Genomic DNA, 71,854 nt, shown 5'->3' with positions numbered 1-71,854 from the left:
GGCACTTTGTGATTCTTTGGGAGTGAAGGATTTTGTGCAAATTTAATTACTGTTGTGACACTGCACAGAGTCTGTACAACATAAAATCCTGCATGGGTGAGCCTGGGCTTAAACATGACAACAGCCCTGCTGTGCTCAGCTTTGGATATTTTTATTGATAAGACTATTTTTTAAATGCTTATAGCAAGCACAGAAAATTAAAAATTTCAGTCCTATGAGACTTACTGTGTAAATGGAGAGAGAAAACACATAAAAACCATCCTGGATGATCATCAAAGCTTGATAATTATTTTTATTAGTTGTGTAGCACCATTTCTGATTGCATTGGCAAGCTCAGTAAAAGGTAGTGCGCATTTTAGAAGGGATTAGGATGAAAGGAGGGTGTCTGCCTTTCCCTGTCCATGAGCTGGAAGGAGTTTCGTGTACAAGGAGCAGGCGGGAAGTGGAGGCAGAGGGAGTTACCGAGGAAGCAGCGGTGCCAGAGGCACTGGCATAATAATGGAAATGAAGAATAGGTGGAATTAAGAGCGGGGGTGTAGGCAGGGATGGACTTGTGCAGGGTCTGGAAGATTCCCTCTTGCCTCTGGTGTTTTCCAGGCAAATGCATACTCATCTAATCTTTGCTATGGAGTGTGAATATCACTCTTAAAATTTCTGACTGTATCTAAAAGTACCGCCTTCATTCTCCTTCCTCATGACTGAAAATTCAGACTGGGCTGTCCAGACTAGATACTAACTTCCTTTTAAATCTGCTGCTGAGCACTCACATCATTTTTACACACTACTTACGCATATGCACACCTTATACACGAAAGGGGAACCCATGATATGCATGGTACCCTTGGCTCTAATGTTACGCTCACAGCACCCTTTGTGCAATGTTGTGTTCATGGGGTTAATCCAGACATTAGCAGTCTAGTTATTACAAGGATATATATTTAAAGGAGTGTATGGAGTTATAGTGATGATGAACTTAACCCTGATCTCTCCCAGATACTGATATGGCAACCAGTTTTGAAGGGTAGTATGAGATTGGTACTAAGATATCCTTTGGGGACGTTTCACTTTTGACACTTCAGTCGAAAGAAAGGATTAAAAATGGGACCTCCTGAGAGTCCAGATACCATTTAGAAAACTCCTAGGAGTAACCAAAGAGTTTGCCTCTCAAGGTAATGCTGTCTCAGCTGTACTTTAATGCCTCTGAATACTTGCTGTCCAGGCTTCTGCCACAGGGCAAATCTGGAGAAGCAGGATATCTTGTAGCACTGCTAGACTTGTAGCTCCAGGCTGTCTGCATGTTTTTGGGTCAGGTTTATGGTAGTTGTAAATGACAACCTTGGTAAAGATACTTTAGGGATCAAGGTGCCGGTTATCTGATCATGATAGGATGGATTTCTGCCCTGTTACAGACCGGGTGCTTTTAACAGAGAACTGGTCTGGAATTTTTCAGTGATGTTATGTTGTTGCTGTTATTGTTTGAATATACTTCAAAGAGTAAATACCAATTTCTTCATCCAAGATGGAGTATCTGGTCTGAAATTTTCTATACCTGAGTAGCCAGCCAGCTAATACCAACCAAGCTCCACCAAGAGCCCTTCCTAGGAACAGAGGGAGAGAGATGTAACTTGCTAAATGACTTTCCAAGACCTCCTGGTAGCAGCAACTCTACACCTGTTTGTTCATGGTCATTTGTTTCAAACCCAGGCTGTACCAGCACCTGTTACGCTCAAGTATTGTTTACTACACATTTTCTCTCTTTCATCTGCTGTCAAAATGAAAGGTTTATATGGAAGTGGCACTTAGCAAATAGTTATCTCCATTCACCTTCTAAGAAGAGACAGGGAACACAAGACAGAGTTTTGAGACACTGGCAGGAGGTGTTTATTTATAAATGTGATCAAAACATTGGAGGGGAAAAATAAATATAAATTTTGAAGATGTTTCTCTTTTAAAATGGTAGATAATGGACAGTTGTAAATTTGTTTCACAAAATATTTTTCCAAATATTTTGAGTTTTCTGCATTTTGATATCGTTTCCTTCATCTTTTCCTTTTTGTTACTTAGTGTAATAAGGCAAGTATTGTCAAAAGTGTGCGAGCATATTTTCCATCCTTTCCCTTCTTCCCGTCTTCTTTTTTTCCTTTGTGCCTCCTTGTGAACTTTCTAGAATGTTTAAGAATTCTTTAAAAGCTTTTCTGATTTAAGAAAGGCTACAGGATAGTAAGAGGGAGTAGTCATTTTATAACACTCATTCTGCAACTTTTTGCGGTTCTTATACCTTTTAAAACTAGTTTCTGTTTTCCCTAAGGGTGTTTTGGGTTTTCTAATGCTTCCAAACTGAGAAAGTATTCAAAATCGATTGGCCTAAAAAGAGAACAAGGAAGGATGAGTCCCCAAAACTCATTTGTTGAATTCAGTCAGCAAAAAGAAAAAAAGGGGGATAGAGGAAAAATTGCAAAGTCAACAGCCTTTCTGAAAGAAATCTAAAGCCTTTTGTGAAAGTGAATTAGTTTCACGGAGGCAGTATTTTCTTGACATTTTTGTTTTAAACATTTAGTTTATTTGTTTGTATAATCTCTACCACTCTAAGGTTTATTCTATATAAAATATTTTTAGGGCTATGGTATTTATAGGTATAATTTAAAATAAATAATTAATGGTAAAATTTGTAATGGTAGATTCCAAGTCAGAAGTTGCTGACAGCAGCACAAAAATATACTTCACGTGTACAGCCTCTTATACAATTGTGCCCAAGCTAGGTGCTTTGAAAGGCCCTACTGGTATGTTTAAAACTACACAAGTTTATGTTGTGAAACAAATCTTGTGTTAGACATGCTCTGAATGTTCCCATGGTATGAGCACACAAAATGCTTCTGCACAGCTCAGCTGTCAGGTACACACCTGGTCTGTTATTGATGTCTAATCTCCATAAACAATTTTGCCTAATTATGATCTAAACTTAAGCTATCTAATTTTAAATTGTATTTGATTTTTTTTTTAATTCTATTATTATTTTAAAACTCTGTTTTTTATATCATAGTCTTTCTTTGGAAGACCTGTGGATTAATTAGGGTAGAAAACTACCATGCATATTGTAGTGACTGTGGTTTTAAATGGTCTGGGTTTATGCTTAAATGTCACTATATTTAACCAACTGAGATTAATAATATAATTATTTCAATGTGCAATACTTTTTAATTAATACAGGTACTTTACACTTTAATACAGGTGTTTCACACATGACAAAAGTAGTATATGATGCTTTTTAAGATAGTCTGCTAGTCCAAAAATATGTGCTAAGACTAAGCAATTGATATACTCTGCCTGCTACTAACAGCAGCACTGCTGACTTGTTGTCTTACTGCTTATTTATGTGTCCTCTCCACCTGTCATCTCCCATAGTCTTGTTTCTAAGCTTTTTGGTAGGGGCAACTGTTTTTTCATTGCCTGTATTTGGCATAAGGACCATGTGCTATTGCAGTGGTAGTACAGTAATAACTAGAGTGTACAATTATTTGGAAATAATACGTATATTACCACCCAACATTCATTAGAAATCAGTCAAATGCTTCTAATTCTAGTTATCATTTGTGGAAGTGGGCATCTGTAATGCATAACTCAATGTTCTGGAGAGGACATTGGTAAAGACATAACTGTTCTCATTCTGGACTCTATCTGTCTGTATCTTTGAGAAAAAATTCAGTTGTGTTTGTTAAAGTGGTTAGATTGCATCATCATTGTTACTTATTTGCTGGCTTGGTAAAGCCAATGAAGAAGAACTTCAAACATAGGAAAAGGGGAAGAAGTTGTTCCTGTGAAAAAGTCTGTTGGGAGTATGATTTTGTTCCTGTTTTTTTTACTAATGGTTGTGATGGTGGGTCGTAGTAACACTGTGTTAACTTTTTATTGCCTAGCATCAAGAAAAATTGGTTACTTGAAATCGGATCACTTGTTGCATATGAAATTCTTGTATCTGATGGGTGACATGTTTTGTGAAGAATTTACTGTCCTTCAAAAAGCATGGAGGTTGTTTGACAGCATACTAGTTCTACAATTGTCTTTAAGAAGGATTTAAATAGACACAAGGATAATGGGAGAAAGATGGATCATATAGGAGGGAGTGCATGGAACAGGGAAGGAGAGAGGGAGAAAGAGCTGGTCAATGAAGGTGATCTTTCCCCTCTACTCAGCACTGCTGAGGCCACACCTGGAGAAAGGTGTCCAGTTCTGGGCTCCCTACTACAAGAGAGACGTGGAGCTACTGAACAGTGTCCAGCAAAGGGCCACAAAGATGATTAAGGGACTAGAGCATCTCTCATATGAGGAAAAGCTGAGAGAGCTGGGACTGTTTAGCCTGGAGAAGAGACAGCTGAGGGACGATCTCATCAATGTATATAAATACCTGAAGGATAGCTGTAAAGAAGATATTGGAGATAATTTGGAGATATTCAAAAGCCATCTGGACGTAGTCCTAGGCAACCTGCTGTAGGTGACCCTGCTTGAGCAGGGGGTTGGACATGATGACCTCCTGAGATCCCTTCTAACCTCAAACATTCTGTGATTCAGAGTAGAGGAAAAGTGCATGAGGTTGGAAGGAGGGCTTGTTGAGGAAGCCTGAGATATGGAGAACATTAGGCAGGCAGTAAGCTAACAGGCAGTCCTGGAGAGAAAGAACACGCAAAGTCAGAACTGTAGAAAGCACTCTCAGGATTTTCTGTTCACCTCAGCCCCTCAGTACCAGCAACAAGCATGCCTGTGATTGTGCCTATCAGATGGACAGTTTCTGTATCTCAGGAGCTGGCCTCTCCCCAGCGTTGTCCTTCCCCCAACGTGTATGTCCAGGGAGCAAGGGAGCAATAGGTTGGTTCCTGGTGCCCCTAAAGTGGTGAAGTAAGGTCAAACAGTGCTTGACTTTCTGGTTAGAAGGGTTGTGCAGCAGGACACCGAGGAGCCAGCAGTGGCATGTGTGTAAGTCATCTGCAGATGAGCAATGCCAGAGTTTAGGAATAGCAGTGATAAAGCCTTGTAGATAATCAGAGATGGGACTACGCCTAAAGGAGGAGAGAAAACAGGAGGTACTGCTGCCAACAGTGTTGCTCCACCCAAAGGTTCCAGTTGAACAGGATATCCACAAGTCCCTTCTGTGCTGTATGCAACAAAAGAGTTTGCAGAAGGGAGTAAGAAGGGGAATGTCACAAAAATACTCAGCAGAACTCATAGGAAGTGCTGTAGGAAGTATGTGTGTGTGTATATATATATATATGTATAAAGGTACGCATGCATACCTACATACCGTATGGCAGACGCCAAGAGATCTTAAGCAAAACTGAGCAACAGTGGGCAATATTGGTGTGCCTGTGTACCAGCATTTGTTGCAAGATGCAGGAGGGTAGAGCATCCAGAACATAATTTTCACTGTGGGCACCCTAAGGCAAGATATTGCAGTGGTAAAAGGTCCATAGATGTTCTACAGTGCCATCTGTATCCCTTCTCTCCTGGACTTCAAAAACAGTAGATGTGCAGCTATCTGACAATGGTACCACATGTTACTCCTTCCCAGTAGGCTGTTAGGAACAAACTGAGACCTGTTGGTGACAAGCAAGATTCCTCATGTACAGCCCAGCTCTGATTAGTTCATTCATACTGTGATGGTGTGGTTATCCAAATGGCAATCAAACTACACGTGTGTGATCAGCATCTTCATTATTGTCTCTGCATTTGTGTTGTGGTTTAAACTCTCATGCCAGATCAGATACAGGTTTTGCAAAAAACTGTGTATCACACATGGAATGAGTGGCGAGAGAGGAGTGTACTTCTTGTCCTTCACCATTGTGGTGGGTTGATGCTGGCTGGATGCCAGGTGCCCACCAGAGCTGTTCTATCACTCCCCCTCCTCAGCTGGACAGGGGAGAGAAAATATAGCAAAGAGCTTGTGGGTCAAGATAAGGACAGGAGAGATCACTCACCAATTACCGTCACAGGCAAAACCAGACTCAGCTTGGGGAAAATTAACTCAATTTATTACAAATCAACCAGAGTAGGGTAATGAGAAATAAAACCAAATCTCAGAACACCTTCCCTCCACCCCTCCCTTCTTCCTGGGCACAACTTCACTCCTGGATTCTCTACCAACCCCCCCAGCAGCACAGGGGGACGGGGATGGGGTTTATGGTCAGTTAATCACACGTTATTTTCTGCCGCTTCATCTTCCTCAGGGGGAGGACTCATCACACTCTCCCCCTGCTCCAGCATGGGGTCCCTCCCACGGGAGACAGTCCTCCACGAACTTCTCCAACGTGGGTCCTTCCCACGGGCTGCAGTTCTTCACAAACTGCTCCAGCATGGGTCCCTTCCACGGCGTGCAGTCCTTCAGGCACAGACTTCTCCAGTGTGGGTCCCCCACGGGGTCACAAGTCCTGCCAGCAAACCTGCTCCGTGGGCTCCTCTCTCCACAGATCTGCAGGTCCTGCCAGGAGCCTGCTCCAGCGTGGGGTTCCCACGGGGTCACAGCCTCCTTCAGGAACCCACCTGCTCCGGCGTGGGGGTCCTCCCCGGGCTGCAGGTGGATATCTGCTCCACCGTGGACCTCCATGGACCACAGGGGGACAGCCTGCCTCACCACGGTCTTCACCACGGGCTGCAGGGGAATCTCTGCTCCGGCGCCTGGAGCATCTCCTCCCCCTCCTTCTTCACTGACCTTGGTGTCCGCAGGGTTGTTTCTCTTACATGTTCTCACTCCTCTCTCCAGCTGCCGTTTCCCGTCCGTCCCAACTTTTTTTCCCTTCTTAAAAATGTTATCACAGAGGCGTTACCACTATTGCTGACTGGCTTGGCCTTGGCCGGCGGCGGGTCCGTCTTAGAGCTGGCTGGTATGGGCGCTCTCGAACACAGGGGAAGCTTCCAGCAGCTTCTCACAGAAGCTACACCTGTAACCCCCCCACACTACCAAAACCTTGCCACACAAAGCCAATACAACCATCTCTTTAAAAGTCTACTTTTTGGTGGGTTTGCTTGCTGATCTTCTGTTTGTTAAGGCCAGCTTATTCACTAGGCCACTGCTGTACTTCTTTATCACCCATAGTTTGATGTTCATGCATCAGATGATTGTAGGAAACCTTTTTCATGAATGAAGACTGATGTAGCTCTGTTCTTATCACAGCAGTCTCTAGCTGCCAATGCTGGAGCCAAGTATCATCCTTTCACCTGAGAGTTGCATCTCCTTTCCTCCTCTGGGAAGCAAAAGGGACCTTAGAACATGGTAAGATGTTGGGAAAGTGGCCAGATACCTTCTACTATTGAAGGAAAGAACTGAGAGCAAGGAAAAAGGCAAATGTTTCTATTGAAACTGCCTTACAGATCATCTTAATTTTGTGCATGCTCAGAAGGTCTGGTTACTTAAGTAGTTTTGGTGTGCCCAGGATAAACATCAGTTGGTGATGGCAGTGATTTGGTGTTTTGACAACTGTATGATGCTTCACTAGTGACGGGCATAGCTCTTATCACCAGACTTGACTTGTTTCATGGCTTTTGATGATAGTATCAGCAATGGGGGTGCTGAGAATTGCAAGCTTTTCCAAGTGGTATTGCCTGATGCATTTGATGCAAGATTTCAACCTACATGAAAATAGACTCATTTTCTCTAACAGTGTTTATTGGCTTTTTTTCCCATATCATGACATATTCTGCAGCCAATTGATAAAGCACTGAACAGAATAGGTTAAATTTTTGGAAGCCAGTGACAGCAAGGCTTTGAATGTTTTTGCTATTTGAAAGAGCAGAAAGAAAGATCAAATTACAGACATACAGGTCTAAGGATCCTGAAAAATTGCACCCCTGGGGATATTTCTTAATATTAAGAGCAGTATGGAGAAAGCACACATTGCTTGCTTGCAGCGTCCAGCTCGCCATTCTCTGGGAGAAAAGCAAACATCAGAAAAAAAGCAAAGGCAGATTTTCTGAGGCTGTGGTAAATGAGAAAAGTCTCAGGACTCCTAATCATCCTAGAGGATCACTCTAGCTGCAAGAGATGATCAGAAGCTGTTATAATGGCTTTAGGTAATTTTTTCTTTAAACTCCAACAGTCTAAGTCATAGCACAGAATTTAGTCCTCTGCTCATAGCTGTAATGGTGTCTCCTGGGATTCAACAGGTTTGCATGTGTATGCCTGTGATGGATGAGTTAGGAAATAGGGCATGTCAGCCACTTGTGCACACAAGTACCTTCACCGGGCAGACATACATCTCCTGTGCCTGCCACATCAAGGTTTTTGAGCAAAGTTGGTGTAACTGGGAGGTTTGCACATAGCTGACAGTGCATGAGCAGTCCTGAGTTAGTTTGTCTGTGCCATTGAAAAAAAAAAACAACTCTGGAGAGGAAGCCTTTTTTTGCAGTAGCATAGTAGCATGACCTTTGGCACGTGTGTAATCATGCATATACGGAATATAAGGGTAGTGTATAAAGTGATGACAGCACAACCGACAGTGTTATTCCCTGATTCAGACTGTATCATTTGTATTGGTGAGAAATCAGGAACTGAATCACTCCTGTTCTCTCTGAACTTTTGCAGTATTCCTTATTTGTAGTTGTTATGTCCCACATACGGTTGGCATAGACTGACTTTAGGAGGTAGCATAGTGGCAGTAGACAATACACATTCTTGCCATGGAGTATATTGCTTCTAGAGACTGCGGTGCCCTAAGTAGATGATTCATTTAATCTCTATTTGATATAGCCCAATCAGCTATATATAGCTGATTTGACGCAATCAGCTTTGTAACTCAAGAGCCTGGTTTCTTAAAAGTGATTAGACTTATCAGCTTGTTGATTGTTTAGCCTCTAAGTGCCTAAGAGAAAAGGTACATGAAAAAGAAAGGACTTCCCTGGCATAGATGGTAAACAGTAGTCTATGGTTAACACAATGGGAACGATTTCTCTGTTTTCTGTAAGTTTCCAAGCACATGGTAGGGTTAGTGTATATCCTGAATGATGTATGGTTCCTTAATGACTGTAACACTGTATCCATACGATATGTACTGCATGCAATAGTTGGTCTGTAGATCCCTGTGTGTTGTCCCTACATTTATGAAAGGCTAAAACAACAGAACTTTCCAGTGTGTTGTTCAGACGCTGTTTCTATAGAACCCATGTAGTGGTTGCTAGCTGCTTAGTGAAGATGCAAGCTCTTTCTGTTCATTTCCCATGTTCCTTACAATTCTGTATGGGCTTGGAGCTGACATAAGACCAATCATTCTGTGCATAAACAATATTTTAATTCCATCCAATGAAATGGCAATGGGTACTTGCTTGGAATCATGAATGCCTTCATTATGTTGGTAGCCCCATCACTGTTAAGAGCAGCCTGGGCTTGGCTAATTATGGCATTGTCATTCAGCCTCAATTAATTAACTAATGTTTGTAGTCTGGGGGGTGGGGGGGGAAGTCCTACATAAATGCTGACTGTTACTATTCTGAGGGAATAGCTCCTGGAGCAGCATTTAATTTGCATTTATTAGTATTATGGTGATGATTGATGTTTACAATTTGCATAGAATTTGCACAAAGCACTTGGCAAAAGAGGTGCAAAATACCTGACCCAGTGAATTTGTAATCTAATTTTAGGCGGGTGCCACAAGAACTGAAAGGAATACAAAGATCAAGCTCAATGTAATAAGACCGCGTATTAAACAAGCTTTGTCATGTGTACTTCTTGTTCCTTCTCTCAGTTTACTTTCTTTAATAGCATGGAAAGTGTGGGGCCATAGGAAAGATCTAACTAAGCAAATATTACGGTGTTGAACAAGGATATGACGACATCCCATCTACATGCACAATGTGGAAAACAATAAAAATGCAATATAGGAAACAACAAAGTATTTAGCAAACCACAGAGGAGGAGAAAGTACACAGTATTCAGGGACCTTTTGGTGGTCCATTGCAGAAGTGCAAGAACGTGTCATGTTCATGTTCCCTTTGACTCTCCTTCACTCACTGTCAAGCCTCAGTAAGGACGGAATTCTTACTGACGTTTGGCTGTGAAGGTGATAATCACAATAGCTGCCTGTAATATTCTTTATCAACAGGCAGGTAGGAATGAATCACAAAGATGCTTGCTCATCTGCATGTTGTTACTGCTTTCGAGTGTTTAAGGATGCCATCTTGCAATATTGGTAACAGTAATTTCCCTTTCTATCTTCAGTGAAATCAGACATGGTTCTTGTGCCATATGTATTTAGCATACTTGCTCAAATTAGTTGCTCCTCGGGCCTTGCGTCTTGTACTGTGTAGTGGTATCTCATCACTGTTGTGGTTTTGACTTTGCTAATCACAAATACACACACACAAAAGACTGTGCCTAATAACTTTCTGTTTAATTAGACAAGAGAAAAAAGATGAATGTAGGCAGGCTGATGAGCAGCAGTGGCAGCAATGAGACCCTACTGACTAGTGTGATTTGCAGTGTTCTCACTGAATGAATGTCACAACCGTATGAACAGTGTAATAGCTCTTCTCTACCATAGAAGCACTGTGACAAAGGAAAGTATAAGGAAGGTTTAAAAAAGAACAACTAAATCATAGAATCATTTAGGTTGGAAAAGACCTTTAAGATCATCTAGTCCAACCATTAACCTCACACTGCCAAGTCCACCACTAAACCATGTCCCCAAGCACCACATCTACACGTCTTTTAAATACCTCCAGGGATGGTGACTCAGCCACTTCCCTAGACAGCCTGTTCCAATGCTTGACAACACTTTCGGTGAAGAAATGTTTCCTAATATTCAATCTAAACCTCCCCTGGTGCAACTTGAGGCCATTTCCTCTTGTCCTATCACTTGTTACTCGGGAGAAAAGACTGACACCCACCTCGCTACAGCCTGCTTTCAAGTAGTTGTAGAGAGCGATAAGGTCTCCCCTCAGCCTCCTTTTCTCCAGGCTAAACAACCCCAGTTCCCCCACCTGCTCCTCATAAGACCTGTGCTCTAGACCCTTCACCAGCTTCATTGCTCTTCTCTGGACATGCTCCAGCACCTCAATGTCTTTCCTGTAGTGAGGGGCCCAAAACTGAACACAGTACTCCAGGTGCGGCCTCACCAGTGCCGAGTACAGGGGGACGATGACTTCCCTGCTCCTGCTGGCCACACTATTTCTGATACAAGCCAGGATGCTGTTGACCTTCTTGGCCACCTGGGCACACTGCTGGCTCATATTCAGCTGGCTGTTGACCAACACCCCCAGGTCCTTTTCTGCTGGGCAGCTTTCCAGCCACTCTTCCCCACACCTCTAGGGTTGCATGGGGTGGTTGTGACCCAAGTGCAAGACCTGGCACTTGGCCTTGTTGAACCTCATACAATTGGCCTCGGCCCATCGATCCAGGCTGTCCAGATCCCTCTGTCGAGCCTTCCTTCGTCAAGCAGATCAGCACTCCTGCCCAACTTGGTGTCCTCTGCAAACTTACTGAGGGTGCACTCGATCCCCTCGCCCAGATCATTGATAAAGATATTAAACAGAACTGGCCCCAATACTGAGCCTTGGGGAACACCACCTGTGACTGTCTGTCAACTGGATTTAACTCCATTCACCACCACTCTTTGGGCCCAGCCATCCAGCCAGAGTTTTACCCAGCAAAGAGTACGCCCGTCCAAGCCATGAGCAACCAGTTTCTCCAGGAGAGTGCTGTGGGAAACGGTGTCAAAGGCTTTATTGATGTCTAGGTAGACAACATCCAAAGCCTTTCGCTCATCCACTAAGCGGGTCACCTTGTCATAGAAGGAGATCAGGTTAGTCAAGCAGGACCTGCCTTTCATAAACCCATGCAGACTGGGCCTGATCACCTGGTTGTCCTGTACATGCCACGTGATGGCACTCAAGATGATCTGCTCCATAGCCTTCCCTGGCACCGAGGTCAGACTGACAGACCTGTAGTTCCCCAGATCCTCCTTCCAGCCCTTCTTGTAGATGGGCGTCACGTTTGCTAACCTCCAGTCAACCGGGACCCCCCCGGTTAGCTGGTAAATGATGGAAAGTGGCTTGGTGAGCACTTTGGCCCGCTGCCTCAGTGCGCTTGGGTGGATCCCATCCAGCCCCATAGACCTGTGTGTGTCTAAGTGGTGTAGCAGGTCGCTAACCATTTCCCCTTGGATTATGGGGGCTTCATTCTGCTCCCCGTCCCTGCCTTCCAGCTCAGGGGGCTGGGTACCCAGAGAACAACTGGTCTTACTATTAAAGACTGAGGCAAAGAAGGCATTAAGTACCTCAGCCTTCTGCTCTTCCTTTGTCACTATGTTTCCCCCCACATCCAATACAGGGTGGAGATTCTCCTTTGCCCTCCTTTTCTTGCTCATGTATTTATAGAAAGATTTTTTTATTGTTCTGATGGCTAAATGGCTGTGTCAGTAATTATAGGGAACTCCCTCAAAATGTTAGTGTCAAGGTGGGAGAATACATGAAAGTGCTTGTTTGAAAATGTAATATGGGAATGATGGGGATATCCATAAGGGGTAAGAATTGTCCTTTGACACTGAATGAGATATTTAGCGAGTAGAAAGACTAGAAAAGGCTCTGAAAAGAAGATAAAGAGTTCATATTTGATATAATTAAAAGGAAGAGAGAGTGAAGAGATGCACGGGGAAGGACAGTGTGACATTTTTGAAAAATCCTTGCAGGAGTACATTTGTCAGGAACAGGAAAGGACTTGGTGGTATACTTGGGTAAAATTTTTGCTGTGCACATGGACAACAATGGCAAAATATAGACATGTTACATAAAAAAACCATCTGCAGGACTTAAACTAGACTGCTTGTGAAAACTTTAAGGAGATCTGAGGAATAGAAACAGGTTATGAGTCCTTCAAGCAAACATATTGTAATGGTGTCCAGGCACACATTTCCTGGGAGGAAAGACTAGGGCAGTTTTAATGTCCACGTTAGTTTTAGCTGGTGTGGTGTGTGCTTCCATGTCTTCCAGTAGCATCGTGTCTTCATGGCTGTGCAGACATTTCAGACTATAGCTGTCCCCACTCTGATATGTACATGGTAGGCAGTAGTGAAAATTCCTTTTGAGGAATATTTAAGAATTTTTATTTTGCTGCACTGATTTCAATGTGGAGTCTAGGCAATGAAGAGATGACAGAGAGACAGGCGAAGATTTCAGCTTCGCTAAAAGGGGCAGACCTGAGATTCAGTAATAGTGTAGCTGCCTTTGTGGATGAAATATCCCAGGATGAGGCACAGAGGAGAAGGAAAACCAAAGCCAGTATTCTTTAAAATCCCCATCAGAAATTGCAAGGGTGATTGTATAAGGTCACAGACAAGTTCTTCATGATAAGGTATTTTCTTTACATCATGAACTCCCTATATTCATATCTGAGATTACAAGCTTTATTTTTAGCTTAGTGGTGATCATGATCTTCCTGTGATTTCCCTGGATTCCCATGGGGCTGAAGTTCTTAAGGGTGATGGCACAAACACAGTAACAGAGGATGGTTAGACAGAGTTAATGTTAACACACGTCCTGTACAGTAAAACAGATCCTCTGAAGGAGAATTGGTTTCTCAACAGAGCAAGCTTCCTGAAAACATATTTACTTAAACATGCTGTAGGAAAAGATTTAGAACACTGAGTCATCTGGAAGATGTAGAACAAATGGGGAAAATAAATGGGAACATCACCACGCCTTTGTCCAAATGTGATCCTAGTCTTCTTTAAAGGATTTTGGGTAGGGGAGGATCCTGGGAAGTGTGCACCACCAAGTACAATTTTTATACCAAGCAAGTTATTAGGAACTGTAATAAAGGATACAATTAGTGGACACAGAAATAATTATGATGTATGGTGGAAGAACCAGCATAGTTTATTTATAAGTGAATCATGTTTCACAGATTAATAGATTTGGTTGACATACTCAAACTTCTAAAAATTATGTGACAGAATCTCTCAATAAAGACATTCAATTTCTTTAAGCTGTTGTGAGTAAAGAGGTATGGACAATGTCTATCATGGTTCAGGTCTTTCATGTAAAACCTCTTACAGGAGGAAGGGGAAGATTTGAGTAGGTAGGAGGGCAGGCAAGAGTGTAATTTGAAAGCCATCCCATTCCCTCCACTCAACCCATATTTCTCAGAATCTCTTTCCCCTCATATTTTCTCTACTGCAAGAACTGAGGGGAGCCCAGGTAAATTACTAGGTGCCAGGTTTACAACAAGCAGAAGGAAATAGTTCCTCATGCAGCACAGAATTAAATAGTGAAACTCCTTGTGACTGGATGCCAAAAGTATAAAGGGGTTCTGAAACTGTTTGGAAAAAAATCATATGCTTTTTTTCTGTCAAGGGCTATTGAACTCTGGAGGCAACATCTGGCTCAGGAAATCCCTAAAATACTGATTGCCACAAGGTGGGAGGGAAGTGTCAGCCTTTAGTCGACCTCATTCTTATATTGTATCCCTAAAGAACCAATGCTAATCATAGTTAGAGACAGAATAGTGAGTTGCCTTTGACCTTACAAAATGTCAGTTGCATATTCTTAAAAGAAAGCAAATTCAAGTATAATATGAAGAAAAAAGAATTTAAGAAAAAAATGGAGCTGTTTGCTTGCTTTGTTTTTTTCACAAGTACTGACTAGGGGAGGAACTGCTCAGATGCTCACTTCAGAAGGCTGAAACAGCTTTGCTGAGCACAGACAGACTCTCTGGGTTTCCCAAAGAAAGTGAGAATTAGCAGAAGAGGCATTATATTTAGGAGGTTTTTCTTAGCATTTGTAACGTCTGTGTTTTGCCTGTTAAGCAAAACAATGATGTGCAAGAGCTCAGTAAAACACTTCTATCTTGTTTATCTTGTGCCCGTGGAATTCAACTGTAAACACAAATGCTTGTACAACAACTTAGAGTCTGGAAAATGGTATCCTTAAGTCACAGTAGAATTTTAAAGGTATGTACGTTTGGGACAGGCTAATGAACTGTGGGGATGACCTGCATAGCACAAGTTTGCCTGAAGACCCAAAACTGAAGGGTGATGCATTGACTAGATTCCTCAAAGATTTGTTTAGCCAAAGACCAAGTGTTTTTGACTTCAGCTATCAGTTTGGTGAGTAGCCCAAAAGCAGATATTCAGCTAGACTTTGTTGCAGGGTGTCATCTTTGAGGGACATATTGAAGGAATAATTAAGGAGGTCAGAAAATAAAGAGAGGAAATTATAGAAATCCAAAGAGAACAAGACTGTCTTTTGCCCTCAAGCCTTTGGATGCCCTATTCCTCACATTTTACTTAGTTTGTATTAATTTAGGGCTAAGTTCCTGCAGCTACACAGAACCCATCACTCCTGCCCAAGTTTCCTGTTCATTACTAATGTTACTCTATCCAGCCTCTGAATCTGATTTCCTTCCTTGAAGGCCTGGTTTCCTTTGTTCTACTCTGCATTTCACACAGGGTAGTTATTCAGCTGGTTTCTTTAGACTTCATCCAACTAATTGTGCCAGAGCTCTTTGAATAGGTTATCATTAAAATTATAACATCCCATTATTGTGCTTTGTCTGGGAGGGATGTGATGCAGTCTTTGTAAACAAATGGTGGATTCCCCATATAATGAGGCCTTTCATGATTCAAGAGTTCCATAACAACTGTATAACATCAACTAGAATGTATAAATTGTATACAGATTCCCCCGCTCCTTTCCCATAAATCACAGGTTACCAATGTACCTCTTGGCTACAGAAGAATTATTAAATATTCTGGTAAAAACAGCTTCAGTTGCAAAGGGAAGGAACCACACAAGGAGAGAAGCCCCAGGTAGAAACTATAAAGGTTGTGTTCAAAGAGCTTCAGAATGAAAAGAAGATGGAGTGATACTGATGAAACAAGCTGGCTCAGGGTGGGATGTTTTTATAATGGGAGTGGTCAAAGCAAGCTCATGCGAGGGAATAATCTGAGGGAGAGTGAGAAGTTATGCGTAGTAAAAGGGAAGTGATGAGGAAGTATATGATGGAGATCAGGAAAGACCATGCTATAAAAGCAGGTGGAGATTGGAGCATACAGGAAGAGGGAGCACCTCTTCCCCAGCTGTTTGCTTGTTATGAACTGACCTGAACAGTCATGCTTTCTGTGCTTTTGGAGTGGCACCCCCATCTCTCCAGATACACATCAGTCTCCACCAGAGTCCTATTGGTCTGGAGTTATCGCTCGTGAGAACCCTGCAGTCCTGTGTTCCTTTGTGTTAGGAAGCGTGTAGCACACTTCTGCTGTTACCATAATGCCAACAGGCAAGTTACGGGCATTTGCTGCATCAGATGATATCTTCGGGCCTGATGTTGTTTGTGCCTTACGTTGCTTTATCTCCTTTGAAGTTGGTATTGGCATGTGTTTTTGCCATTTGTTTCTGTTGCGGGCTGTCTCTTGCGGCTTGACCTCTTTTCAGGCTCCTTGGGCTGTGCCTTCCCCCATGACAAGGGTGTGGGCTGGCCTGTTAACTTGTGCCATAAACACATTCCTTCCTTCAGGGTGGTACTGAGGATGAAGCAAGAGGTTAATAGGAACTTTTTCAAATAGCTATGGAGTTTTGTCTGGCGGGATGCATGCTGTGCTGTTCTATCCTACCCTGCTGTACTGGCCCTGCATGCTTCACTTAAGTAAATCTCTCTCCAGTCATTGATGTGGGTGTGTCTGTCACTCCTGCATCAGGAGGGAGTTATCGCTGAGCCCTTCATCTATATGTAGCAATTGCCAGTCTAACTGTAGAGCTTGAACTTGTCTCTGTGCTTGTTGCTTTATGCCCTTGTATTGACACAAAGCAGATGATTGTAGCTTTGTTGAGGTCATGGCAGGTTTTGTTCTCTTTGGCCTTCCATACTGTGAATCTCCACGTAGTTCAAAGGGGTTATTGCATTCAGTGTTGTTGCGTCATGAAGTTTCCTGAATGACCAGACATTTGTTTGCTTTTCAGCCAGAAAATTCCAGTTCAAAAAGAGAGAGTTCTTGGAACATACAAAACTAACCCACATGGAAAAAAAGTCAAGTTAGCAAGTGAAGGCAGTGATGTAGTTAGTTAGCCCGTTTAAGACTGTGTGGGCTGGAAGATTCAGGCATTCAAATAAACACTCTTTTACATTTCTGCTAATCCCTTTCTGCTCCCTCTTACTTTTTTTTCCCCTGACTTCCTCCTCCTGTTAGCTACTAATTGGTGTAATACTATACAGGGTATGACTTTGATCTGAGATATATATTGAGTAAGAAGAGTAGGTAAAACATAGTAACACATCACTCCAAAACCATTTGGAGTGGTTTCTTTCTGTGATTCTACTCTCTTTTCTGCCTAAAAATATCCTTTAAAGTTTAAGATGATCCCTGCAACACTTATTACCTGAGGTAGATGCTGTCTCAAGGGTAAAAACTATCTAAAGAGGAACTGCACACTGCCAAAAGGCTGGCCACCGGATTTTGATCTTTAATTTTGATCTGCTTTTAGAACTAAATATCAACTGAATAAAACTTGAGGTGTGTGTATCAACAAAACCTGGCTGCAGGTAAGTTCAACTGCAAAGTGAGTTTACTACACAGATAAATGAATATGTATACTGATAAATACACTCATTTTGTGCATGACTTGATTGGGTAATGTTTCACTTACAAATACAACTCTGTTGTTTGAAAAAATAGAGCCTTTTTTAGAATCATGATGTTTTGTAAAAAAACAAAACAAAACCCCAAATCCCAAACAGATGAAAAATACCCTCTCAGTGTTTTGACTTTGGCGCATTTATATAATAAAATATATATACAAATCATAAGAAAAATTAAAAATTATATAGTTTGCCTAGTTAACAGAGTTCCAGAATCATAAACTGGGTTTGTCACAGAGGGTAGTGCTAGGTCATTCAGGGTATAACTTTGTTTCAGTTTTGGAGGGGTCAGTACCACAGGCCTTGCACATCTCAGCTCTTTTTCATGCTAGGGACTTCTGAGTTCACAAAGATTTCAGAATCAAACATTTACTTTTGAAATTCAGACCGTGGATTTCTATTAGAAGAATTTAAAATTGGTTTTCAATTTTACTAGAACAGAAGATAATATATTGTTTCAAATAACTCTTTGCTTAGAGCTAAATTTTCACATATGGCTTCTAACTTTTCAGTTATTTGCAACAGTGAAGTATCTTGCACTTTGTATAAACATTTCATTCAGTCTTTCATCAGGTACTATTTCCTTGTTTTCCTTGAAGAGGGAAAGAATATCCATCTCCAGGCAACCATGGACAAATTACCATGAGGCAAGTTGGGGTGTGGATTTACAGCATGTTACCTACTCCACCCAATGGCTTCTCTTTATGGTACATGTAAGGTCTTTGCCACCCATCCGTTGAGGTGCAAACTATATTACGCTCAGTGGGGGTAAGATTACATGGGCATCCAAACAGTTGCTGCTAATGTACTGTAATTTCACAATCTGTGTTATCTCTTAGCAGCTTGTTTGTGTGGTATACATTTACCATAGCAAAAGGTTGTACACAAACAGAAAGGGAGCTTAGAAGGGTATTACTTGCAACCCAATACTCAGTATCGTCTTAGTAAGAGGCAAAATGTGTTTGTATTTGTGTGTGGTGTAGTGTATTTGTTATTGTGAAATTCCTTTGCAGGGTGAAATGTCCGCAGGCAGTATTTTGGGAAGACGTTTTAGCCAAATAGTATTTTATGTTGACTTTTTACTGAAATGTTTTTCTACACATAAGTTAGAGACATTCATTTATTCATTTATTGCAAGAAGACAAAGAATGTAGTTAATATTACACTTCATGCATTAATGAGAGATTTAGAGGGAATTCTGCCTCTAAAACAGAGGGTAATCTTTTATTTTTATCTTCTTTTACAAAGTTCTGCATTAGATTTTTAAAAAAATAACAGGACTATGAACAGTTTGATGTTATTTTGTATAAATATAAAACTGACTGTATGAAGTGTGGCTATCATTTTTAACCTCATACTCAAAAGCCCCTTGTCTTCTCTTTGTTTCCCCTCCTTCTAACTTTTTCCTTATTTTTCTGTTATTCACTTTAACTTGCAGCCACTCACCTTTTCAGTGGTTCCACTTAGTTTTCACTTAAAATGTGTTTATACCACTTGCCCAATGTTGTTTGGTTCATCAAGCATGAAAGCAGAAATTATATAGCATAGTAAAAGAAATCCAATTAAATCCATACCTATAGTTGTTACTGCTGAAATATCTGTATCTATGGCTTATTTATTAAACCCTATGATCTGTGGGTATCTAATTACTAGAACTGTATTTGTAGTTTCAGATTTCCTTTCTCATTTTATTTCTTTGTTCTCCTTCTGAAAAATACAGAAAAATCTCCATAGAAATATTTTAATATTTGTGAATCCAATTCTTTAAAGCATTGGAACTACAGTTTTCAAGGAATGGACTGTTGAAAATGTTTATGCACATAAAAATGACTTCCCTTTCCTTCTAAAGTGCTTGAAATGGTTACAAGCCTGCATATAAGCTGATGAAAAATCAAATTTCTTTGTATACTAAATACCTTTGAAAATCTGACTTCTTAGAATTCCATTCACTTTTGAAAATGGGAGATAGGTTCTGAAAACATTATGCCATTTCTGAAAATATTACCTTATGCTTTCCCATCAACGTTTATTATGTTGAGCCAAATTGCAGAGACTGCTGACAATGGTTGCTCTATCTGAAGAATGTGTACTTTGGCAAGCACAGGTTTTCTTTTACAAAAGTGCAAAAATTGGAATGGTATTTTTAGAGGAGCTATGAAGGGAATCCCAGTAAGTTTCCAAACCCATGGGTAAGTACCTTAAAACTGGCAGGAGTGAAGAACAAAATGTGTCTTTTAATGCTCGGAGTTATTTAGAAATATAAATTAATCATGACTTGATGTGAAAAAAGCACTGTCATGCCTTTTTATGTGTAATATACAGCCCATTTTCTAAAGGAACTGGTAAAAACCAAGCCAGTAATCCTGGAACTGATCTCACAACACAAGCAGGAGCTGCTGCCTGCTTTTTTTCTGTGTTGTATTATTTGCACTGGAGTATGAGTATACAAGGCCAAGTGCAAGGTCCTGCACATGGACGGGGCAATCCCAAGCACAAATACAGGCTGGGCGATGAGTGGATTGAGAGCAGCCCTGTGGAGAAGGACTTGGGGGTATCAGTGGCTGAAACACTGAGTATAAGCCAGCAATGTGCGCTCGCGGCCTAGAAAGCCAGTCGCATTCTGGGCTGCATCAAAAGAAGTGTAACCAGCAGGTCGAGGGAGGTGATTCTGCCCCTTTGCTCTGGTGAGACCCCACATGGAGTACTGTGTTCAGCTCTGGGGACCCCAACAGAAGAACAACATGGACCTGCTCAAGCAGGTCCAGAGGAGGGCCACAAAGATGATCGGGGGCTGGAACACCTCCCCCTATGAGGACAGGCTGAGAGAGTTGGGATTGTTCAGCCTGGAGAAGAGAAGGCTCCAGGCAGACCTTATAGCAGCCTTCTAGTACTTAAAGGGGGCCTACAGGAAAGATGGGGAGGGACTCTTTATCAGGGAGTGTAGTGATAGGACAAGGGGTAATGGTTTTAAACTGAAAGATGGTAGATTTAGATTAGATATTAGGAAAAAAATCTTTACTGTGAGGGTGGTGAGGCACTGGAACAGGTTGCCCAGAGAGGTTGTGGATGCCCCATCCCTGGAAGTGTTCAAGGCCAGGTTGGATGGGGCTTTGAGCAACCTGGTCTAGTGGAAGGTGTCCCTGCCCATGGCAGGGGGGTTGGAACTAGATGGTCTTTACGGTCCCTTCCATTCTATGATTCTATGATTCTATGAGGGCTGCCTTGTTCGACACTGTCCTATAAATATTTGCTTGAGTGACCACTGTTACAGTGCAGTAAATGAAATGTAACCTGCTCCTGCATGAAAGAAAAGTGCATTAGATTAGTGCATTTTTACTGCAGGATTTGAGCATATGTACAGGGACTTATCAGAAAGTATCTGGCACCTACAAACTCCCAGCCTTGCTTATCTTGCAGTAACCTGTTCTAATTCCCATAGGTTCAGGAAGCTATTGCAATGGGCGAAATTGTAAACAAAGCTTGTGATATATGAAGTAAACTCCAAGAGATTGAAACTTAATTCCCTTGAAAAGCCTTGGAAAAGCAGCAACAGTTGGTGTTTTCTCTGCTGACTTCTGTTGGGTTTGGATTAGGCCCCATCTTTTGTCCTTCAGCAACAAAAGTAGGCTGCTGCAATCTTGCAGGAGTTCACAGATAATGTCTTGAGATTGCACCAGGCTGTGAACAGCTGAGGCATAACATAAAGCCTCAACATCATTTTGCCATCGTGTGAACCATTTGTGAGTCTGCAGGTTGCCCTGCAGACAGTTGGGAAGCCCCGTGGAGCACAGCAGGCACTGCAGCAGGGACCTGATCCAGACCCTGCTGAAATCAGGGAGGAGGGCTCCTGTTGTCCTTAGCTTGCTTGGATGAGGGCCTCTCCAGGAAGCAGCAGCCACCACCAGAGGAGTCCAAAATGTGAGTTCCTTTATATTTTTTCTGTCCTGTAGTTGCCAAAGCCCTTCTTGCAGTAGTAGCTGTTGCAGAGTGCCTCTTCACTTAACAGCTCTTGAGCAACCGTTGCTTTTTTCTTTCCTTTCATGCCACAGCCCATTATTAAGCAACTTTTAAAATACATACATACATAGATCTATAATACATACATTCTTCAATGACTGGCTTGTACATTGATTGAAGAGGTAGAAGGGACACGTGTCTGTGGGAGGTTTCGGTCTTGTTATGGCCTGAGGAAAACAAAGTTACTTGATTTTCTCTTTGTTTTCTTTCTCTAGAAAGTATGTCTCTCTGCTTGTGATGCTTCAGAATTTTTCCTAACAAATTCATATTTTTGGTATCCACATGTGTTAGTCTTTTCTGTGGAGAGAGGGTTTGTCCCAAATGCCACTCCATCAGAAACATCTCTTGCTGGGTTTCTTAAGCACATGCTTGGAAGATAGAGGAGGTGACAGAGAAAGGTGCCTAGCATGATGAGGTGGTGCCTATGCGTGCAGGATCTGAAAAGGGGCATGTTTGTGGAGCAATGATATGCCCAGAGTAAGGATACTGAATCCTCCTTCCAGCAGTGAAGTGGGAAGCACAGCAGCTGTGCCGTGCCGCTGATCTGCCATCACATCTCTACAGAATGTCCTAAGTCAACCAGCTTTCCCATGCCTAGTGTTGATCCAGTTCTAATCTCTGTTTCCAAACAGGTTTAAAGGCATATGTAGCTTTTGAAGATTTTCATAGTTTGCTGGCAAAACAAAGCATTTGTGGAACAATTGAGCTGCATCATTTGGGGCATACATCATGAAGTACGTGTTACTTGGCAATTATGATGAAGGTGATTCCCTTTTCATTTAGTGACACAGTTGTAACTCACACTGCTTCTTCAGTGATATATCCCACATTTTCTGTGTCCACTGAATTAAACCATTATAGGTATGATTTTCATCACTAGACCTTTTCTCCCCACCTCAGACATATTAGCCATGCAATGATGTTGCAAACATTTCCAGTCACCCAGAACCAGTTTACTAGTTACCCTGACTAACCAAGTTCAGTACATCTCTGAGGTCCTTTGCCTTCTGGACAGGTAGCTTCCTCTTCTAATATCATTACTATTGGTTCCCGTTGTTTATTGTCCTAGAGCTCATTTTCTTTGGGCTATTGTCAACATTGCCTAACAGAAGCCTCTTCAGGAAGAGCAGCAAATCCTATGTCCTTTGTCTGTTTGTCTTTCAGAATTTGGAGGTGGTGTTTAATCCTCAGTATATATGTCTGTCCTTGGACGATGACCTCCATAGACCACTGAACATGTACTCATTATGATCATTAATTTCTTTTATAAGTGTGATTTTCATAATGGTAATGAAATGATGGACGCACCCAGCATCCCAAATAAACAATTTCATTTCTTTAGAGTTGTGCAGCCTACAGTTCCCTTGGCTGTAGCTTAAAGACATTAAAGGCATTCAGGTTGTTTGTTTTCTGCTAAATTAAATATCCGCACATGACAAATCCCATTTTGCTCATTTGTTTGCTTGTTGCTAAACAGTGTAAAGTCCAGATCAGAACTTAACTTTTCAGCCTGTCAGAGTTGAGATAATGGAGTTTAGCCTTCTGAATACAACTGGAAATAGTTGCAGTAGCTAACTGGAAACAGCGTACCTCCTGAACAACGGGTTGGTTCAATGGATCAGTAGAACAAACACATGTGCAGCTGTAATATTTCACCCTAAGGCTATTTCACAGGAGTGAAAATAATAATTTGAAAAAAAAACATATTATTTTTCCAACCAGTGTGAATAAATCTTCACCTCCAACTTTCCAGAAGGAAAGAAGTTGCTTCTTGCTAAAGTATGAAGTGTGCTCTGTTAAGAAGTATGTTCAAGTCCAAAATATGTCCCATTGAGAGGCCTCCTCTCAGATGTAATCTGCATTCCAGGGAGTGCTTTACTCAAGGACACATGCTCAAGTTTTTTCCTCAGTTGTTTTGTCTCATTTCCCTTTCCAGTGAGTTCATTGCCCTGAGACCAGAGATCAAGCGTATAACATATTTTTACAGACCTTGCTTTCAGGAAGGAGTACACTTTTTTCCCCTCCATTTATTTATCCATACCTCTAATTCACACAATTCCTCAGTGTGCGTCAGCTTGTTGCTGCAAACTTTGAATTTCACTTGTGTGATTTCCACTACCCAAATTTTTTATTTAGTTGCAGTTTCAGAGTTTTAATCATCACATGGGTCTGTGAACCAGGATCAAATTTATAATGAGCAATGGCCTCTCTGTTTTCTAGTTATTAGTAATTCATCTCCTGGTGCAGTGTTGTCTGGTGCAGTGTCATCTAGTGCTTCTGTGAAAAATTCCTTTGAATTAGTAGTCAGAAAGGACAAGGACCCTACTATGCTATACTGCTGCTGTGGCTTGTAAATACTTCCAAAGTTGTATATTCAATTACAATTTTGCTTCTTTTTTCATATTATAAGATTGGTATTGCCTTGGGCTGGTTGTCACAGGAGGCATCATGAGCTAGTCTTGCCAGATTTGCCTACTTCCCAGAGTATATCTACTCTGTGCAAAGCACCTGTTTGCAGAGATATCCAAGGGAGCCCTGAATGAGCTAGGTCAGGTATCAGAAGCAGTGGAGTCCTGCAGTGTAACACTCTGATACAGGATGTGTCTTTCTCATTGGAGTTCCCATTTTGGTAGTACTCTGGATTCTCATGCATGTCTAAGACAGAGCATGTGAGGTACTGTCTGCAAGATTAATTCTGGACCACACAACTTCCCTTAGGGCAATGCTGGAACTGCTACCTAGGGCTAATTCTCAGTTCATTCAGAAGTCTCTCTCCAAGCTTTTCTATGTGTTGAACTCCATTCAGAAGGAGTTTTTGGATGAGAGAGTTGGTGTTTGTGTTCAATTTGTGCAATGTGATGTCATGCTAGACACCTAAGCTTGTTCTGAATAAGCTGGTGTGAGTATACGGCAAGAAACATGCTGTGCAGAGCTCAACTGTCACATTTGAACAGTAACACTGCCACATCAGCATAATTAGCCTGACGACTAGAGGCCTGCACAGTTTCAGCATCATGTCACTGCCTCAGTTGTCTTGCTTTCAGTTCTGGGACCACCAAGTGATCTGTTGCACAGCATAGCAATATGTAAGTCTAGCTCCCAAAATGGAAGTTTGCTTTTCTGCCCTACTTTCTCACAGCTCTTTTCTTAGTTTTATTTTCCCACTTGATCCCACAGTGAAAAGTCTCCTTTCCATGTTTCAGTCTTACATGGAGAACAGTACTTCTTGCTTTCTGAGACACATCTTCTTATTTGCCCTCCTCAGTTTCTAATCTCTGAGGTCTCACTGCATGTCTAGCAGAAGTAGTTTGAGAAAGTATTATGCTGCAGTTTAGATTACTATCATGTTTTCCACCCGCCCCCATGAGAAATGCTAATGGATCAAACAACTTCAAATGCACCGAATGAGCAATAGTTGGTAACTCAAGTCTTACACCTGTTTCCAGAGTATTTAGATAATTGGTACTCAACAGTATTCAGATAACTCAGCATTTAACCAAACGCATCAGAACTTGTTCTTGTCCAAAAAACCCCAGGATGTCTTATGACGACTGTCATCCTCTTCCCTGGTTTGTATCGTTTGTGCTGACAGGTAAACTGCTGTCTGCATGTTGTCTACAAAACAGCTGTGGATGTTTCTTTGATGAAGCACGTTGAGATTTATTGAAGAAAAATGTGCTAGTGTCTGGTGCCTGAGTAAACACTTTTTTTTTCAAGTGCATGTTTCTAGTGTCATAGAAGAGTACTATAGTTTGGGATTGTTGCTAGTCTGACTATCTGTGCAGGACACCAAATTCTTTAGTTCTATTTTAAGAAAGCCATTCAGAAGGGAAGTCAAACCTGGAGACAGGAAGTAAGAAAAAGGAATCAAGGTATTCTTGGGATGGTTGTCTACATATGGTTTATTAATTCAATATTGAGAATTTTCTCTTTGTGGTCAGCTGTGTATCTCATTTTGAATATAGGGGGATTTTCTTCCCTGTAGTGTTTTTGCCTACTCCTTTATTTAAAATGTCAAGAGCTGGTGATAAGGACTGAGAGTAGAAAGCCACTAACCTTGGTGTCTGCTATCAAGGTGTTAGTTGGGACAATGAGATTGTTGAAACTAAGAGGAAAACAGTATTATGCAGATTTTCTGAGCACACAGAAACTTAAAAGCTGTAAGATTTCACCAAAGGCAGATCAAAGAAAATTGGCAAGGGCAAGCTGTTAAAATTGCAAAAGATATGAAGTGTGGGGCAGTGATTCACAGAGCACTTGGGAAGAGAAAAAGGAAAGGAGTTTTCTTTTGAAGCAGAAAAGTCGTATTTAACTGAAGGATGTGCTGCGGAGGAAGGGAGCTCATTTCATGGGAGAAACAATTCCCTGGCTTTGAGAAGAAGCCATGAGCAGTAAACCAATACCAGTTCTTCAGTGTGATGGTTCTTCAGCTTTCTTGAGGCAAACTGCTACCTACTTGTCCTTACCTCTCCCCTTTGTGTAACATTGAGGCTAAAGGAGATGCTGGAGGTGAGGGCAAAAAGTGTCAGTGGAGCCGAAGGGGACTTGGTGGTGATTCATTTCAGGTGGTGGTGACTGAAATGGTGTTGGTGCTTGGCGGGCTTGTGGTGCTGGGTGAGAGATTTAAAGGGGCACGAGAAGAGAGGGCTGGAAGGACACTGAATTTCAGGGGAGGGTTGTGTGCGAGGGAGTGAGTTTTGGTCTCTGACTCTATAGGAGAGGTATTGTACAGAGGAGGCCTGTCCTATCTAACATTTCTTCCTTACTCTTCCTGCCTCCTTTCCTGATGCCCTTACTTCTGGCTAGGAAAGTAAGAACAGCCAAAAGGGGAGAGAGGACTCAGGGATACCGTATGGCTCTGTTGAATCCTCTGCAGAAGAAGGGATGTCAGGAGAAGTTGGGTGGGATCCTCCTCTCCAGGGAAAGAGAGGTGGGGAGCTGGGCAGGAGGGAGAAGAGCTGCCAAGCCACAGCCATTTCTGCCCTTTTCCTTAAAGGTGTTCTTATTTCTGACAAAACACTGCTGGGTTTGAGAATAGTGACCTAATTCAAGAAAAGCTTGTAGTGGTGTTACAAGAGAGTTAGTTGCATGTGTTTACATACAGCCATGCATTTCCAGCGATAGGTAAGGCATCACTAAGTACATCCAGGAAATGTTGAAGAGTAAAGTGTGTTTATTTGCTTGTGACTAGCACAGGTCCTTGAAGAGTGAATGTAGGCAAAGTGTGACTTTGAATCTGGGGGCTCTGGAGAAGAAGAAGATTGAAAATTAAGGGAATCATTGACCAGGATGCTGGGGACATAAGATGTGTGGGCTGCTGTCTGTTCCACTGAGTGATGAGAGGGAGGATTGAGAGATTGGAAATAAAAGTGAGAAATTGAAGGAAGAGAACACTTCAGCCTTTGGAGGGGTGGTGTTCATTTGTGAACTGTTTGGGTTTTATTTCCCTATAATTTTTTTAAGGGAGCTTAATATAGGCAAATCTATTCTATTGGACTCAAACACTGCATGCTGGTGAGACTCTAGCCCCAATGATGCTGTTAGGGTGATGCTCCCAGGTGGAGAAATGCTTCAGAGAGTTTTGGGACCAGAAACCATATAGCTGTATGCTTTCTAGAGATGCCAGCCCACTCCAAGCTATCCCAATCATTGATAGTTTGGTGAATTCTTCAACCTGTTTGTTGTGTAGTGTAATGGTTTACTGGCAGGAAATCCTGGGACTAAAGGGATTGTGAAAAGTCCCATAACTAAACAGAGATGCCCTGGAATGCTTTCTGTCTCTGTAGGTCATCTCTAACAGTGATCTCTACCTGCTGAACAATAATTTTTGAGAAATTCTTCCAGATTTGAACCATTTATAAAAGGCCATATTTTTGTTATTGCAGGAAAACAGGTGTCCTAAGTCAGATGGATCACGCCTTACAGGTTATATAGGCTGTACACTCTCCCCTATTATATTTTCAGGAGAAAGTACTGCCAGCTCCAAAAAAGTACAACTTAATATAAATTTGTTTTCCAGTCCCTGTTGCCTCCCTTTTTAATTATGGTTATGAGGAAGTGCTTTAGTTTTAATGGGAAAACAAATTAAGAGATTCTTCCATCTCTTTGAAGGTATATACACACCTGGTATCTGTGGTTTAGTACAGGCTAAGGAGAGGCTCTGGGGCCTTGTTTATGCAGTAGAATTCCCTGCTCGTGCCACCAGTGGTTACTGAATATAGCAAAGAGAGGAACCTTGCATAAACAAACCTCTTTCAACTTCTTTGCTCAAAGCAGATGTATTTACACTAAATTTTGCCAGCTAGGGCTTAAGCACATATGAACAATTCAGTGCTAGCTCTGTTAAGAACTTTTCTAAAAGTGCCCTGTGTAGGTGAGGGAATTTCCTGTTCACTATCCGTATCATATCTTCAACACATGCCACGTTACTTTGGAATATCCCAGTCTTCAAAACTGAACAAAATGGCTGAATTCTTTGTATATCAGGATTCTGCTTATAGTTATGCTATAAATGATTGTTTATAGTTGTTGAAGTTTTTCATCAAATACAGAAATTAAGCAGTTGGGTCAGGAATTGTTACCTTTACCTTCCTTCCTCTAATGCCTTGACACTGGAAAGACAGGAAAGACAAATTTGGGCTTTCTTTAATACTAGTGTCCAGAGATTCACATTATTCATATAAATTGATCCTGTATTGATTTTCTCTGCTTTCTTTCCAATCGCAGAGCAGCTTTGCCATGATCAGTAGCAGGCTTTCTCCTGCAAGTGTCCTGAGGTGTGGTCTAGGTGTGTTCAAATCTAGCTTAGTCATTCATCCGTCACCTTGTCATTAGCATGGCGTCTGTATTTAATTGGGCTTCCTTCCTTCCTTCATCAGAAATCAGTTTTTATATACCATGAAAACTGCAGCCCATTATTAAAAGTTAGCTCTAAGTGAGATTCTTGGCTCTTATTTATACAAGAAGCAGTGAAAATAGTATCTCAAGTCCTCTTTCAAATGAGTGCTATGTGTGAAGAACACATTATGTGTGAGTCCAGTATACTGCCTCAAAACCTTCTATTTCTCAAGCTTTAGTTCATAAGCAACTTGTTTAAGAGGGTTTTTTTGCAATCTGTTGAGTCGCTTGATAGGTCGTAATCATCGGCAACTTTCACTGGTTGCATCTTTGCCTCCCAGAAAACATTGCTGAGTTACTGATGTAGTTAGTATTTCAACTGTGCTTAGAAACAGCATTGAGATCAGCACTCCATTTTGTGTATAGTAAGGGTTGGCCCATCCCCGAAAATGCTTGCATTTCGAAGGGAAAAGGAGAGAAAATATTATCCTAGTTATAGAAATGGAGCCATGAGATGCTATGTCTGGGGGTCTGGGGCTCCTGGTGAATACAAACTTGACCATGAGCCAGCAGTAAGCTCTTGCAGAAAACAGAGCCAATAACATCTTGAGCTGCCTTACGAAGAGCATCGCCAGCAGGTCCAAGGCAAGCGATCCTTCCTCTCTACTCATCCCTGGTGTATGCATCTGGAGTGCTGCATGCAGTGCTGGGCTCCCCAGCACAAGGAGGACATAAGCATACTGGAGTGACTCCAGTAAAGTGCCACAAAGGTAGTTGAGGGATTGCAGCATCTAACATACGAGGAGAGGCTGAGAGAGCTGGAACTGATTAGCCCAGAGAAGAAAAGACCTGAGGGGGTCTTACCAATGTGTATAAATACCTGATTTTTGATGGAAGAAGTAAAGAAAGAGATAGCCTCTTCTCAGTGGCATCCAATGACAGGACAAGGGGCAATGAGCACAAATTAAATACAAGAAATTCCATTTAAATGTAGAGAAAACCTGTTTTAGGGTCAGTGTCATCAAACACTGAAACAGGTTGCCCAGAGAGATCGTGGAGTCTCCATTGTTGGAAGAAGTCAAAACCCAGCTGGACACAGTCCTGAGCAACTCGCTGGAGCTGACTCTGCTCTGAGCGAGGGGTTGGACTACACAGTCTCCAGAGTTCCCTTCTTCAATGCTTCTGTCATTCTGCGCCCACCAGCTTGCCCCAGCAGTCGCAGGAGTTTATTGTAGTGAGTAGAGCTGAGCGCAGAATACCAGGCTGTCTGATCTGACCCAGCTGCACTTGGCACACGATCAGAGGGGCCTGCTCCCCACATCCCAGATCACAAGATAGTAAACTGCTCTAAAGACTTGCTCTATTTAACACCCATGTTCCTATGCTTCCGCCCCCTGTCCCCAGGCCATGCTTGTAACTGGGATCACCTGCGTGCAATGGCATCCTAGCCGCATTCCTTCTTCCCTGGGCGCAGGGCCATGCAAGTGGCTCAGGAGTCGCTATCACAGCTCTTGCTGCCAGCGGATTCCCTGTGTGGGAGTGGATAGTCAGGCACATTTACTGCAGCATTTGCTAATGTAGCAAAACAGTGTTTTAAACCCTGCACCTATTACAATCATCACTGGCTTCACCTGGAGACAATCAAGCCCAGGCATGGATATGCAGGAGACAAGCAGGCTAGGTCACAAAAATTCAGATTGTCCCATTACATCAAGCCTTGTTCTCCTGCCTTCGTGGCAGCAATACTGTAGTCACCGGAAATTGTGTTCAAGGTATTTCTCTGTAGTTACTACTTCTGATGAACCTCTTGTTCATAAAATAGTAGATTTGGGCAACTGAGGTGTGTATGAATGTTTGATATTAAGAAAAAGTAGGTTCAGTTTGAGGAAAATTGGTTTGAATCTAACCAGGGCGATCAGATAGTTATGAATAATAAAAAGTCACGTGTGAAATATATATTCAGCAAAGTTAGGTGTCCAGTAAAACTAGTTTCAACATTGTTTGCACTACCTAATCTCTAAAATTACAATGTGTGAGTCACAGCCCTTAGATGATCTTAACCTTTACTAGAGGATACCCTGCTTTGTGTTCAGCAGCATAAACAACTGAGCAAGGACCTGTGCAGACCTGGTGAATACAACAGAACCCTTTTGACTGTACCGTAAGTAATGCATTTTTTTCTGTAGAAAAATTGTCGAATGTTATATGCAGGACAACAGTTTCTGAATAATCAATTGAGAAGTTACCATGTTCATATTCAAGTTGCAATTTAAAGCTTTTTTTATTGTTTTATTATGTTTTTGTTTTTTTAAATAAAAAACGTAAGTCCTCTATGAGATAAGCATGTTTGTATAGCATAACTCTCTTCAGGAAAACTGCATCACTAAATTTTTTAGAGAGTTAAATGAAGTAAATGGATGATAATAACAAATGTAGGGCATGAAATGAAATGGAAGTAGGGACTTAAGGATTGCTTTCTAAAGCTTGTAGAGAGTTTGGAAAAGAAGAAACTGTGGATAGAGGTAAAGGCTAAAAGAATTAGAGTAAGAGTGATGGTGGAGCAAGTCACAAACAAATCAAAGAACTCAAGTTTAAGTGCATTCTAGATATGAAAGTGAACTGTCTGAAAGTGGTTTGTCATGGGCTCATTAATGAATATCAATAGCATATATTATTAAAGCAGACATCAGCATTCTGAGTTCACTGAATTTTGGAGAACCAAGATGCTGGAAAGTGGAGAACAAAAATGCAGGGTCATGGTGGAAGCTGATAAGGATTCAATGATTTTACAAGGCATGAGAGTCTGAATATCATTTCTCATTGCAAGTCAGAAACCTAAGATATTTTTCCCTTTTGAAAATCCTTACATTTTCCTCTAGAGTGTACTTTATTTTATAAAAGATTCTGTAGGTAAAGTGATCATATACTACAGGAGGATGTTCTGGATTTCCAGATATTCCACATCTTTACTTCCTTCTGTCTGTTGACAAAAGCTGTTGAACCAAGTGTGGTTAATGTCTAGAGTTAAAAGTATTGCCACAGATGTGGAATGGATGGTTCCATGCTCTGGAAAAGGCTTTTCTGTTCTATCAGTGTCTTTTAGCATCTTTGTTCCTCCAGAATTCACTCATTCATCTTCACATTTTATAGTTGAAGCCTTCTCTGCCAAAATCACCCTTTGCTATCTTTCTGATGATAAATGCCATGATTGTTCTAGAGTTTCCTCTAATTTTTTATTTTTATTTTTAGGTGGTTTTGTTCAGTCACTGGGCTGGACATGCCTTTGCATGCAGCAGGCACACTTGTTTCCATTTGCTGTTCTGTGTACATGCTCATTTTCCCTTCCTTAATAAGCAACACTGTATTTCCAGGGTCTTGATAACTCCCTAATTGCTCAAAGGATATTTCTCTCTTTTGTTAGTTATGTGGAAGTCTGGGGGTTTTTTAAATGGTGCTCAGTTGTTCAAGGTTTATGGATTCACTGTAAATGTTCATCACTTCCTCATTAACAAGTAAACTTACTTTCTCTCTGGTGCCTGCCTGTATGTTTATACACAGCCCATTCAAAAACGTATATTTTAATTCTCACAATGGAGGAATATTATGCCTTCCTTATGCTTTGATTTTTTGTCTTGTTAAATTTAACTGACTAGCCTTGACTGGCTCCCTTACTTTCTGCTCTATAGAACTGTACTTTTGACTTACAGCTTTTTATCACTTAAAGCCACATTAAAAAAAGAACACTGGAAACAAAACAGTTTCAAAGGAATTGTAGCCTAATCTTAATGAGGGTTTCTTTGGTATTACTTCATCCCTCTTTGACTTTAATTTTTATTCTTTCATAACTTCTTGAGTAGGTTGAGTAATTTTCCAGACTCTGCTTCCTTGAAATAGAAAGCTGGTATCCCTGAATTCAAATGGCTTGGAATCACTGGTACCAAGCCAGGTCTGTACAGTGAAGGGATTGACTTAATGCTAAGCACGAAGTAAAAAGATTTGTAAGCTAAATGTCATTTTTCTTTTCTTCTTTTCCAGAGTTATAGAAACATGAAGATGCTGTTTTTCCTGTGTCTTTTAATTGTTGGGCTTCATTCCAACAGTTATTGCTATGAGCCTAATTATCAAGGTGTAAGAAACCAAAATCAAAGAGGCCAAGAAAACCGAAACACGCCACAGCAGACTGTAGGGAACAGTGTTTGTCAGTTTGCATGTTGTTTCTACAAAGAGATTTCTTCTCATGAAAACAGCGGGAATATTTTCTTCTCTCCTTTGAGCATCTCTACTGCCTTTGCAATGCTGACTCTGGGTGCCAGATCAGACACTCTGACACAGATTCTTAGGGTCCTTAGCTTTAACCCACGTGAGATTTCTGAAAATGAAATACATGAAGGTTATCGTCAACTCATACAAATGGTAAACAGAAAGAATGAGGGGTTACAGCTGAATATGGGAAATGTCCTGTTTGTGCTTGACCAACTGAAGCCTCAAGATAAATTTTTAAGTAGTCTCAGAAACTTCTATGAAGGAGAAGTTTATCCTATGAACTTCAAGAGGGCTGATCAAGCCCAGATAAAGATCAATGAATACGTAGCAGGAAGAACCAATGGGAAAATCAAGGACCTCATAAGTAACCTTGATCCACTTACTGAAATTCTCCTTATTAGCTATATTTATTTTAACGGTAAGATATACATATCATGTTCTTCTACTTCATACATTATTTCCTTAGGTCAGTCTTGGACTTCATCACCTTTTTTTGCAATACGGTTTTGCAGATGGACTCATATCTTGTGTTCTTTTTGGTCCTCACTGTTCTGATTTTGGCTGGGATAGAGTTAATTTTCTTCCTAGTAACTGGTACAGTGTGTTTTGGATTAGTGTGAGAATAATGTTGATAACACACTGATGTTTTAGTTGTTGCTAAGTAGCACTTATCCTAAGTTAAGGATTGTTCAGTATCCCCTGCTCTGCCAGCAAGCAGGTGCACAAGAAGCTGGGAGGGACACAGCCAGAACAGCCAACCTGAACTAGCCAAAGGGATGTTCCATACCATAGAACGTCATGCCCAGTATATAAACTGGGGGCAGTTGGCTAGAAGGGGTGGATCTGTTATAACTGTTATTGTTATTACTATATATATAATATATATAAAATATATATTAGTTGTTAAACTGTTCTTAGCTCAATATATATATATAATATATGTAAATATATATATAAAATTAAATAACAATAATTGTAATGAAAAGGAATATAACAAAAAGAGAGAAATTAGACCAGAGAAAAGACAAGTAATGCACAACACAATTGCTCACCACCCACTGACCAATGCCTGAGCAGCGATCCACCCCTTCTGGCCAACTACGCCCAGTTTCTATACTGGGCATGATATTCTATGGTATGGAATATCCCTTTGGCTAGTTCAGGCTGGAACCCTCCCAGCTTCTTGTGCTCCTGCTTGCTGGCAGAGCAGGGGAAACTGAACAGTTGTTAACTTGGGAAAAGCGCTACTTAGTAACAACTAAAACATCAGTGTGTTATCAACATTATTCTCACACTAAATCCAAAACACATTGTACCAGTTACTAGGAGGAAAATTAACTCTATCCCAGCCAAAACCAGGACACTCACTTACACCTAATTATAAACAAAACTATTGGAAATTATGTTCTGCTTGACACTGATGATAATTCCTAGCAAAATTTATGGCAAATTTTCCTATATCTTTTAATATATACATTTCTTTCCTGCTGAAGATTGAGTGAAATATACTTTGAGGAAGGCATCTCTATTCAGTAAAGCATCTAGTCCTACACAGTCTAGTGGGATTTAAGCACTTTCTTAAATGCTTTGTTGGCTAGGAATTAATTTGAAATCCACTTCAGCTGTTTTTTTGTTTAGCAAGTTCAGAGTTAAATTCAAAGAACACTGTTAAAGTAAAACTCAGCATCTTACCTAAAAGAAAAGACATCTTACCAGTATCAAATACAAGCTTAATGACAATAAGCTTGTTTTTCTTAATTAACTTGTGCAGTCTGCTTAGATACAGTCTACAGATCTTCCCGGAGCTTTTCAGACTGCTGATCTAATGAGAAGAGGAGGAGCAAGGCTGTAAGGCTCAGTCAGTGGTCTAATAACAGATACTGCATCTTCTTTCAAACCTTCTCTCTCACTCATTTTATTGTATTCTGAAAGCAAAGCAATCATACTAAGAAAAATAATAATCTGTAATTTATCTGATAAAAATATTATTAAGCTTTTTAATTGAAACAGATGATGTATTAGAAATGCTATTCTTTTAAAAGAAATGCTATTCTTTTAAACTGTTAACCTGGATGCTTCCACTCTTCTCCCCAATATAAGGCTTCCCCCGACAGTAATTCAAAACCATATTTTTGTTTTGTTTTGCTTTTTATCTGTGTCTCTGCTCCTTGTGTTAATCTCTGAAGATTTGGCCACAGCTAAATGGAGCTGTTTGGAATACAGATAATTGACGTTTCTTAATTGTCTTGAACACATACTTGTGTGTCTCAAACAATGTTTTCAAGATAGGCTTTTATTTAGCATCAGGCACATCTTTCAAAACAGGCAAAAAAAGCTGTTGATTTTTCTGTTACTGAAAGGTTTTTGAAGAAGGAGCAATAAATTTAGTAGCACAATGGGGACAAAAGCCTGAGAAACCTTGTATTAAAGATAACTTTGTATTACAGATAACTTTTACATATTCTGAAATAAGTTTTCTTTAAAATTAGATGTTCATTCTTATTACTGAAATGATTTCCCAGCTCCTCCAAAGATGGTGGAGATTCAGTTTTAGCTTTTCAATTTTAAAGAAAATAGATTAAAGAATACGATTGATAGCAATAATAAGGATTTTTATCTTGAAAGTGAGAGTATGTTAATGCTAAAATTGATCTAGAGGCTGGGATTAATCTGGAGAGGATCTCTAAAGCTCAGGTACCTCTATAACCAGTCTATACTTCTAGGCTCTTGTCCACTCTCTGTGCATTAAAAACTTCCTTGCACAGTACTGGTTACTCTCCTCCCTCTATTTTGTGGTGTGGTGTAGTGTAGAAGTCCTTCCCTAAGGACAAAAGTCTGGCAATATTTTCCTAGCTCTCAGCCAGCAGGCATGCTATTCCAGTACACCAGTCCCTTATCATGCCCTAGCTGAGCTGGTCACCACAAAGTATCTTACTTTGAGGTTCATTTTTCTCCTTGAACACTGTGAAGCATTTGAGAAAGGTGCCATCCCTAGAAGGTAGCCTCCTAAGAGAGAGGAGAGCATAGGAATAAGAGTTCCTCTGAAACACGAGGAAAGGATTAGTGAATATCATCCCTGTCTAATCTGTGTGCTAAATCCTAACATCCTACTCAGTTTTTAATCAAGCAAAGCTCTTTCTGAAATCAGTGGGTGTTTTCCCTGAGTTGAGCACTAGATAAAGGTTGTTTGAGTGTTTCAGGACTTGTGCCATTCATGTGTCTGTGATTCATTCTGGTTTTTTTTTTTCCCCTTAAGCATATCAAGGCCTGCCTGTTATATATCTGATGATAGAAGAAGTCACTGTTAATGAAGAAACATAAAAGTAGCAACTTTTCCCATCTTCAGAGTACTGGCAGTTGTCAGTTTATATTTTCAGAGCCCAAGACATGCACTAACTAAGTCTCATTTCACTCTTTCCAAATACTAAATTTGTTTATGTCTGTGCTGTTTATGTCTATTTCACAGACGGTGGAAACAGCAGACGGTAATAATTTAATTTGTACCAAGCTGCCTAGTAATCATTGTTCAAACAGAAATCAGAAGTCAAAAGGGGTTGCATCTTGTTTCATGGTTTTCTTGATGGCACTTGTTTTATTTAGCATTGTGGCTCTACTTTTGCCCACTAAATTTAATTAAAAAATTAGGTTTGTTCTAGAAGGCAAAATTTACTACAGAGCAACACCTTTCTTTAAAAAACCAAACCAAAACAAAAGCACCAACACCCCCTGCCCCAGCTTTCCCCCCTTTTTTTAATCTCAGCCTCTGAAATGGATGAGGTGGATAGCTGGAATTTGGCTTAGAAATTCCTCTCTGCTGAGGATAAGAATCTTTCAGACTTTCAATGTAGACAGTTTGTTTCACTATGACTAAGCGAGGAGCCTTTGGAAGTTTAATATTGTGAGCATGACAGTAGAGAAGTTTTCTGTTCTTGTTGTTTTGTTTTGTTTTGTTTTTTAACCCAGCAGTCTGGTAGAATTTTCATTATTTTATTGGCCATCAGCTAAAGTGATATATAACACCCTTCTCTCTGCAAGTAACCTGAATCCCTTCATTTCTCTGGAGAATTCATCCCTCATGTCACCCTTCACAAGTCTATTTTGGTGTGGGAATAAGGAAATGAGAGAATCTTTGTTCTTCTGAGCTCTCATTTAAAGGCTGCATCATATGAGGGCTTTATAGGCTCCTTAAAACTATTGTCATGGAGGAAAAGTGCACACTAGAACATTTGGAATCTCATCTGAATGAAGGATACTGCAGCCTGGTGTAAGATCTGAGGGAGTTTTTTACATCACACTCTACCTACCGTGTGTTGCTATTGAATTATTCTGAGTATTCAGTAAGCTCAAGTGTTCATTGCAAACTGGTTTGTCTTTGAAGCTGATCCAGCTGTACCAGTTTCTGTCATCTATGAATGTGTCCTATGGTGATTTGTCCTATGGTTTCATGCCCTCAAAATATCGTGTAACTCTGTCTCTTATATTTCAAGCTGAATGGGAAAAACCTTTCAATCCAAAATACACTAAAAAGAACAAATTCTTTGTGGATGGGAGCAAGGCTGTTGAAGTCCCGATGATGTTTGGAATGGGCCTGTTCAAGCACGGCTATGACGAACAGCTGTCTTCCACTGTGGTGCAAATGGATTACAAAGGAGGTGCTTCGGCATTTTTTATTCTGCCTGATCAAGGAAGAATGAGGAAGCTGGAGAAAAGATTGTCTTGTGAACGTATGTTAAGGTGGAGGACATTAGTCTCAAAAAGGTAAAATTCTGCAGTTCTTGGTTCAGGATGGTAGGCAAGGAGACACATTAGTTTCAATCTGCTGGGCTATGACATAGAATCAGGATACTATTTTTAGTTCTGTTTTAATCTACAGAAGAATTCCCACTGACCAAAGTTGAAATCTGGCTCTCATGTCCCTGTGTTTTCATATTCAGTACTGCACAAAGTGAAAACCGTCACAGCTTTAGGACTTTAGCCATTTCTGCATTTTTTTTCCCATCTTCAACTCTCCATAGCCCCCAGTTTTCTGTCTTAAGACCTCTTCCCACTTTTTTGGGGGAGGTCTTCTGCCTTCTCCTATTTACAAGTAAATTCCTACCACTTTCCTTCAGCCTTTTTTCTTGTCTCTTGCTTCCTTTCTGCCTATTACAGTTACCAATAACTGCACATTTAATTCTGAAATAACAACTTTCATTTGGCAATTGTGAGGACAAAGCTCAATGATGAGGGTATAGAGCGGCTGGCACATTGCAGAGCCCTTGCATTCAGGCTCTCTGAAGACTTAGGAAGGCAAAATTGGAATAAGCTACACTTGCTTCAAGGTAACTTTGAGACTAGAAGGCAGAAAGTCTATATGCTTTCTAAAAACAACTTTATACTCCTTCTGTTTAGTGTCATGTGTAGTAGTAGCCTTTGATGGGACAAAATATGTGTACAAGCATAGGCACAACATGTTTACAGAATCAAGCCCTTGTGTTCATTCACGAATCTGATGTGTCGTGTTAGAGACCTTCACACATACACCTTTGAAAATAGTATTTTAGATGATCAATTCTCAAGACAAAAATGACATCCTAATACAGAAAACCAAAACCAGTGTCATGGTCTTAACTCCAATTCACTGTTAAAAATTTTTTTTCATTTAAAAATAAGACAGAAAAAAGTATGTAATTCTCTGTGCACCTTCACAGTTTTGAAACTTCTGGGAACAGCTATGTGGTTTGTGACTAAAGTCACTATAGGACAAATAAGATGATGAATCAAGACACTTATGAATCATTTTTGTCAAAGAAACACAATTGCCTTTAAAATCAGCAAGAAAGACATGAAATACAATTGGAGGGATTTATATTTCCTCTCTCCATCCTCTTCCCCCTAAACTGGAGTAATCTACCTAAAAGCCATGAATGGGAGATGTAAATCTTATAATATAAAAAGGCATCACTGTCAAAGACAAGCTTATTTCATGCAGCTCCCCATTTTTCATTGTGACAGTTGTCTCCTGCAAACTGATGACACAAACTCTTCCTTTTCCCTCTAGTTTTCAAAGCAACTGGTTGCCTTTGCTATTATTTGGACTCTCTGGAAGGTCTTAATAAAAGGGTTTGATGTAGGATATAGAACGATTTAAGGACTGTGGGCAAGCTATGTTTGTCCCTGTTTCTCTGTCTGCAAACTGACGCTGACACAAGTTGCAGAAGCATTGTGAGGAACGTTTTTGATTACTGTTGGTTGCTGAACAGGGGATAGTACAAAAGTATTGCCAGTACAGGCAGCTGAGATCTATTTAATGGCTGAACTGTGGAGAAAACATCACTTTCTTTTCTGGAAAGTGTATCCCAGTGCTTCCTGCCTGGTTGCATTGTTGCTGTGTGCCTATGGCTTTCCCTTTCCTGCATGTTGAAAGCAAATGGGCGCTTGTGAATGAGTGTCTTTGTGTAATAGCAAGACAGGTGATTCCATGACAGTTGCATCCTCGCTTGAGACAGCATCAGCACAGTCAGAAATTAGGCAGAAGTAAGAGATCAGCAACCTGTTATCCATCCACTAGCACTCTCATTTTTGGGTACCGGCCAGACTTGGCATCAGATGCTGTGCTATGCTGGAGGTATGGGCACTTTCCTTCCCACATGTCCACTGGGTGACTTGCTCTTTGGCCAGCTTCATTAAGTGCCCCACATCTCCCTGACCTGGAACCCTGGACAGTTCTCCTCGTTTCTCACCAGAAAACAGTACCTACTGTCAGAATTGTCACTAACTTCTGTCTCATTATGCTGCTTCTAGCTGTAAGTGTTGGTTTTAACCTTTGAAGAGGAATTGTTAGATCCTTACTGGAAGAGCAAGGAAGAAATGAGTCAGAAATATGGAGCTTTGATTAATTTATGGAAAGCAGCAAACTAGTCACTTTCGCCCCCCCCCCCAAAAAATTGAATAAATCAGACATTGGACTTGACATAGAAGAAGAATTATCTATTGACTAACTATATTCCGTCAATGTGCTTTTGTTTTTTACTTTGTTATCCATACAATCACCACCACATATTGTCCTGCTCCTTTGGTATATCTTTTTGTTTTCTCTGTCGTGATTTATATGGTAAACACAAAAGGCCAACTTCCCCCCCCCCCAAAGTAACCAGTGAACTTGGATGTGTTGGATTTTTTGTGCCCAGCCTGATACACCTAAAAGAATCACTTTTTTACAAGGTGAATCCTCTGCATCCTCAGTAATGGGTCATGATGAAGATGCTTCCAGCAGAATGCACAAAATATCCCTAATTTCTGAAAATGTCAGATGAAGATCCTTAGGGAGGTACAGCTGTACTGTTGTGCTGAATGATCACCGGGTCAATCTGACTGTTCATGTGTTGGCTTACTGCAGACCGTGAGCCAGCAACCTACAACCCTATCCTCTCAACCAGCCTTCCAACATTGTTATAAACCTTCCTTTCTTCTCCCAAATTAATGTCACTATACATTTCCCATGTAGGCTAGAGAGACCCTACAAGCAAAATGTCTTTGGGGAGCAAGCAAAATGACTTTGTTTCTTGGGAGTCTGTGTTACACTGTGATATCTGATCAAAAGTTTCACCATATTCTTGCACTTCTTTTCTGGCAGCTCAGCAAATTTGTATCTTCCGAAATTCACTCTATATGGGACATATAACCTAAAAAATATATTATATAAAATGGGCATCATGGATATATTCACCGATAAGGCTGACCTGTCTGGGATCACTGGGCAGCCCCAGCATAGAATTTCCCAGGTAAGTCATACTGCTTTTTGTTTTATGGGCCCATGGTTACTGATACTTACATCACTTTCTTTACAACTATTCATGATGCAAAACTTGTGTAAAGAGGCTTTGCTTCACATGAAAAGGCAGCTGTTGGCATACAGAGTATTTCACCCGTGTTACTTGCGCTGTCAGTGCAGTTGAGTCGGAGCAGGTTACAAGCCTGTAATTTTTTGATCTGGGAGGCCTTTTGATCTGTGTGGGGCAACCTTATAAGCCAGACATGACCAAATCATCATCTATCCACACCTTGGTACCCTCCTGCAGCGTGTTGTTAAAGTCATTACATTGCTGCTTCTGTTTGTGTCTACTTTTAGCCTGGTTGTGGGCAAGTGGGTAGCTGTAGGATGTATCGCTGCTTGTGTTTTATGGAGGGGAGGGGAGAGGAAAAACACTGCTTGCTTTTAAACTGTTTGGGGGGAAAGGAAAATGTAGTTATTAAAAACATTGACTTCAAGCCTATAAGCAATGACTCTCATTAGTGCCAGGCCCAGGCAAAAACTACAGATAAGTCATACTTCAATAAACCTAGAGTTTAAAGCTGACAATCAGTGCAAATTTAATTGTCTAATATGAACAAAATAACTGCCCTCATGACCTCAGGTGGAAATTAGTGAATTAGGGTCTGTGAATGTCTTGATTTTGCAAGGTAAAACTTACATGTTTCTCTGCTCTAGACCTCCATTTCTGGCCCTTCTCCTTTGCTCCCATTTTTTCCAAGACAAAGGAACGTGGGAAACAATTTCAGGATGCTATTCGTAGTGCTAATCTGCATGTTAATTCTTCAACTATGTGAACTTTTAATGGATAGTTACATGTGATCTTGCTTTCTTAACCTTTAGTCTAGCTCCACAGATCTGCATGAGTGGGAGCAGGGAATAAGAAAAGAAACAAAGCAAATGTTTTCATTAGCAGGGACGTGCCCCTCCATCAGGGATGAACTTTTCTCTCTGGGGCTAAGAAAGCTATGCTGCATGTAGCTTGCTGATTTTTTTTCAACTTTGCTGTCTTTGTGCAGTGGAGTCACACCTGTCCATCTGATGCTTGTTTCTTACCAATAACTTCTTCAGGCACTTTTAGCTCAAGTTCTTATTTAGGTGACTAGTTTTGTACCCCCTCAACTTGTAACATGTCTGTTTCTTCACAGGCTATTCATAAGGCTGTGGTAAAGGTGGATGAGACTGGTACTGAAGCAGCAGCTGCCACAGGCATGGAAATAGTGCCTATGTCCGTTCCAGTTACCATCACATTCAACAGGCCCTTCTTAATGGTCATTACTATGGAGAGCAATATACTCTTCATGGGAAAAATCATGAACCCTCTGAAAAAAGATTAAGTTGATATACATATTAGGTATGCAGTGATCACCACTGTTAAATCAAGTGTTTGTCCTGATGAGTATGGCATGGCTACAGAGGGCTCTCCACCTCTTAACTGATGTTATTCGCTGTTTTTTTGTAGATGAGACTCTTCATCAATTTAAGTTGTCATAGTTGCATGTTTGTTCGGGCCTTGGTTTTTTTTTTTATTTTTTTTTTTTTAAAGAAGGTTGCATTCAGGCAGAACTGTCATTAGATCTGGGACAAAATAGGCCTGTGTGATACTGACAGCATAGATACATCTTCTAGCAGGGAAGATGAGGAGCATGTGGGTGGAGAGCTTTGTGTAAGCCTGCTTCTTCCCTCATGGCTGCCTTCTCACCTTTTTTTTGCATTGACTGACAAATGGGTACAGGTTACGGCACTTCACTACTTGTCCCCATTTTCCTACCAACATGAAGTTCATAGCTAGCATAGTTCTTAACATGCATAATGCTTACTACCTTGCACAGTACCATTGTTGTCCCGTGAGTCTATTACATCCTTGCCTTTCAGCTGTTGTCCCAGCTAGGCTGCTGCAAAGGGGTCACAAGGAAGGTGTGTTTTTCCCCTGCAGATATATACTGGCCTGCCCACTGTTTGTGAGAGTTTACAGTCCAGATTCATTCCAGGGCAAACATTAGAGGGTCTAAGAACTGGTTCTAAGAAAAGAATAGGTAGATCAGATCTCTGCAGTTCAGTGCCCTGGAGCCAACATTTGAGAATCAGATATACAGCTCAGAGCAGCCAGAAGACTACTTCTAGCCTATGCCTGCACCTAAACCAGCTTCTAGAAGCCCCCAAGCAGCAGGAAACACAAGCCATCTCCCCCTGGTGCCAGTGCCTGTACCATTACCATCTGGCCCTGGGAGATTACCCATGGTAGTCAGCACCATTCCAGTATTGTTTGTAGGATCAAGCACCCTACCAGTAACACCTATACCCCATCAGTGACTTATCGTGTCTCTTGACATAACCCCTTCTGTTCTCAGACTGTCCAGTAATACAACATTGGTACTCTATTTCTCATCTGCTTCATGGTTAGTATAGCCACAATATTATAAAGATCTTTTTTCACTATTAAGATACACAATACTAAAAGTCACATTCATAATGCACATGCTTATTTATTTTTTCTTGTTTACTTTCCTATCTATTTTTTCTTCTATTTTTCACAACATCTGTCATTATTTTATTTCTTTGCTCATGTTCATGGTATATATCTGATCTCTGGTTGCAGGAGGGGTAAATTATTGACTAAAATGGGTTAGTCTGTTAATAGGTATTAAGCATTAACACCAGTCTTTGTACAGCCTTGCAATGTGCAGACAAATGTACTACGGTAGAAGAACAACAATGAATAAACATGACATTAAGAAGTTTCTAATTTTGATATTTTATTTCTGTAATTCAGAGTTAAGACTTAAGTATTGTTCTAGCAGATTTTTCACCGGTGTCAACAAACAGTTATTAATATACTGCTCATACACGTTAGATCAGGATGGTCATGTCAGCTTCAGAAAGCCCTCTGTCTTTGGCCTGAACAGTAAATCCCTGTTCAGCACATGGTAGGTTATCACTGTTAGGAAAACTTTTTGGGAAGGTCGGGCATTTCTTTGATGCAGAGATGTTTATTTCAAAGGCTACAGACAGCGTGCTGCTTCTACTCTATCAATCAAGTGTGTAGCGCTGTGTGTGTCTCTCATCTCTCTTCTAAAAAGCTCTCTCTTGACTCCCTCTAATAGCTATGTTACCAGTCTTGGCATGTGTTTTGAGCTGTGGTTCCTGTTATTCCATAAACAAAATACAGACCATCTAGATCATACGTTTTTTAATAGATTATGACAGGAAAACAAGAAAAGTACTTAGAAGCTATCACTTTTGTAGAGGAACTCCCTTCCAAATTAAAATCACAGTGAAGAAAACCTCATCTGCGTGGCATTCAAATCGGGCAATAAGGAAGAATAAATCTAGTATTTCCCAAACTGAAAACTAGATGTACTTCATTTGTCTTTGACTACATCACTGGATCCATAGCAAACCTTGGCAGAGGGTACTTTTCTACAGGTTCTTACAGATCTTTGTAATTTATATTGATCTAGAGGCACTGCAGATCTTGCTAGGTCCCAAACAGTTTTCTGACATAACCAGATCTTGCAATGTGCTTTCCTGTAAAAATGTATAGCAATACCTTTGGATGTAAATCCAAAAAACCTAACTTAAAATGGGGGGGGAGGGGGAGGGATATTTACACAACAAAGTAAATTAGAATTATGAGGAAAAACTTCAGAACATGGAAGTCATGATCAAATCAGGGAACGCCCCCTGCCAAAACGAACAATGCCACAACATTAAATCTAAAACTGTAATAAGAAAGGACAAGGACAACTTTGAGAATAAAAAAACTTATAGAAGTCATAACATATAATGATATATTCTTTTTCAAAGACATCAGAAACCTGCCAGAGAGCGTGAGATATTCAAAGTGTAAAAGAAGTGCTCAAGGGGAGTACTGGCAAAACAGACAAGCTCAATCTGTTGCACGTATACTTCCTTTGCAATGGTTGAGCCTGCAAAACTATTTCAAGTTGAACTAACAATAGAAGAGGTTTTAGAAAAAAAGAATGAAAGAGTGAGTAATTTCCAGGACTGTTTATTATGCATGCAGGAGCTCTTAGCAGTCTCAAGAAGAAAAATATTAAGCTTTCCACTCGGATGCGTCAGTTAGACTGGTCTCTATGCCAGAGTAATAAGAAGTGGCAAATGCAACATAAGTTTTTGAAAAAAAGTTCAAGTGAGCATGCATTGAATTGCAGAACATTTAGTCCAATTTTGATATTTTGGAAACTGTAGAATTTGTAGTTGTATGGATATGTATAACAAAATATTGAAGAACTAACACGACTTCCATAGAATCATTTAGGGTGGAAAAGACCTATAAGATCATTGAGTCCAACTGTTAACTCACACTGCCAAGTCCACCACTAAACCATGTCCCCAAGCACCACATCTATATGTCTTTTAAATACCTGCAGGGATGGTGACTCAGCCGCTTCCCTGGGCAGCCTGTTCCAATGCTTGACAACCCTTGTTACTTGTTATGAAGAAATGTTTCCTAATATCCAATCTAAACCTCCCCTGCCACAACTTGAGGCCATTTCCTCTTGTCCGATCGCTTGTTACTTGGGAGAAGAGACTGACACCCACCTCGCTACAACCTGCTTTCAGGTAGTTGTAGAGAGCGAGAAGGTCTCCCCTCAGCCTCCTTTTCTCCAGGCTAAACAGCCCCAGATCCCCCACCTGCTCCTCATAAGACCTGTGCTCTAGACCCTTTACCAGCTTCATTGCTCTTCTTTGGACATGCTCCAGCACCTCAATGTCTTTCCTGTAGTGAGGGGCCCAAAACTGAACACAGTACTCCAGGTGCGGCCTCACCAGTGCCAAGTACAGGGGGACGATGACTTCCCTGCTCCTGCTGGCCACGCTATTTCTGATACAAGCCAGGATGCTGTTGACCTTCTTGGCCACCTGGGCACACTGCCGGCTCATATTCAGCTGGCTGTTGACCAACACCCCCAGGTCCTTTTCTGCTGGGCAGCTTTCCAGCCACTCTTCCCCACACCTCTAGGGTTGCATGGGGTGGTTGTGACCCAAGCACAAGACCTGGCACTTGGCCTTGTTGAACCTCATACAATTGGCCTCGGCCCATCGATCCAGGCTGTCCAGATCCCTCTGTCGAGCCTTCCTTCGTCAAGCAGATCAGCACTCCTGCCCAACTTGGTGTCCTCTGCAAACTTACTGAGGGTGCACTCGATCCCCTCGCCCAGATCATTGATAAAGATATTAAACAGAACTGGCCCCAATACTGAGCCTTGGGGAACACCACCTGTGACTGTCTGTCAACTGGATTTAACTCCATTCACCACCACTCTTTGGGCCCAGCCATCCAGCCAGAGTTTTACCCAGCAAAGAGTACGCCCGTCCAAGCCATGAGCAACCAGTTTCTCCAGGAGAGTGCTGTGGGAAACGGTGTCAAAGGCTTTATTGATGTCTAGGTAGACAACATCCAAAGCCTTTCGCTCATCCACTAAGCGGGTCACCTTGTCATAGAAGGAGATCAGGTTAGTCAAGCAGGACCTGCCTTTCATAAACCCATGCAGACTGGGCCTGATCACCTGGTTGTCCTGTACATGCCACGTGATGGCACTCAAGATGATCTGCTCCATAGCCTTCCCTGGCACCGAGGTCAGACTGACAGACCTGTAGTTCCCCAGATCCCCCTTCCAGCCCTTCTTGTGGATGGGTGTCACATTTGCTAACCTCCAGTCAACCGGGACCCCCCCGGTTAGCTGGTAAATGATGGAAAGTGGCTTGGTGAGCACTTTGGCCCGCTGCCTCAGTACGCTTGGGTGGATCCCATCCAGCCCCATAGACCTGTGTGTGTCTAAGTGGTGTAGCAGGTCGCTAACCATTTCCCCTTGGATTATGGGGGCTTCATTCTGCTCCCCGTCCCTGCCTTCCAGCTCAGGGGGCTGGGTACCCAGAGAACAACTGGTCTTACTATTAAAGACTGAGGCAAAGAAGGCATTAAGTACCTCAGCCTTCTGCTCTTCCTTTGTCACTATGTTTCCCCCCACATCCAATACAGGGTGGAGATTCTCCTTTGCCCTCCTTTTCTTGCTCGTGTATTTATAGAACCTTTTTTTATTGTCTTTTATGGCAGTAGCCAGATTAAGTCCTAGTTGGGCTTTGGCCCTTCTAATTTTCTCCCTTCATAACCTCACTACATCCTTGCAGTCCTCTTGAGTTGCCTGCCCCTTCTTCCAAATGTCATAAACTCTCTTTTTTTCCCAGAATTCCAGCCAAAGCTCTCTGTTCAACCAGGCCGGTCTTCCCTGCCAGCTCATCTTTCAGCACGTGGGGTCAGCCTGCTCCTGCACCTTTAAGATTTCCTTCTTAAAGAATGTCCAGACTTCCTGGACTCCTTTGCCCTTCAGGACTGCCTCCCAAGGGACTCTATCAACCAGTCTCCTAAACAGGCCAAAGTCTGCCCTCTGGAAGGCCAGGGTGGCAGTTCTGCTAACCCCCTTCCTTACTTCTCCAACAATCGAAAACTCTATCATTTCGTGATCAGTATGCCCAAGATGGTTTCCAACCATCACATCACCCACAAGTCCTCCTCTGTTTGCAGACAACAGATCCAGCAGGGCACCTTCCCTAGTTGGCTCATTCACCAGCTATGTCAGGAAATTATCTTCCACACACTCCAGGAACCTCCTAGACCATGTCCTCTCTGCTGTGTTGTATTTCCAGCAGACACCTGGTAAGTTCATGTCCCCCACAAGAGCAAGGGCTAGTGATTGTGAGATTTGTCCCCTCTGCTTATAGAATATATCGTCTGACTCTTCAAAGATGAGCTGGGTCGTGAGGCACTGAGGCTGCCTTGTAGCTGCCATAAAGGTACTCTTGGTTCTCAGAATCCACAGTCAAAAACCACCCTTCCCAGGAACTATCATAATCATCTGGTTTTTAAGAGCTTAGTGATTCTCTGCTTGAAATGAGTGTGAGTACAGGAAAAAGCCTGCTGCCTTTGTTGTACTGAATCTACTGAAACAATTAGAATAGGGTTGGCTTACATTTGGGTGAATTCCCATTTCCTTGTAATAGTAGCAGCGATCAAGGGATGAACGGATGACGTAACTGTGGGGAGACGGCTGGTGTACACATTCAAGGGCAAGTTCTCCAGACATCAGGGTTGAGGTTCAAACTGCATAACTGGGAATGAGAAAGGAAAGTCCAAAGTACTTGTAGCATCTGAATAGCAGGGCTTATGTGAGCAACTAGTGTTTCTGAGATTATTTGATTGCTTTGTGCCTTTTGGCATTGAGTCAGCTCCTTTACTTACTGATGAAAGGTAAAAATGCACTGGACACATACCACATTAGCCCTGCAATCCCACTGCTTCATGGTTTGTGACAGCATACTACATGGACTCTGCCATGGGGCAAAGCAAACAGAGCTTTACTGACAGAAGCTATCCCATCAGCAAACAGAGTCCCAGTGCACCATAAACAAGGTCAGATAGAACAAACTTACCATCTCCCACATGGCTTAGAGGCTGCCAGGAGAAGTCTGGCACTCAGACCTGCTGGGGCACAGCTAGGCTGCCTTTCAGGGACCCAGTCCAGTGGGTCCATCTTCCCTCACAGGGTTCTCAGCTGAGATACGCTATCTTTAGGTAAGTCTTTTTCCTCAGAGCTTCCTGTAAGCTTGTCAGGTCAGGGCTAACGGACCCACTGCAGGTTATTTATCTTGGATGTTTATGATAGGGGGTCACACACTCCACTGTAAGCTGTGTTATCCCCTTCTGCTGACTGCCACTGCAGGAAGTAGGGTGGACAACACTTAGTAGGGTATAAAGAAGCTCTAGTTCTCTTTCAGGGCTTAGTTTGGAACCAGGTGTCCCATAGACTGAGAGAATGCATGTGTGGGATTAAGCTGTCCTAATCAGGTCTGGTTTTGTTGTAGTGGAAGATTAAAGGGTGTTAATAAAGTCACCTACAGATGAATGAAAGAAACCAAAAATTACATGTGTTTACCACAGATATAATGAATACACAATCCCTAAATGAAAATTTCAGCTTATGTCTATCAGAATCCTTCCTTTCCTTCTCTACCATTAATCCAACTAAAGAGCATGAAGAAGTATGTTCCCTACCACATATTAAGACAGGCAAAAGCAACGAGAACAAATGATGCAAGGCAGACCAATGAAATTAGATTTTCTTGGAATTAGGACAATTTGCCCCCCTCTGTCCACAAAAAAATTGCAGAATTGTCCAGTTCCTAAAGAATATCATTAGGACTGTGCTGAGAGCAGCATCAGCCAGGTATGTTCAGTCCCCAGGCTCTATGGATCTCCATACTGTGAACTACAGGCATTTTTGTGCCTTCCACATATGTATGGCACAAGACTAATTTTTTTCCTGTCCTCCCCACATCCCCTCCTTCCAGAGAGATTTCCAATGATCCCTCTTCCCACTCCAGGTCCCTGCCACAGGTCAGGCCAACCTGCTGGTCTGGAGCGTGAAGTTCCTCTGCTGGAGGACAACTGTGGTGGTGGTCCACATCTTGGTAGATACCTCTCAAACCCATCCAGCATTCAAAGGTGCCCTGTTTGATACTTTTTCTAGGAGAAGTCACTGCTCAAACTCCAGTGTGAAAACTCCCAGTGCAGGTCTCCTCCTGCAGTTCCTTGCCTCCATTCTCAAAAGCAAAGGCCTGGGAGGTAGATGGGGCAGGAAGTTGCTTCATGTGTTATTTCCCAAAGCCTCTGCTGTGTCCTAGCAACCATGAGATTTTTTCCTAACCTCTTTCCCTTTAGCAATAGGCCAAGAACCTGTTTTTCTGCCACCCCACTGATAAAAATCTCACCATCCTACCTTCTAATCAGCACCAGTGCACAGATTTATCAGGGTGGGATCTCACTGGAGCTGCTCCCAGCTCTTGTTGAGTTTGTTCAGCCACCACAGAGCAGGCTGCCTCACACCACAGCAAGTTATCATTGATCTCAACTCTGTAAAAGCCGCTGCTTTGCACAGAGGTGTGGTATCTCCCAGTCCACTGAGTGATGGTATCTTGCCCTAGCAGAAGCAATAGCTCAGGGCTTCTATTGAGTTCTTGCTGCTTGGAGCAAAGGGACTCGTACAAGGCAGCAGTCTCCAAGTCCCCCTGAGTCAGAAGCATAGCCTCCCATACACCAAGCCCATGCTACAAGCACTGATGAGTCTCAATAAAGCACCTCTGTGCAGGGTGGACCAAGTTTGGGAGAACAGGTCAGAGGACCAGAGAGATGTCAGGGGTGGGAGGCTTGTTTGTGGATTTGGGGCTTGCATCTTTGCAGTGCTTACAGCACATTGCCAGGACCACTGTAGGAATGAGCAATGTGCATTCAGGAGTATCATCTTCCCAGGGACAGGGACTAAACTCCACTTGCAAAAAATTTATCAAGGGTCAATATGCAACGGCACGAGTCAAAGCAGTGTAGTGAGAGAGCAGCTGTCAAAGCAGGAGTCAGCCTCTCCTTGAGGCAGCAGCTGTGCCATAAAGGGTTCATATAGAGTTCAGCAAGGCTGAGCACTGGGCCCCAGTGCTCCACCACAGTAAGAGTGGGTGATCTGCAGACCCACGACAGCAAGAGAGTGTTTATGTATTTCTTGAAAACAGGTTTTACCCAAACAGGCACATAAGGAGAGAATGTAAAGAATCACCATCTCCGTATGAGAAAAGTTGGACTCGTTTAACAGCGTTTAAAACATATTTTACAGACACCCTGCTATATTAATAAGGGTGACTGAAATTTTTTGTGGATTTTAAAAGATTTATAAAATGATAGGAAGAGACTGGAGTCAGTCCTTAAGTGATGGATTTAAATGACAATGTTTATTTTATTCATCAGCCATAGCAATAATTCATGGATGACATTGTCGCAGGACACCTCTTTGACAGTTCATGCCTAATGTCACTGTCTCTCAAAGTTTTTTGCTGACCCTGTGAACTGCAAAAAGACACTTACAGTGAGTGTTACAGCAGAATAAGTCTAATGTCTCAGGGATTTTATCCTTTTTGTCAATGTTTCTTTAAGACATCCTAGGCAAAGAGTTGGAACATGTGAGAAAGAACAGGTTGGTTGAGGGTAAACAACAATGGCCTAGGCAGCAAAGAGCTACATAAGGAACAAAGGACTCTGTAGGGACCAGCTCAGGTGACTACCGATCATCAGCAAGTCCTGGAGAAGATGTAGTGGAATTGTGAGGGACTTGTTACCTGTTGGGTTAAAGCTTTTGGTGAGTAATCCAGACCTGAAAGCAGTCTGGACAAAACCACTTAGCAGAGAGAATTCACTTGTAAAAATAACAGCAGGCTTTACAAAAAACTGTCTTCCAAGGAAAATTTGGAAAATGTATTAATAACTTGAATTACTCAACTAGGGAAAATATTACATTGAAAAACTGTCAGTTGTTGGGGTTTTTTTACAATTTTTTTGCTTATTAATTTGATAAGGAAATTCCTCATTTACTTCTGAATATTCCTCAATCAGAGGGTAGTTACTAGCACTAACTAGCCCGTATGTGCAAACACTGTAGCCATTATAACTCATGCCGAATACCAGTATGCCCAATAACTCAGCAATTACTTCTGAGTAGGATTGACAATTTTCCCCATGAAAAGTGTGGTGCTGGTTTCTTTGTCAGAAATCAAGATAAGGAAGGGCCTGTTGAATTTGATGGTAACAGAAGGATGCAGAACTCTGGTAACAATTATGGCGGTGGCTCCTGCAGCCTCAGTTCCAGCCTCATCAACTTCCAGCAGGGCCTTGTGAATTGCCTGCAGGGGAAAGGAGCAAACGCTGTGGTTTATATATGGGACAGCAAGCAGGAGGTGAAGATAAGCTCTCTTTTTATGGAATATTTAGGAGACAAAAGGAGTGATAAAAACCAGTGGGCAAAACTTTATTGTATGGTATATCTCAAATAGCCTGCAACAGGAGTGTTCTCCACATCAGGACTGAATGGGGAGAGCCAAAAATAAAAATGGACACACTGTAAATGTAGCTTCACCAGTGCTGAGTGGAGGGGGACAGTAACAGCCCATGTACTCGCTGGTTTGTTTTCTTAGATGGTTTGGACTTCCTCTAGCAACACTTTCTCTGTTATTCCAAGGTTAATGGAAGACTGCTATTTAAATGCTAATACAGGGGCAGTATTTGGCATCTTTGCCGCATTAAAACGTAGTTTAAACTGACATGGAGAAATTCTGCTACTGCAAACTGGATGTTTCTTGGAAACTTTGAGGATATTAAAAAATTAGGTACTAATCCACACAAATATCATAATATACCCCTCTCTTATAATTTACTTGACACAATCTTATCTAAGCAATCATATTCCAGTGCCAAGAAATCATTTAAGATCTTGTCCAACATTTCTATGTACTTAATATCCAGTCTTTTAATAATAATATTAAAATAATACAAAGGTGGGACAGCAGACCCTCTCTGTAGAAAAGCAAAACTACTAAGCAAGCCCCTACATGTCTTTGTTAGTTTTTACGTATAACTTCAGTAGGACAAGGAGGGAAAGCAAGTCTTTAAAAACCCCAGATATAATTGATCAGAGCAACCAACCACCGCCCCATTAACAGCTCCGTCTGCTCACTTACTTGTGAAACCCGAAGATTACGGTTGCCGCTAATTCCAGACAGATCAGCATTACTAGAGAATACTTCAGTAATGCCCATTTCCTGGAACAGGTTTTTAACATCGTAAGACCCACTAATAGAAATCTTTGGTAACCGCAGGTCTAATCTCCTGTTGAACAAAGAAAACAAAACAGCAGTGAAGCATTGCAGCCTTGTTTCAGCCAGCAGGCTGGATAGTATGCAATTCAGTGACACTTGAAAGCATTCTTTTGATTGCTAATTTGTTTGATGGTAGCTTTTATATACCTTGAGCAATTTTGGCATCTGTACCAACATTCTCTCTTTGATTTTAGAAAAAATAAACTAATTTCTTCATTACCACTCTTTCATCCCAGTGCCACAAACACAGCTATGTGTTTTGTGGCTAGAGGGCTACAGAGAGTAAGCAGACCAACTGTGGAAAGGCTAAAAGAAGGGAAAAGGAGGATAAAATCTAAGACACATTGAAGCAAATGGATTGTTAGCACCATGAAAGAAGAGGTAAGGTAGCCAAGCAAGTCTTGAGGCAGTTGTTACAATGCTGCGTCCCCTTCTGTCAGGTCAGAAAGCCTGCAGTTGCTTGTCGATTATGGTCTGCTCTGACTCATCTTGGGAATTGCTTAAAACTCCGCTTTATGAAATCAGGACATTATATCCAGGAGGAGGTGATCTGAAATTAATGCTTTCTCTTAAAAATAATGATGTGACCTCAAATACAGTAATCCATCTATATGGAGTTACCTGGTCACAAGTCTGTTATCCCATTTACAAACAGTTTCCTTGGAGAGAGCATCTTCCACTTGCTTCATCTTTCCATCATCAGGCAGAATGAGCAATGCTTGTGCAGTGCCCTGGTAAGGCAGCTCTACCACCTCGCAAGAGAGATCCTGGTCGTAGTAACTGTCATAGTTACCGTCACGCTGCATCATGTTGACTCTAACAGATACATTTGTGTTCACAAAAAAATCATCCTCATATGTATGCAAAGGATCAAAAGGCTTTTCCCAGGCAGCTAATGGAGGAAGAGAGAAGATGTTGCACTCAAACTTGTGAAGATCTTAAAAAATGGCTGATACAAATCAGACCAACTTAAATGTTAGGATGTCGGAGGGCTGTTTATGGGAGAAGAGGATCACTAAATCACTTCAGTGTCCTGCATAACACACAATAAAGCATTTTATCTGTGCAGTAAGTCCAGCATAGTTAGTGTAAGTCCTGTCTTGCTGAAAAACAACCAAAGGTTGATGAGGACCAGTTGAGAGAGTCCTGCTTCTATTGTAGCCATATGTTGCCATCACCTGTGCCTTTTATGTAATTTAAATTCAACCACTTATACATTCAGCCACAAGATCTTGTTATGTCTTTCCTGTTAGGCCATACCCAACGCAAGATGACTGCACTCAGCCTGGTGAGGAATTCGTAAGCAGAATAAAGGATCCTAACATTCAAGCAGGGCTCCAGAAGCACAGGCCCTCAAAATGCTATGTCCCAAGTTTTCATGCAGCGTACCTAGTAAAACTACCATAATACTGGGGACTCTGGAAGTGCAAGGATGTCAGTCCCCTAAGTTCAGCTGGCATATACAGTCAGCACAGAGATCTTGGAAACATCTTCAGTCATTATGCCCTCAGACCAGAGAGACTGCATGCAGTGGGTCCCTGTCTATGAGGCAGTCCACTAGAGTGAGACTTCTCTGTCCACAGCTTTCAGGCAAACTGGGCCAAAATCAAACAATCAGTGTTTCTCAACAATCAGATGCCCTGCTTTTGGCCAGAACTAGTCTTTACTTTGAAGATCCTGCACAGTTTAGCTCTTTCCTAAATAGTCACTCTGCTAATAAATCATCAAGAGTTCCCTATAATTTTTGGTTTGCATCAAAATCACCTATTGGAAAATTATGTTAAATATCTTACCTTTAAAATAAATGTAGTTAACAAGAACCAATACAGTTCTTGCATCAAGATGACCAATTAATTCAGGAATTTTCCCCTTGGTTTTCTCCTCTACATATTTATTGATTTGCTTCTTAGCTTCTTCTGGTTTATTGAAATTGCTAGAAAAAAATTCTGCATCATAAAATTGTCTGGTATTTTGTAAAAATGTCTCCTGTGGTTTATACCCAACAGCTGTAAAAAGGGCATTCCCTATATTTAATGTGATGTTAACATCAGTACAGTTCAGTACTGCTAAAACTTTATGAAAACTTTCGTGTATATCATGCATGCGAATCTCAGTCAGACCGTCAAAGCCCAGTCCTTCAAAAATCTGAGACAGGGTGGTTGACTTAGCACCAATAGCCAGCATGGCAAAGGCAGTGGAGATGCTCAAGGGAGAAAAGAAAACATTTTTATCAGCTTCTTTTGATATAGCCTGCTTGTAAAATCTAAATACAAAATCTGCATAGTTAGAACCTTGCTTGTTACAGTTATGTGTTAATAAATTTTCTGTTCCATCACGCAGATTAGTATTACTGACTTCATGGCAAATGTCTTCATGGTGGCAATGGGTTATGGCACAAAGAACGGCAAGGAGTAAACACAGGCACAGGAGATACTTCATCTTCTTTTCAAATTATTCTGTCAGAAAATAAACAGTCATTAGATGAACATATGGTAATGATGATCTTGGTAGTAAGAAATAATGAGTAGTTTGTTAGCATAAATACTATATAGTGCAAATGTAAAGATCTAATGTACATAGGCTATTTAAAGTGTCCATGGACACAATGATAAATGTCATTAATAAATTCAACCAAATTATAAACTAAAATGTCAGGCATAATAAAACCACAACATTCCATTGTAACTGCCCTGAAAAGGCAATTCTCTTCTTCCTTGGCAAGTATAGAGCCAAAGTCCATAATAACCTCTATTAACAATGACATTATCTTCCCTGGATCATTGTCTCCTATAGGGTACATCTAAACAAACAAGTTACCATGAGGTAAGACAGGGTGTGGGTTTCAAAGACATCAAATACTCCACAGTACCTGCCCAAATGCAGTTCGGTAAATGTGAGGAAATGTGAGGCAGCTCACTTCTCACTGGAAGTGGAATAAATTCCCTCCCTTTCATCAGGGCAGCAGCACATGGACAGATGGCTATCACGGACTATCCGGTGCTTGTTAAAATCACGCCCCTGTTTCCTTCATGGTGAGTTACTCACATGGCCAGTCATTGGCCACAGCTGGTAAGTGATGGATCTACATAAACTTCAAGGCAAAATTCAAGGCAAAAGCCTGGGGCATCCTGTGGCATGGCAGCAGGGCACTCAGAAGTGGGCATAAAGACATGTGGGAAGCAACAGGTTTGCACCAGGTAATGAGATGCATGTTTGGATGTTTTGGATGAGTGGACCCTCCTTTCGGGGGGCTGCAACAAGTGTTTGTAACTTGTTAAATGGTGGTTTGCCCCTTACCATGGGTTAACCTGTGTGGGATGTGTGGCTCCCTCTAGAGACAGAGGAAGGACCTGGGTCCAAGAGGAAAAGAGGAGCACAGATCCCATTTGGAAATCAAAGGACACTCAGGTTAATCCCCTTGGAGATGACAAGTTTCTTCATTATGCTTGTTCTCCTAATGCTGACATGATATACTTCACATAAGCCTCCTGCACTCCATAGGAGCTGGAACGAGTCTCTAGTTTACTGAATTCAGTTCCCTGCTATTCTGGGGAGGCATCTCATATAAACTGTCTTCAGAAACGTAACAAGTTATCTATGAAAAGAAGCTTTTTGCCCTTGCAGCTTCTATGTGAAAACATTTCTAGAACTTTTCTACTGTTATGACTCCTCTTCTTCTGGTTTCCAGCCAACACAGCCTGTTTGTATCCTTCTCTTCCAGGAATGCATTTTCCTGTGTCCTGCTAAGGTGAAGTTCTCTTGGTCCTGTGTTCATTGCCAGATGTAAAAGATGACTGTATCTACTATCTAAACAAGATTTAGATAGAGCTTCTGAGGGCAGCCCAAGTTCCAGGATTCTTGATGATTAACCAGTTGCTTTATTTTTTTTATTGGTATGGTGGTCTTTCTTGTTTTTATAGCAAATGTATACACTAGCTGTGTGTTCTCATATTAGCTAGGATCTGAGTACGCTGAGTATGTCTGAGAGCAGACAGTGACCACTGCAGTGACCTGCAGTAAGAAGTGGTAACACTACATTTTAATTTCCTTAAACCAAAAGATGGAGTATAGCCCTAGATGGGAATATGATTCAACTATTTGCATCTCTTTTAAGCAGAACTCTCCCTCTTCCTCCCAGCCAACCCCCCCCCCTTATGTACTGCAGACAAGTGAAGCAATCATGTAGTACAGAGGGTGTTTCAAAAGTACTTGCTGTTTAACATTTCATAGACTGTTTTTCTCTAGTTGAGATATTGCACACTTAAGTGGAAAAGAGGATAATTTTTGTCTGTCCATGACCACTTCCTGTGTCCAAACAGAGCTTAGCCTAAACTTCAAAGAATTTCTGAAGCAAAGAGTATGGTTTTTCTGCAGCAAGCTTACATTAGGCATGGCTCTGTTTTTAACTTCTACTATAACAGATCAGATAAAAAAACTTCTCTTAGTATCACAGTTCTCTACAGAAATATTAAAGAAGTACTTCTACCAGAAGCTGGAAAACACTGAATATTGTCATCAAGTTTTCCCTACATATTTTTCCCTTTAGAGATGTTAATCACAATAATTTCAATATTTTGAAATTAGAAAATTTCAGCCACAAATATTTTTTTGTTACCATTTCAAAGCTGAAGAAACTGGAAAGGCTTTATTAAATCTGGGCTGTATTTTTGATATGCAAATTGGAAATTCAGAAAATAATTCTTTGCCAAACCACAGATTAGTTTGCCTATAGGAATAAAAGTGACACTTAAATTTAAATTGCGGTCTTCCACCCACCCCCTACACTCACCCCAGTCCTAATTAGAGAGCCTGACCTTAGCAGTTCAGTGGCTGTTTTATACGTTAAGTCACCAGAAGAGTTTATAAATTGGACCTGGTTGTTCAGTCACTAGTGGGATTATGCTAATTTTGAGTCACTGTGAAGGTTGTTTCCAACCTAAAAGGTGATTTCATCAGCATTCTGCTTTAACAACTGCTTAATAAGTCCCCATTACTTCAAAGGTTATTTTATTCTAATTTCAGGCTAAGCATATTCCTCCAGAACAAGAGGTCCCACTGGTCCCTTCCATGTTTGCTTAATTTATATTTCCTTGCAACATTCGCACACAACCAAGTCACAAGCAGACAAATGAAACTAAGCTAACATGAAAATGCTACCAACCACAGAAAGTATCATCTGCAAGGCTCTAAGAAAAATACATGCACAGTACTTACAAAATCAGAAGCCCTGCTGCATTCAGCTGACCATGCTCTTTTCCACACTGTTACTTATACTGCTACATCATCTTCTGCTTAATTTGCACTGTTAAACATTAAACAGACCTGATAAAAATTAGAGACAACCGGGAAAAAAAAGAGGAAACAGAACAAATATTGGTGAAATAGGGTTTCCAAGGATCACCTCTGCAATTCAGCCAATGGAGCTGGCAAACCTCAGCCATTTGAATAGTAGCTGTTACCTCTGACCATGTGGAGGAGCTTAGCGCAAACATTGCGTAATTAGGACCCTACTGGAAACCAGGAGGTTGTGCCTGGAACTACTGGAAACAGATGCTAACTCTTTGTGCCAGAAGTCAGACTTCCTGTGCCGTGCTAAAGCACACATGGAGCTGACAGCCACACACCACAGCAGCTCGGTGCTCTTCCAAAGCCTGACCGGAGCCAAATCTTCCTCCTGATCCTCAGCCTGAATATGGACTCTGAACTAATTGCCTGTACCTTCTCCATCTGACTGTAATTGCATGCCATTGAGAGGATATGTGATAGACATGTTTCCCTGATGGGTTTCTTACTCTGACTGATGTGGTCCCTTCATATATCTCAGTTCTGTGTGCACCTCAGGCAGGTGGTGGGAATACAAGTAGCAAGCCGTTTTCTCTACTCCCACACATGGACTTACTGCATGTGCGCACCCAATTCTCCTTCCCTTTGTCCCTCTCACACAAATTTAAATTGTTGGAATGAAAAAAAGTACTGCTTGTTTCTATTAACTTTTTCCAATACGAGTAATATTCTAGTGGATCAAACTGACTGAATTTTTCCAGTTAACAACAAGGACCACGATTGAGCGGTGACATGAAATATGTTTCCCCATTTGCGACTACTTTTTCCTTTGTACTTGTTTACTCACATGTGTAATTTCGTCATTGCAAACACAGGTAAACATGGAGACAGAACATAGATAAAGCTTGTCTTGACACTCCCCTTCTTTGTTTTCCTCTTTATTTCTTTTTCCCCTTCCTTTTTTACTCGTTTCTTCTAATTCTGTCTGTAAAAGGTCACAAACACAGAGATTATTCTACTCATCAAAGCCTAGGTGAATGACAGGTCATGGTGGTCAAGGACGAACTGTGTTACAAAATGGTTATAAGCTTCTTGTTTTCTTTTTCATTTGTGAAGCCTTGTAATTACGGTTTTGTTTTTAATAATGTTAAGCTACACTTTAACAAGGCATTTCCCTATCATTTCATTATAGCAGCAGCAATAAGGTGCTACACCAGCTTTAAACTAAAACGATGAACAGATGCACAAGGCCAGGTGTACCACGCACTGCCACGAGCCATTTACAGTCCCATCTCTCTACTGACTGGAATTTCAACTCTAAAACTATGCCGTGAAACCACATTAACCAGATTCATACTGATCACTCATCTATCGAACTAGATCTTGCTTCTCTACTACTTATTTTAACAGAAATAAAAGTCCAGAATACTGAAATAACCAACAGATGTGGTTTATTCCTTCTGAGAATTAAAACCATGACAAATTCTATATTACCCAAGTCTATGTTACTGCTGTGTACTTCATGTAGGTCAGTATCTATACCACACCCCAACTCACATTTTGACTTCTTTAGAAGAAATAGACCCATATAATATTTCATGCATTTACCAACATCTTGAAAACAGCTTCCTGCCAGTTTGTTTTGTTTTGAACAAATCATTCTGAAGCAGGTTGAAAGAGATCTTAATTAACCAATGACTAGTATATTCAATGACAACAGAACCATTCAACTTTTCCAGTATTTTTGTTATGCTTCTACACCTTAGGTCAGGAAATTATAGTTTTCATGTCAGCTTAGCAACAATAATAGCCGTTCTGGGATTACGGCTCACAGACACACAGGTTACTACAAATATCAAAAAAATCTTCATCCCTATAGATCTATTATATCATAAGTAACACAAAGATTCTAAGTGTAAAATACATAGACCACAAATACATTGACATAGCTGCAATATGAAGGAAACAGAGTGTGGAATTAGGAAGGAAATGGACATTGCCTTCCCCTCCCTTCCCCCCTGATAGTTTTGAGTGATTTAATAGTCTTTGGGAATGATCAGGCAGTCAGAGTGCAGGGAAAATTGTTAAGATTGAAGATGTATGCATCTCTGGTTCTTCTGGTTTAGATGAGGTATGTAATGAAGAAAAAAGGCCCAATCTGCACACAGTGGTCATACCATGCTTTCAATACTTCTTGGAGAATCTCCTCCACTGTCCCGCCATGAAGGCAAAATTCATTAGGTTAGAAAGGGAATGTGAAATGGGGATGAAATACAGTCTGTATATAGTGATGACAACTTTCTCGAGGAGGGGGAAGTTTTGTTCACAGAACTGTTTTTCATCTGAAATAGCATCACTAATAGTATGTGTGAACTAAGTAGAGAGTAGGGAGTAGAATTTAAAAAAAAATATACTGTACCAATGGCAATGACCAATAGTTAACACTCATCACCATTTTTCAGTTGGAAAACCAATGCCAGTTACAAATTACCTACTCAAATGTAGCAGGTGTGTTACATGTATGGTGCACTAATAACAACTAAACCTCCGACTGCTGCTTCAGAAGTGTGCAGGTTGGCAGATATGACACAGGACCTATAGCAGACTTGACCCCTCCTGAAAAAGGGGCAGGAGAGCAGGCAGGTTGCTCTAACATTAGAAACCTTCATTTAGACCCCAGAATCTTTCCAAAGAAGGCCTGTTTTTCATTATTTCTGCATGTAACAGCTTCAGCATGGACTTTCTTTTCAGACTTGAGTGTTTCTGTGATACTAATATTAGTAACAAAATAGCTTTCTGAGATTTTCATATCTGAATGATTTTCAAGAGAGGTCTTGCGAAAGAATAGTATGCATTCCATTTCCTTTTCCTTCTAACCCCCAAAATAGTTAACAAAATAACCACATTGCAATCTTATTGACTATAAAGATCTCCAAGAATATTTTCCATTGCCCAAATAATGTTCAGGATACTGGAATGACTTCAGCATGGGATGGACTGCCTGATGAGACATCCACTGGGTTGAAAATTCAGGATAGATTGCTAGCTCTGTTAAGCAGCTCAGCTTTGACCTTGGGAACATGACTAACATTGTCTGATGGGTTTCAGTTTTCTCATCTGTAAGATAAAAATGACACAACTAACATCCTTATTGAGATAACATGGCTTGAAAATAAAAAGTTACTTTCAATGGCCTTGAGCATCATTTCAGTTCTTTATTGAGTTTAATGAAGAAAGGATCTTTTTTTCATACCGTGGCACCTCTCTTGGTAACAGTGACACACAATTTGAAAATCTGTGTTCTGCAGGATGTGGCTTTATACAGCTTCAAAGTGAAATTGGAAATGTTCCTCAGTTGCAAGCTTCCATAAAAAGTCCTCCGGACTTTGCAGAAAGTGTCTTCTTTCCTGGTGTGCTTAGTACTTGCATCCAAGAGGTGCTAGCTACCTAGGTACATTATAGCACGGGGAGAGGTGATTAGGCACACATAAATTTCAAGTGTTAATAATCTGCATGCACCACGCAACGGTGCCCAAGCCAACTCTTTTACCAGAATTTTTTTCTTTCATGACTAGAAAATGCAAGTATCTGTTGCTAGCACCTACAACACAAGAATCTTGTACAGGAAAATAGAGAAGGATAAGGTCATTGTGCTCACTAAAAGGATTTTTTTCCACCTTTCAGTTTGACACAAGCACCATGCCAGCAGGGATCATTTCACCTGAACCTCTTCATCTACTGCCAGTCCAGTGTTGTGCTTTTAAAATCATACTATTTACCTATGGTAAGGCACCTGAATCCCACTCTGTCTGTTTAAACAGAGAAAGGAAGGATGATCATCCTCAGTGGGTAGCTATAAGCAGACAGGAAGCTACGTTTATACAAAGTGAACCTGTGACTGCGCTGGGAAGGGAAGCAGAAACTCCCAAGTCCCAGCCCAATGCTGTGTAACTACTGGCCCATCCTTCTTTCCTAATAATGTTCTTGCATTAAAGAAAGAAAGAAATTAATCAATTAATTATGGGTTTCCAACAGCAATATAGTACTTAAAATTGTAATAAATGTGTGCCTATACAACATGAAAATATAGTTAACAAGAACCATCCCAATGAGTAATTCAAGACTTAAGCAACTAACATTATTTTGAAAGCCTTCATTAAAAAGTTCTTCTTCACCTTCCCATTTGGTCCACTGACCCTGCTATCTGGGACCATCTCATCTGAATTGCTTCCTTTACCTCCTCTGTACTCCTGAGTGATACTGAATAGACTACCTACCTTTAATCATGCAGCTGATCAAGTAAGGCTGATCAAAGTGGATTGAAGTAAACAGTAATGACATTATTCTGTGACTCAGAAGCTCAGCTGCCCAAGCACACAATATGGATTTTGGCTAATGCGCAAAGAAAGGACCCAGAAAGTGGTCTTGCAAGCCACAGAGGCAATTTACCTTGTTTATTAATCCTTGTCAGTCTCTCTACTCATACAGAACAGCTCTGTTGAAGATGAGGGTACAAACACAGGAGTCCACCAGGGAACAAACACAGAAGGAAGGCAGGTTTCAATTTTATTCTGAATGGATGTAGAGTAGATTGAGCTTTGTTCTGGCTACTGCTTTTAACTATGTTGGGAGAAGATTTAGGCCAACACCGCATAGCTTTTATAAACCCTACTCTAGATCAATATGCAGACAAGTAAAAAAGGCCATTTTTCCATGTAATCAGCCATTACACAAGCATCTCAAATTTGTTAGTTTTAACAGAAAACTGTTGGAATTGTGACTATTTCAGTACAGATCAAAACTTCCCTACCCCAAACTAGTCAATACACTGTCTAGTGTTGGCTCCTACATACTGATATCTGCTCTGACATTCTTTTCCTGCCTTTCTTTACATCACCCACAGTCACTTGCAGACCACTCTCATCTCCTTGGCTCACCATACCTCTACCCCCTGCTCCCTCCATCAGCTTGGAAAGCAATAGCCAATAGAGCCTGTTGAAGAATCACAGAGGAAGGCATTCCTAAAGGAGTCACAGCAAGATCCTTCAGCAAAAGTCAACCTTTGGGGACCAGGGAAAAGCCAGACTGATTTTCACAAAATACCCAGGTGTTTTCTTCCATAGAGCAGCAGAGCATTATGGCACACCTAGCGCTGGGGTCAGCAAGAATGGGGCTCAGCTGTAGAGAGCAAAAAGGTTAATCAGGTCACAAGAACTTCTAGGTGACGATGTCCTGCTCTCAGGTTCATTGATCAGCCAGTGAGAGTAATTTTTTTTCCCTTGATGATGCAACATTTTTAAATTAATGCCTTTGGTAGGACTTAGGTGGGTGGGGATTAGGAAAACCAGTTTGAGCTGGTCTCCAGCCTTTGTGAATGCTCCAACTCTCATACTAATGATGATTGAATTAATCTCTTAACAAACACGTTTGTTTTTCTAATTCGCCTCCACGCTCATAATTACTATAACTCCAAACCCAACACCCAAATATTACAGCACAGATGACACTTGGCATCCCCTGCTCTTTGGAGATCTCTGAACTATTGAGATCCCTCCTGAGGTAATTTGTGAAGCACAATGACTAGGATCTCCTGACCAGAAACAGAATCCTGCAAGCCAGGACTAAGCCTAGGAGGATTCACTGTCTACAAAGGAGGCGGTTTTTTACCAGCACGCTCTGAACACATTTCCCTTCATAGTTTACTGTAAAACCAGTTATTTCTACTAATTGTTCTATGGTCACTCAGTGCATAGCCAAAGATAAGAAGTCCATAAATCCTTTAAGCTGGGGGTCCCTACTTCATCTTTGATGGTAGTAGGCTTATAACTGAGCTACAGTTTCAGCGTTGTATTACTTACAAACTACTTCACAAATGTTCAATTCAACTTTTTTCTGCATCTGAGAAACTTTCCTAGATTGTGCAACTACCCAGATTCTTCCTGTAGCCCTTACTGTCCCCCTTAAAAATCCTTTCTCAGAAAAACTTCTTGGAAGTCGTCTGAGGGGAAAATTTCCATGTAAGAAAGCAGAGTCAGAGAAATCAGAGCATTTTCAGGAATGCGTTTGCTTTGTCAACATTTTCAAACAGAAATGATTAAAATGTTCCACACTAACTTTTATTTTATAAGATGCTATCAAGTGATAAACTTTTCTACCATTTACCAATAAAACAGAAGAAAATTTCAAAACCATTTTCAGGAAAATTTTTGAGATTTTAAATTTTTGTCACAACTTTGGAAAATTCAGCATCTTGAAATTTCTTTTGGGAGAGCAATGTCATTTATTGGATGTGAAGATAATACCAATATGGGACTATGGACGTTATCTAAAGGCTATTGTAGAAAAAGACTGATTGGAAAGAAAGTAATTGTTTACAATAGAGTTTAGACCAAGCACTTACTTGTTCAAGTCAGGATGGAAAAAAATTCTGCATCAGTCGTAGGGGACATGAACAATGAGGAAGACATTATTTTGCCACGCAAAGTTTTGTTCTCATTTGCCTTTCTTCATGGACTAAAAATAGATTTGTCATATACTGTAAGGTCATAGATGTAGAGGAAAAATACTTTAGAACTGGTATAGTGAGAGCTAATTTACATTAAAAAAATAAATTTTAAACAGGAAAGTTTGGTATGAATCTGATGGGAAAAACAGGCTAGTAATGAGATATTCCCATTAAAATATATATATACCTTTGAAAGAGAAATAAAAGAACAAAACCCAGGAACATTAAATAAGAGATATGATAGGTCTGGTTAGAGTCTTCTTGAAGGTACACTGGTAGATAGCAAGACATTCATGTGATTGTTAAAAGTATGATCAATGATTGTAGAAAGACCAAAACTGCAAATAAGCATACAAATGTAAATTTACCTCCTTCAATCACTCAAAGAAGTGATAAAAAGACCCTTGTAAACTACCCAAAACCCCACACTTCTTTTTTTGTAATGAATGCTCCTAAACTACTGAGTCATGTAAGTCCGCTTTGATTTTTACTTATTTCCTATTGAACCACTGAGCTGATAGAAGCATTGCTGTTAACCGAGGAAATAATAATGCTTTTAACTGCCAGTCCCATACCATTGTCTTAGACACCCTCAGGCATAGCAGAAGGAAATAAACATTTAGTTTTTGGCTCTGAGTTGAGCCCATAGATACACAGTATATGTACAGATAAAATTATCCTATAAGCTGTATAAAATGGCCACCCTTAGCTTAGACTAAATGTTCATCTAGTACAGTATCCAGTGCTGCACATAGTCTGGGCATACCACGGCACAGGGGCACGCTGATATTTCCTTTCTCCCTCTTCCTTTCTTTGTATCTCCCACTGCTTGGTTTCCTTTTTCACTAGCACTGAGCATGGAGATGACATAGTCAATGGCCTATCCAGCATCACTGCAAAATCTCTATCCTGAGTGGCAATGCATAACTTAAGAGACCACCATGCCACATCTAAAACAAGGGCTTCTTTCCTCATATTCTTTGCATTGTACTTTGGCAGTGATTTTCCTCTGCCATTTTATCAGCCAGTCACTGAGTACCATGAGATCCTTACCCATGAACAAGGTGAGACCACCAGCAAAATGTGTCACCTCACAATTCATTAAAGTCCCACGTGATTCAGACTTCTCTGAATAACATATGCTGGAACTTATTGCTTATAAAGGATCTTGCCTCCCTACTAGCTTAGGGGTTTTTTGAGATCCTTTGCTGAGGAATCTTATATTTTTGCCGAACTATGTGACATAAATCAATCAAACCATTGTAACCCACATACGTATCAACTCTGTCAAAGAATCCTTTTGCAAAGGATTCTGGCTACTGCCGTAAAAGACAATAAAAAAAGTTTCTATAAATACACGAGCAAGAAAAGGAGGGCAAAGGAGAATCTCCATCCTGTATTGGATGTGGGGGGAAACATAGTGACAAAGGAAGAGCAGAAGGCTGAGGTACTTAATGCCTTCTTTGCCTCAGTCTTTAATAGTAAGACCAGTTGTTCTCTGGGTACCCAGCCCCCTGAGCTGGAAGGCAGGGACGGGGAGCAGAATGAAGCCCCCATAATCCAAGGGGAAATGGTTAGCGACCTGCTACACCACTTAGACACACACAGGTCTATGGGGCTGGATGGGATCCACCCAAGCGTACTGAGGCAGCGGGCCAAAGTGCTCACCAAGCCACTTTCCATCATTTACCAGCTAACCGGGGGGGTCCCGGTTGACTGGAGGTTAGCAAATGTGACACCCATCCACAAGAAGGGCTGGAAGGGGGATCTGGGGAACTACAGGTCTGTCAGTCTGACCTCGGTGCCAGGGAAGGCTATGGAGCAGATCATCTTGAGTGCCATCACGTGGCATGTACAGGACAACCAGGTGATCAGGCCCAGTCTGCATGGGTTTATGAAAGGCAGGTCCTGCTTGACTAACCTGATCTCCTTCTATGACAAGGTGACCCGCTTAGTGGATGAGCGAAAGGCTTTGGATGTTGTCTACCTAGACATCAATAAAGCCTTTGACACCGTTTCCCACAGCACTCTCCTGGAGAAACTGGTTGCTCATGGCTTGGACGGGCGTACTCTTTGCTGGGTAAAACTCTGGCTGGATGGCTGGGCCCAAAGAGTGGTGGTGAATGGAGTTAAATCCAGTTGACAGACAGTCACAGGTGGTGTTCCCCAAGGCTCAGTATTGGGGCCAGTTCTGTTTAATATCTTTATCAATGATCTGGGCGAGGGGATCGAGTGCACCCTCAGTAAGTTTGCAGAGGACACCAAGTTGGGCAGGAGTGCTGATCTGCTTGACGAAGGAAGGCTCGACAGAGGGATCTGGACAGCCTGGATCGATGGGCCGAGGCCAATTGTATGAGGTTCAACAAGGCCAAGTGCCAGGTCTTGTGCTTGGGTCACAACCACCCCATGCAACCCTAGAGGTGTGGGGAAGAGTGGCTGGAAAGCTGCCCAGCAGAAAAGGACCTGGGGGTGTTGGTCAACAGCCAGCTGAATATGAGCCGGCAGTGTGCCCAGGTGGCCAAGAAGGTCAACAGCATCCTGGCTTGTATCAGAAATAGCGTGGCCAGCAGGAGCAGGGAAGTGATCGTCACCCTGTACTCGGCACTGGTGAGGCCGCACCTGGAGTACTGTGTTCAGTTTTGGGCCCCTCACTACAGGAAAGACATTGAGGTGCTGGAGCATGTCCAAAGAAGAGCAATGAAGCTGGTAAAGGGTCTAGAGCACAGGTCTTATGAGGAGCAGGTGGGGGAACTGGGGTTGTTTAGCCTGGAGAAAAGGAGGCTGAGGGGAGACCTTCTCGCTCTCTACAACTACCTGAAAGCAGGTTGTAGCGAGGTGGGTGTCAGTCTCTTCTCCCAAGTAACAAGCAATCAGACAAGAGGAAATGGCCTCAAGTTGTGGCAGGGGAGGTTTAGATTGGATATTAGGAAACATTTCTTCACCGAAAGGGTTATCAAGCATTGGAACAGGCTGTCTAGGGAAGTGGTTGAGTCACCATCCCTGGAGGTATTTAAAAGACGTGTAGATGTGGTGCTTGGGGACATGGTTTAGTGGTGGACTTGGCAGTGTGAGGTTAATGGTTGGACTGGATGATCTTAAAGGTCTTTTCCACCCTAAATGATTCTATGACTCTGTGATTCTATGATTCTATGACATGCATCTAGGTGGCTTTTGGAGGTATAAAAAAAACCTCATGGCAGTGTTACTCCCTAATCCAGCATTCAAATCTTGTCTCCAAAGCACAGAGGCACAAGGGTTTCCCAGCAGAAAAAAGTGCAAGAGAAACATGAACACTTTTAAATGCAAATGTTTCACTGAAAACTCTATATATCCACTGCAGTGGGAGCTAGAATGAGTGTAAATTCTCAAGAGGGAAAGGAGCATGAAGACCACCACGGGCTATGTATCTCCAAGTCCTGTGACATATCCTCTGAATCTTACCCATCGATCCAACATTCCCTGTTGGGTAGTGCACCTCTGCCCTTACCCATATGGGGCTGCTTTGATTAGATTTAAACTGAACACAGGTATGATATCATCCATTCCCTGTAAACTGTTAGCCAGCAAAGACTGATCTGGAAATATCCTTTATTAAGTTTCCAGTCCCAGGTATAACAGAGTCCATTTTTAAATAACTTGGTAATTGTTCTTTCCTCAGACTAACAGTTTTAAAGAAAATTATAATTCATTCGTTTCATGTAGATGTCCTTGACTATGATTAATATTCTGGTTACACAAACTCAGCTCAGCACTGATGTTGCCGCAAATGACTTTGCTGGCTTCTTGCAAAAGAGAATTTCCATGATGAAAGTAGCTTTTCAGTTCAATCCTACTCCTGGAGATGAATTTATTACAAGTGAATTAGCCTCATTGTCCTGGTTTCACGTGGGATAGAGTTAATTGTCTTCCTAGTAGCTGGTACAGTGCTATGTTTTGAGTTCAGTATGTGAAGAATGTTGATAACACACTGATGTTTACAGTTGTTGCTAAATAATGTTTAGTCTAAAGTCAAGGATTTTTCAGTTTCTCATGCCCAGCCGGTGAGAAAGCTGGAGGGGCACAAGAAGTTGGCACAGGACACAGCCAGGGCACCTGACCCAAACTGGCCAAAGGGGTATTCCATACCATGGGACGTCACGTCTAGTATATAAACTGGGGGGAGTGGAGGCGGGGAGATCTCCACTCGAGGACTAACTGGGCGTCGATCAGCGGGTGGTGAGCAATTGTACTGTGCACCATTTGTACATTCCAATCCTTTTATTATTACTGTTGTCATTTTATTAGTGTTATCATTATCATTATTAGTTTCTTCTTTTCTGTTCTATTAAACCATTCTTATCTCAACCCGTGACTTTTACTCCTTGTGATGGGTTAACCCTGGCTGGACGCCAGGTGCCCACCAGAGCCGTTCTATCACTCCCCCTCCTTCTCAGCTGGACAGGGGAGAGAAAATATAACAAGGAGCTTGTGGGTCGAGGTAAGGATAGGAGAGATCACTCACCAATTACCGTCACGGGCAAAACAGACTCAGTTTGGGAAAAAAATAACTTGATTTATTACAAATCAACCGGAGTAGGGTAATGAGAAATAAAACCAAATCTCAGAACACCTTCCCTCCACCCCTCCCTTCTTCCCGGGCACAACTTCACTCCCGGATTCTCTACCACCCCCCCCAGCGGCACAGGGGGACGGGGAATGGGGTTTACGGTCAGTTCATCACACGTTATTTTCTGCCGCTTCATCCTCCTCAGGGGGAGGACTCATCACACTCTTCCCCTGCTCCAGCGTGGGGTCCCTCCCACGGGAGACAGTCCTCCACGAACTTCTCCAACGTGGGTCCTTCCCACGGGCTGCAGTTCTTCACGAACTGCTCCAGCATGGGTCCTTTCCACGGTGTGCAGTCCTTCAGGCACAGACTGCTCCAGCGTGGGCCCCCCACGGGGTCACAAGTCCTGCCAGAAAATCTGCTCTGTGGGCTCCTCTCTCCACAGATCCGCAGGTCCTGCCAGGAACCTGCTCCAGCGCAGGGTTCCCACGGGGTCACAGCCTCCTTCGGGAACCCACCTGCTCCGGCGTGGGGTCCTCCCCGGGCTGCAGGTGGATATCTGCTCCACCGTGGACCTCCATGGACTGCAGGGGGACAGCCTGCCTCACCATGGTCTTCACCACGGGCTGCAGGGGAATCTCTGCTCCGGCGCCTGGAGCATCTCCTCCCCCTCCTTCTGCACTGACCTTGGTGTCCGCAGGGTTGTTTCTCTTACATGTTCTCACTCCTCTCTCCGGCTGCCGAATACCGCCGTCCCAACTTTTTTTCCCTTCTTAAAAATGTTATCACAGAGGCATTACCACTATTGCTGACTGGCTTGGCCTTGGCCGGCGGCGGGTCCGTCTTAGAGCTGGCTGGTATGGGCGCTCTCGAACACAGGGGAAGCTTCCAGCAGCTTCGTACAGAAGCCACCCCTGTAACCCCCCCCCCGCTACCAAAACCTTGCCACACAAAACCAATACACTCCTTTTCCCAATTCTCTCCCCCATCCCACTGGGTGGGGGGGAAGTGAGTGAGTGGCTGCATGGTGCTTAGTTGCTGGCTGGGGTTAAACCACGACACTGATTTATACGAATGAGTCTTTATTTCTCTTATTTTTGATTGTATTCAGTTTCTTTTCCATAAGTCATCTGGAAACAAACTACTTATGATTTATTACTTTACTAAACAAGAACGTACCCTTTGTGGTTGGAAAACTTCTGTTAACAGCAATGTGATGCTCATATGGACGGTCTGAAGACTTTCCTTGACTTGTGCAAATATCTTATTAAGGAAAAGTTGCTATATTGTTTACTATATCTCATGTAGGAAACACAGACCACATGGAAGATGCTCTGCTGAAGGAAAATGTTCAAAAGGAAAAAACAACATAGAATAAGATAATTCACTAAGTGTTGCAATTGTCATAAGAACTTTGATTGCAGCCAGGAAAGAATCTCAGAGGAAGACAAAACATCTGTGCACAGAGATGAAAGATGTAATGAAAAGTGGGTCCTAAAATGCATATGAATGCAAAAGAAAGCATATGCCTAGACCTCATTTAGGTATGCTGTTCACACAGGTGCAGATTCTTTAGCTATCAAAAAAGCCATACCATGTCTCGCATATTCAAGGGACAGTTACTGGAATGTATGACTTGAATTTATTTGTTGTTCCTGTACCTTCTACCTTTCAAGTCTGAGCTCTATCCCTCTGGTAAATCTTATGGGTGAAATTTTAGGACATTTGGGGCCTCAGTTGCCCCACCCAGAGACTACTACCTCATGCCTGTGCCTGTCATTATGCTGTGTGTCATAGTCTTGATGTATTCACAGTTGTGTCAAGGGTGACTGAGAAGAGGCATCAAATAGAGGCAAATATGCTCCAGCACTTCCAGCCGGTTCTAGATTGGCAGGGTGGGAAAGATGGTGCAGCAATCATGACAGAAAGCCTGTGTAGGTACAGCCTAGATATCAAACTGTCCTGTGGAAGCATATTAATGTAAGTCATTGATGGAAATGGGATTGTGTTGATCTGCCAGAATGTGAGCTGCAGAGGCTAAGGGCAACGACACAGTGTCTTCTTTCACCTCCATTGGAAGAGGGAAGAGAATTGTTGCATTAAATGATTTCGATGACCTGTCAGAATCCTCAACATTCCAAAAGCTTACAGTGTCAAAGACTTGTTTAAGAACAGGCATATGAGCAATGGAATCATATCATAAATTTCATTTTATTGAATATATTCATTCAGCTAGCTGATCTGCCTTCTGCTTCTTCACTGTGGCCAACAATATTAATCTCTTAAATAATAACAAATGATGACACTTTGCAAAGTTTAGCCCTAATACTTTCTACCTGGCTTTGGAAGCAAAAAAGTGTAATTCCAAAATATCTACATAAGGGGTTTTCTTAGTGTTTGTTTAAGGCCATGCCTGCAACAGAACCATAAATAATGTAAGGCATCAATTTAAATTTAAATACTAATGCTAAGAGGTTTCTCTGTGTAGACAACTTCATTCCAAAATGAGAACTTTTATTCTCTGGTGAACGTGTCACTCTAAAAGTTGTTTGCATAAGAAGGGTTCCTTTACACCATGAGAAAAAGGTCTGTAGGCCAAATTCTGCTAGCAAAATGTTATCGTTTCAGTATATCACTTATGAGTAGTAAGATCCTTGCAAGAAGCCAAGCTTTTAGTGTGATTCTGCCACACTGCTTTCTGCAGGTAGAACTGTAAGTATGGAGCCTCGAGTTCTGGGGATTATAGGAAAAGGAGCCCAGTGCCACCACCTTCTGGTAAAATCAAGGAATGGACATGACAAATTCTGTCTCATTTTGAAACCTGAAAGAACAGAGTCTTTCTGGCTTGCTGTTACTGTGTCAGTGGGAATTTTGATTTTTGTAAATTTTAGCTGCAGGATTAGAGAAATGCTGTACTTGAACTGACTGCTGTTACTCAGGACTATGGGTTTGATATTATGGTAGGTAGTTCCTATACAGATCAGCTCAGTAGTGGGGAAGGAGGCAACTTAAATATTAGAAATTATTGGGAAAGAAAAAAAAAGCAAATCAGATAAGAACATTGTACCACTGTCTAAATCTCTCAATCATCCACACGTGGATCAGACCATGTAATTCTGGTCCTATAATAACAGAAAGGATAAATAAGAACAGGAAAATCTTTAGAAAAAGGCAGTAAGGTTAATCAAAGGTTTAGAACAGCTCCTGTTTGCAGTGACAGATCTTCAGCCTGGAAAGAGACAACTTAGAGGGCATAAAGAAAGCAAAAATTATTTGTGGTACAGATTG

At 41.5% G+C, this 71,854-nt stretch overlaps 2 protein-coding genes across 3 annotated transcripts; one reads left to right on the top strand and one right to left on the bottom strand.

Annotated features, from left to right (window-relative positions):
- The first annotated feature begins 30,508 nt into the window (after positions 1-30,508).
- LOC128140237 (alpha-1-antiproteinase F-like) lies at positions 30,509-43,252 on the top strand. The gene is made up of 5 exons (XM_052783756.1): positions 30,509-30,620; positions 32,495-33,140; positions 37,210-37,480; positions 40,338-40,485; positions 41,663-43,252. Exons 2-5 carry the CDS (start codon positions 32,507-32,509, stop codon positions 41,849-41,851), a joined length of 1,242 nt encoding a protein of 413 aa, XP_052639716.1. The 5' UTR covers positions 30,509-30,620; positions 32,495-32,506; the 3' UTR covers positions 41,852-43,252.
- A 7,044-nt stretch (positions 43,253-50,296) lies between these two features.
- LOC128139929 (alpha-1-antiproteinase F-like) lies at positions 50,297-57,551 on the bottom strand. 2 transcript variants are annotated; one of them, XM_052783067.1, is made up of 5 exons: positions 57,447-57,551; positions 54,026-54,688; positions 52,854-53,124; positions 52,095-52,242; positions 50,297-51,260 (listed from the first exon to the last, which is right to left on the bottom strand). In XM_052783067.1, the coding sequence occupies exons 2-5, from the start codon at positions 54,669-54,671 to the stop codon at positions 51,066-51,068; spliced, it is 1,260 nt and encodes a 419-aa protein (XP_052639027.1). In that variant the 5' UTR covers positions 54,672-54,688; positions 57,447-57,551; the 3' UTR covers positions 50,297-51,065. The 2 variants fall into 2 exon arrangements, with proteins under 2 accessions (XP_052639027.1, XP_052639028.1); XM_052783068.1 differs by lacking the exon at positions 57,447-57,551 and having other exon boundaries at positions 54,026-54,165; positions 54,588-54,688.
- Positions 57,552-71,854: the final 14,303 nt, after the last annotated feature.

This window comes from Harpia harpyja, chromosome 3 (assembly GCF_026419915.1).
Source record: "Harpia harpyja isolate bHarHar1 chromosome 3, bHarHar1 primary haplotype, whole genome shotgun sequence".
Lineage (NCBI taxonomy): Eukaryota > Metazoa > Chordata > Aves > Accipitriformes > Accipitridae > Harpia > Harpia harpyja.
Note: the sequence above shows the minus strand (reverse complement) of the source record. Positions and strands in the feature narration are given on the sequence as shown.

Bases quoted from the DNA above. Each gene is read 5' to 3' on its own strand.
- LOC128140237 (XM_052783756.1), top strand. From the start codon at position 32,507: ATGAAGATGCTGTTTTTCCTGTGTCTTTTAATTGTTGGGCTTCATTCC. The intron at 37,481-40,337 runs GTAAAATTCTGC...CTTTTCTGGCAG, and splicing joins AGGACATTAGTCTCAAAAAG to CTCAGCAAATTTGTATCTTC. The intron at 40,486-41,662 runs GTAAGTCATACT...GTTTCTTCACAG, and splicing joins CCCAGCATAGAATTTCCCAG to GCTATTCATAAGGCTGTGGT.
- LOC128139929 (XM_052783067.1), bottom strand. From the start codon at position 54,671: ATGAAGTATCTCCTGTGCCTGTGTTTACTCCTTGCCGTTCTTTGTGCC. The intron at 52,243-52,853 runs GTAACTCCATAT...TTTGTTCAACAG, and splicing joins GATAACAGACTTGTGACCAG to GAGATTAGACCTGCGGTTAC. The intron at 51,261-52,094 runs GTAAGTGAGCAG...TTTCCCCTGCAG, and splicing joins GTAATCTTCGGGTTTCACAA to GCAATTCACAAGGCCCTGCT.